Here is a 72,089-nt window from a genome sequence, read left to right on the forward strand (position 1 = left end):
TTTAAAAATCAAAAGTTGTTGTCATTTCCGGTGAAACAGGAAGTAGCCGAAAAGAATTGATTAGGTCAATCAATCCTAATTTATGTCATATACTAACATACCAAATCTCGTTTTTTATCTGATAAAATAAAAAAGTTATAGATGTGAGACGCATTTGAGACTATTTTTGAGATGCACTCGGTTTAGTATATGTGTAAGATGTATAAAGTTTTTTTTTAAATAATGGTATTCGTACATCACTTATCAAGAGTTGTATTGATTTATATGTTACGGTTAAAGTCCGATGTTTTTCAAAATAACCGAGTTATTTTACTTTAAACATTTCCAAAAAAAATTGCGTAAATTTTCAGAATCACTGGATCTTTTCTGGGTTTTCTATCTTGTAAATTTAATCTACTATCTATGTTGTAATATTATCAAGAAATTATGCTTTTTAAAAAAAACTAAAAAATCCAAATTTTCAAATTTTTTTTCCACGAAAAAAACACTAAAAATATTTACACTTATTTAAGAGTCACCGTGTATAGTAATAAACTTTCGAAATGAAGGATAATTCTTCAATTTATAGATTGTCCGCTAACAAAATTCCAAACATGAATTTTCTAAATTCCTGTTTGGTCAGATGTAGATATTTGGTAGAAGCCTGCAGTTGAAACTTGACTTGAAAACAGAATACTCCCGCTTAAAGGTTAATAAAGGTTTCCTTTAAGCTTTTATAATAAACTCAAAATAATGCTCACACACGTATGTGATAGCAAAAAATCTCTTTTCTGTGCTAAATAAAAATATCGGATACTTAAATGTAAGTACTGGTCCTAAATAAAACTGTTCGCAAAATACTAACAACAATCATGTGACCCAATATGGTTGGCGTTTATCATGCAAGATGCCGGCGGAGATGCGAAAAACATGTAAAAAGCAGGCATGCAGCCGGAGATCAGCATGCCGTGCATCTGTCTGCAGAGAGCGAGACCACGTAAGTGCTACTGATCTTTCATTCCATTCATCATGTATTTTTCTTTTTTTATAGTATATAGAAACACTAGTTCGTTCTCATTCATTATGGATACGAACGTTCCAAGATGGATTGATATATAGAATTTGAAACGAAGTTTTGACACGGTTTCAGTGGAAGAAGAATAACTAGAAGATTTTGAATTTGAATACACCAATTTCAAAGAGTAGTGAGTCTTTTGGTTTTGGTCAATATTTGGAAAATAAATATTCAGTATTGTTTCTTTGTTAGTAAAAAGCGCTTAAATTGTTGATGATAAGTATTATAAATCACTCTACAGAATGTAGTGAAGGTATTTGAAATTGTTTTCTTCTTTTTCAGTTTTATGTTTCTTAACGATTACTTTTTGTTTTGTTGATTGCTTATCTCATGGAAACTGGAAACTGAAATCACCAGAGGACTGGTGACTGATCTGGTAGTTGTGTTTTTCTTCTTTTGCCATTTTATGTTTCTGAAACATTATACTTCGTTTTGTTGATTGATCATTTCATGAATATGTGTCTGTCGTTTTAATTCACAGGTAAATTGTATTGTCTGTCAATTGCTGAATGTCGTCGGATAGTCTGTACATATGTCTATTCAATTACTCGTTGGACAGACTATACAAACGGATTTCTGCAAATGGGAGACTTCAAGGTAGAATGTAGAATGCTTAGGAGGGGGGTTAATCATCGTTACTTTACAGATCTATTGTGTGTTTCCCTTTCTTGAGTTATAGCGGGTTTTAACAAAAGCTAATCTGAGAAGGCTCCACAGAGGCCAGCTCTCCATCTTCGCCATCAGCCATACCAATATGTTTATGGCATGAATGGTTGTCGTCTCGACGCACTCAGTGATAAGATGTTCTGGCGTTTCCCCATTTTCCCCACGGAATCTGAATTCGCCGTTGTTTCTCAGCTTAAATCTACTGCGGTGTTCGTTGAGGAGACAGTGTACTGTTTTCATCAGAAACTCCACGATTTTTCTCGCTCGTAAGTTCTGAAGAACTTTTTCGATTATCTTAGACGGTTGGAGGATTCCCATTCCAGGTTACGGATGGAGTCCTCCAGGTTCTTCAGTTCCGCTCTAAGCTGGTTTCCGCTTGGAAAGCAGAACGGTTCTGGTCCAGTTAGTGGAACGTTCGCTCCTTTTCTAGCTATAGATCGTTTGCTGAGTTCATTACCCTCTATCCCTTGGTGAGGGGCTACGCAGAGTAGGAGGACATTATTTTCTTTGCCTAATTTGTTCAGCTTCTGTAGGCATTCTTTGACCAACTTCGAATTGATGGTTACTGAGTTGATCGCTTTTAGTGTTGCTTGACTATCGGATAAGATGGTTATTTCCTGTTTTCGATAGTTCCCTGTTTCAGATAAATTGTACGCATCTTTCGATAGCGTAGATTTCTGCCTGAAAGATGCTGGGGTAGGTACCCATTGCTTTGGAGTATTAATACTCCTATCCCAGTCCCAGATTTGGTTTTGGAAGCCTCAGTATACCACGTTATGGTTTGGTCTTTTACATGCTGAGCAAACGTTTCTCTCTTCCAATCCTTTTTATTGCTGTGAGGCACAGTGAGGTGTTTCTCAAAGTTGTAAATTCTTGGTATGTCATCCACTGGAAGATGGAGGAGTACAATTTTTTTTAGGATATTCCAAGCCCCTGACCTGAAAATTCTCCCAGTACTGAATCCTTCAATGACCATTCTAAACACTGTCTTAAGACAGGTCAGGGTAGGTAAGTGTCTACTGAATGTATGTCACAAACATACAGAGTTAAAGTGCATACATTAGTGCATAGTTCAAGCCTTGACATTTTTCTCAAGGAGTATGATAAAGACGTTGGGGCTGCCTTGGACTGTACATAAAATTCTATTCGAAAAAACATTGTGAATATTGTGAAGGCCTGACTGAAGAGACTAAATTCTGCGTGTGTCATATAGTGTCGTAAGTAAATTTACAAGTTTTCTACTGTACACCGTGCATGATTGTTTTGCAAATATCACATATTCACTTTCAATTTTTGGAAGATTTTATTAAATTATATGAAGGTGAGCATTGCCTTTGGCAAACAAAGTTACTAAGGAATACTACTAGACTAAGGAATACTACAACCGGAGTAAAAAAGATGCCACAATAATAAAAAAAAATTGTGTGTGTACTATGTAATGTACGCATATTTGAGGTGAAACTTAACTTACAAAACGTATTTTGAAATTATTTAAAAAACGATAAAGAGAAAATATTATGTTTCTTTTAACGATATCTACAAGTTCAGAATCACCTTGTATAAATGACATAAAAATATTCTTATTTCCGTAACGGTCTTAACACTCTTAGTGCTATATGTCCATTATCATATTTATTCATAATAAAATGTGATCGAATATCAAGAAATCATTACCAGGTACCGCCCTTCATCGCCGGAGATCATTAAACTCTCCGGTTAATTATACAGAAGATAGGGCAAATATAAACAACGGCAAAAATGCAAACACCTTTCTTTGGAGTTAGATTGGCTAATTGAAGGCGACCTACGCTCCTATTAAGAGAATTAATAAATATCTCTGACGGTTTAATTTTTACAGTGTAATGTTAATATGCTATCAAGAATGTGGCAAAACAATTTTTGTATTAATGGAATTGCTTCTTACAGTTTTTTTTTATAATTATAAACTCGGCAAAAAACACGCCGAAATTTTTGTCAATTTTGACATTTTAAAACTTTTTATTTTTGGACGCTGGAGGATCTGTCTCCATTTTCTCCACCTCTTTAACTTGGTCTCTCCTTAGACCTGATACCGGTGTTGTCCCGAATCTCTAATAGAGGATATTATTGCCTCCTTGAATTTGATGTCAATTCCTATTGTGAAGACCTCAAGTTGATGACTCGCCAACTCGATGTCCTTGCATTGGAGTTCTGAGCCTGGATATGTCTCGGGATATGTCTTTCCCCTTGCTCTCGGCAGAAAAACCGTGATGGTTTTTCAAGGTTTTGGGATGTTTTCTGTGATTTATTTAGATCAGAATTTAAATCATTGTTTTATTTAAAAATTTGCAGCTCGTACAAGAAATTAAATAATGGTAAAAATCAAAAAAATTTTTAAAATAGGTCTAAATTTACAATACGTAAATATATACCATGTAAACTCAACACCTTTTAGATAAATGGAAACATAAAACGATACTGATATACTCTAGGACAAATTTATGCATCAGGATATATTAGTGTCCATTGCCCATCAAATCGTCGCATGCCTGGAAACAAATGTAAAAGTATTGTCACTACGACGCGGCGCGGCGCGGCGAGGTGAACTACTCCACTATGTGTTTACCCTTAGTTCTACTACAGAAGTTGATTCTCTTTTAAACTTATTTCTTTTTTAAATTTATCATTGTTTTATTCAGATAACTTCTAGTAACTAGTAATGGTATTACAGACTACAGAGGTAAAGCAAAAAAAAATATATATATATATATATATATATATATATATATATATATATATATATATATATAATATATATATATATATATATATATATATATATATATATATATATATATATAAAATGCATAATGGTTTAAAAGGTATTTGATCTTGTGAGTTTTCCTTGCCTCGCATGCCCTTTACGTGAATAATAATTATTATTATTAAGATAGTAAATACAGGGTGCGTTTCAAATGTGGCTCATCCCTATAATTTTTTTTATTTTTTCCAGATAAAAAAACGAGATATGATATTTTAGTATATTATGACAAATTAGAATTGATTGACGTATGCAATTGTTTTTGGTCACTTCCTGTTTCACCGGAAATGAATAGAACTTTTGATTTTTAAATGACACCCTCGGTATTTTTTTTACTTTTTTCGATAGAAAATGACACTCTGAATAGAATGAGATATCATATGTCAACTTTTAACATTTTCGCATATGGTTTATTTGAAATTGTAACACGCGATTCATAATGACAATTTGACTCGAAATACCAATAAGTGTGTGGTATCAAATTGTTCATAGAAAAATGCTTCTTCCAAATGCTAACGAGCCACTCCTGTTCCATTTGAAAAAAATGAGATATGACAAAAAATACGATTTGGGTATCTTTTAACCCGCCGCGCCAGGACAAGACACGAAAAACGAAAAACATTAGACGATGAAATCTATTTTTCCAAGGCTCCTTGATTACAAATTAGAGTTTTTAAGACAGCCATGGCACTCTAGATTGAAACTTAAAATACGATTTTTTAAGCGAAAATTTCACAAAATTGACATATGATATGTCATTCTATTCAGAGTGTCATTTTTTATCGAATAAAGTAATAATATACCGAGGGTGTCATTTAAAAATCAATCATAATAATTTATGTCATATACTAACATATCAATTCTCTATTTTTAGTTTTATTATCTGAAAAAATAAAAAAGTTACTCACTTTTGAGACGCACCCAGTATAGACAATTTCTAATATTTTATGTTAATATGGATAATTATCATTATATGTATATTTATTTTATATTTCCGAAAGCTATCAAATTTCCTAAAGCATATTTATCTGGTATTAATTTATCGAAGCGTTAACTAATGCTTCCTTTAAAGCGGATGAAGAATTTTACCCTGATATAAAGGCAGTGCAAAATAACTAATTTGGTTGTATTTTATTTGCCACGATATTTCCTGGAAAGATAGGACAGTAAACCTAGCTGTTTTTACTGCGATTCTCCATACTGTAACATTGAAAACCGAACCTTTCTATTTTACTTTCGTTTTGTAAATTTATAACACAAACAGATAATGAAGCGTTATTTAAGATTTTGCAATATTCCGAATATTTCAATCCTGTCTGTAAATGCGGACTACTCATTTACATAATACAGCGTATCCGCATTTAAATGTACTTTTAAGGCATATACGAAGAGACGTAGATATTTCAAAAACTAAACGGAGCGCAAAATCGGCTACCTACTTAATGAGTTCCACACGGAGTTCCACAATAGAGAGGGAGGCCCGTAGGTGCAATACTTTTGAAATGTTAATATCAGAACATACAAAGTTTCTTAATGTATATATTTAGTAATTTAAAAGGACACCCATATTGTCCTATTGTCATCAATGATGTCAATTATGACCAAAAAGTTTTATGATCAAGCGTGTTTTGTATCACAGAAAAAGCAAATCCTATAGGATCTTATACCGGGTGAAAATGGTAAGAGATACACGGTGGCAATACACAAGTTATCTCTAGATGAGCGCAATGAGAGAGATTAGTTTGTCATTTTCAGAAATATGGTGGGTTGTAACGTAAGATTCCGAAGAATGGTCAATAAAACAGCTACTGCAGGAAATATTATCTTTTTTATTTTCCGCGCTGATCGTTGTAAGTGTGGTTTAGTAAAAGTTCTACAAAAGTTCTCTAAAATAAATTATAATTAATAGGTAACCGAGTTAAGGGTTGTAAACCAATTTCTTACCTAACACCAGGTTTATACCCCAAAATAATAAGAATATAATATATTTGGTAATAAGTCGAAAAACAAAGGCTGTTAACACTTGTAGCAGTATAAATAAAATGGCGATCACCCGAATTCCATTATAAAAAAGCGAAATTTATAAATTGAACTACTAGGGCCATCTATATATTTGTTTATAAGAAACCTAATGTTAACATCCAGAATATTATTTTAATACTATATTAAATTAATATATTATATTTAATATTTCCCACATATTTTATTAATTATTATGCTACAGGGTAGAAAATATTAAATATCTGTTTTTTCTTTTTATTGTTTTACGAGTTTATTTTGACTGAAAAAATATATAAATATATTCTCAAAAAAACCTTTTTAGTTTCCTCTAGACGCGAAAAAATACTTACAACGTTTCATTTTTCTGAAACCATCATCAACTTATTATATTTATAAGGGTGCTATATTTTATTTTTCAAGTTTTGAATGATTTCTTATTACCTTTTTAAGGATATATCACAAGTTACTAATGTATCCCAAACATATGATTTTTAAAAGAAAAAGTTTTAACACCATGGTAAGGTTTTATTTTATTTTTAATCTGTTACAATTGAGTAACACTTTGACACATTCGTGTGAATTGCTGTACCGTTAATAATTATAATATAACGGACAATTATAATATAAAATAATAAATAAATAAATAAATGCCTTTATTGTCAAAAATTTTTTCAATTTGTAGACAAAGGTAAACTAACAAACAAAGTAAAAAAACAAGGTACACAAACAAACAAACAAAAGATAATACAAAACATTATACAAATAATATTGTCAGTCTTATTGTTAAAATAAACATTTATAAATGTTTATAATGTCAAAGAACAAAAAATAAAAATAATATTCAAAAATATTTAGCTAGTTTATAGTAAAATATCAATGACCTCTAAATAAATTCATTTCGATGTCATTAGTAAATATAGCAATAGCAAACATTAGACCAGTGGTTGCGATTCAAATATAAATAAGGAAGGAAGAGTCAATATTTTTAATTTTTTAAAAAAGTCCCGGCAATGAGTTCTGCTTTTTAGTCCCAGTGAATATCGAACAGCTCTCTTCTGGAGCCTGAAAATGCGGTCAAATTGAGTCGCACAACACGTACCCCAGAATGGAAGGGCATATCTGAGGTGCGACTCAAAAAGTGCATAATAAACAGTTCTAGCCACTGACAATAATAGATACAACTTTATTACAAAAACGATGAAAACAGTGTCAACACATCAGAAATGCATTTAAATAAATCTTTTTTTTCTTTATCAAAAATTCTTAACATTGTTAGACAGAAATATCACTGAGTTTGGTTTGCTGTGATGCTGTGCCGGATAGAGAGGGAGGCCCATAGGTTCAACAACCTAACCCCCCCTAAAATCTATAAATTGGATATATTAAGCTATAATAAATATTAAGCTTTTGGGTTAAAATGGCGCCCTAAAAAGCCCCACATTAAACAGTAAACATGTCCTTTAATAGTAACGCATATATTCTCTGGTTAATAACCATATTATTACGCATGCTTCTTTAAAAATAAACTATTAATTTAATTAAGAAATTGAGATTTATTGATATCCGGTGAAGGTTTTAAAGTCACCTTTTCTGCAAATCAAACTAAGTAGATAGTCGCAAATTTGAGATGTGGCAATGTCGCCTTCTCTATCTCAGTTGGTTTTTACAGTACGTAGTCAACCTCCGGTTGTTTGATCGGGTTAAAATGCACAATGTGATATCTGTTCTTACTAAATCTATGGTTTGATCGTTTAATGTCTTGCCCTGACCGGTTAAAAAATGTCCAAATCGTATTTTTAATCATATCTCATTTTTTTAATGGAACGAGGGTGGCTCATTAGCATATTTGGAAAAAATATTTTTTTTTGCAAATAATTTGATACAACACACTTGATCTTTCGAGTCAAATTGTCTTTATGAACCGCATGTTACAATTTCAAATAATACATATGAGAAAATGTCAAAATTTGACATATGATATAAACTATACTTTAGTCTATACTTACTTTGCTATAAATGTCGTAATCTTAAATCATACAGGGAGTTCAAAATTCAACGCCAAACTTTCTAAAATATAAAATAATTTTTCTTTGTTTTTTTTTTTAAATGGAAAACCCTGTATATTATATTTTATTAGATGGAGAGTTAAAAAATGAACATTTTTTGTATTTAAAGTATTTCTTAATTTTTAATGGTCCGCTTACTTTTTTGAGCCACCCTATAGAAATTAAAATATTTTCCTGAAATACATCTTAGTACATATTGTACAGGGTGGGTCAAATTCGACGCTTTTAAATGGAAACACCCTCTTCTATAGGAGATAGACGAAAACTAATATTGGTGTCTGGAGCTCACTTTTCATCAAAAACATGATGGAAAACCGCTCATCAATATCTGTTACCGTTTCGGAGTTACGGGGTGTTTTTCAAAAATGTGCATTTTTAACAAATCGCTGTAACTTTTTTGCTATGGAAAATTTTGTATTTCTATGAAAACATTTCCAAAGCACCTTTTTACGTAGAATTTAATGGTTTAAGTATAATTTTTTTAAAATTAATAATTTAAGAATTATCACCAGAAAAATTGATTTTTTATTTGGGACACCCTCTATATTTTTAATTAATTGAAAAGAATTTAAAATTACCTTTCCAATAATATAGCACACTTGATATTTTGTTATAATCCCCTTCGAAATACAGAATTTTTAAAAGTTCGCCACTTTTAACTAGTAGTCTTTGGCCCCTTATTGATGATATGCGCTTAATGGAACTCGAAAATATATTTTTCCAGCAAGACGACGCACCGCCTCTGAACGCTGAAGTTTTCAGCAAATTTTTGCAGCCAATTTTAAGAATAATTGAATAGCTAACCAAAATCCCAGCCGTTGGCCGTCGAGGCCGCCTGACTTAGTGCCCATGGATCTAATCCTATGGATATATTTGTGGAAGAATAAAGGTTCCTTATTCTTCCGTATAATCTAGACAAGAATTAGAAATACTTAGCAGTTATGAGAGGGTATCTATCAAACCCCCCCCCTGAGTTAATGAATTCCGCGAGAAATGTTCAAAAACTGCCCCGTCTGTCCATAACAGAAGACGGTCGATATGTCACAACACCTGTAGCAAAATCTCATGTCTTGGTTTGCTATTTATTTTTATTGTTATTAGATATAGTTTAAATCTGTTGATGATTGTTAAATATATTTTAAATTGTTATAAAATTCTGCATCTCTCATAGCAAATATTATTTTCGTTTTAATTGATGCTCACAGCTAGAATTTTTTCGCATTACAGCCGGTGCCGTTCAAAGCCTACTTATTTAAGCGGGCCGAATTTTTATATATTCTATATCTTGAAGAGGAATCGAGCAAAATATATAATGTGTTATATTTTTGGAAAGGTAATTTTAAATTCTTTTCATTAAAGTAAAAATATACAGGGTGTCCCATATAAAGAATCAAATTTTCTGTTGATAATTCTTAAATTTATTAATTTTAAAAAAATTATACTTAAACCACTAAATTCTTTGTAAAAAGGTGCTTTGGAAATGTTTTCATAAAAATACAAAATTTTCCATAGCAAAAAAGTTACAGCGATTTGTTTAAAATGCATATTTTTGAAAAACACCCCGTAACTCCGAAAATGTAACAGATATCGATATGCGGTTTTCGCCATCATGTTTTTGACAAAAATTGAGCTCCAGACACCGATATTAGTTTTTGTCTATCTCCTATAGAAAAGAGTGTTTCCATTTAAAAGCGTCGAATTTGACCCACCCTGTACATGTTTGCACTTTGCACTTAACAAAATCTCCAATTTTTTATTCTAGGAGCTACAGATCTCTATAGCTCTCTATGTGTCTGACGCACTATTGCCGGACCCTGTATATATACCTAAGATGCTTCCCGAGAAAATTACAGCCCTTGAGAGAGTAGATCTTATTAAGAACATTGGTAAACTACTTTTCTTGTAACTTGTTATTATTAAATGCATTTTTTTAATAGCGGGTAGCGGTTGCATTGACTAAACCAAAAAAAAATCAAAAACTATTCACGCAAATATAGAAAAACTACATACATATTTGAAATTGGAAGAAAAAGATTTTTCAAAAAAAGTTTAAAATATACAGGGTGTAAGAAAGTAACTTATTTCGTAATTTTCTGATCGTCTTTTCATTATTTTTATTCCACTTTCTGACGATTCAGCTTACTCCCTAAGCTTAACTTAACTAGCTGAAGAGCTTATTAACTCCTATATTTACTTTTTTGCTATCTCCAACCAGTCTCCAACAAATTCTTTACTTTAATATATAGGACATCCAGCATAAAAAATATATTTTCGAAAATATAGTAGTTTTTCTCGGGTTTATTTTTGTTTTAAAAGTCCCACTCTGAATTTTAATTTATAATAGTTTCGAGTCCCCTAACGTAAAACAGACCTACCTGCGTTTTCCCGATCGCAAAATCTTTATTAAAGGGATTCGGCAAATATAGACGGTCTATCGCGGTCCCATGCTATCGACCTGATTTGTGTAGTTGTACGCGCACAGACAACCCCGATCAATACTATAAATGGGCCGCCGCTATTGGCTGGCGAAAATCAATGGGACGCTCCAATGTTATCGATTGCCGGAGCGAATTTACCTCCCCCCGGCTCGGTCAAACCACCCTAGAGTTCGTTAGATTCTCGGAACGTAAGCATCTCGCCAAATAACCACCCCGAAGTACGCGTCGCACTCAGTTCTTCAAGTAACAGTGGTGCCAGTCACAAGTGCTAAACATTCCTTCGCAGGTAGGCAAAAACCGTCTTGTTCCCTTGTTTATGAATCTATTAAATCCACGTTATATTATGTTACATACAAAGCAACTCACTTTTAAGTTGTTTAATATATATTTCCACCTAATCTTTTACTCTTAATAACACGTGCGAAAAATTAAATTAAATATACTTTATAAAAACTTTATAATATGTAGGTATTTTTCTTTGTATTTATTATTCTTTTACATTGTTTGTTTACATATTATTTACACCTGTAGAAAAAAGTTTTACACTATCATTTAAGTATATTAAAGTTTCTTTAGATTTATTTAAAACGACATATTGATATTTAACAGAAACATTCAACAATAACTGAAATCGTTTACATCGGTATATCGATTTTCTTTTACGACTTTGCCGGGTATACACGCTCGAATGCTGTTTTCGTGCCGGCTTTGTCGGCTGCGTCCTTTTTTTTCCGATAAGGTCTGTTATGATATTCTGGTTGCCTATGTTATCTATACAGGGACATCATTTTAAGTGTCTCACTCGATTTATAATTTTCCTGTTTGGTATTTAAAGATAGTAGAAAGATTTCCTAATGTAATTTTTTGCGAGGATGCCGATTCTCTACACCAAAATTTTTTAAAACGTCAATTTTGACAGATACGACGCCATTTTGATTTTTTTTAAATGGAAACCCCCACATATTTTAGCATGGTCCGGTAGACATATTTTAGCTAATTTCAAAAATATATAGTTTAGTATACTTTGCACTTACCGTTTTCGATATACAGTGGATTTAAAAATGAATTGTTCCAGAATCATTTTAAGTGTCTCACCCAATTTAAAATTTTCCTCTTTTCTATTTTAAGATAGTAAAAAGATATTTTAATGTAATTTATTTTACCAAACCAAACCAAAAATATATAGTTTAGTAAACTATATATTTTTGAAATTAGCTAAAATATGTCTACCGGACCATGCTAAAATATGTGGGGATTTCTATTTAAAAAAAAAATCAAGATGGCGTCGTATCTGTCAAAATTGACGTTGTAAAAAATTTTAATGTAGAAAATCGGCATCCTCAAGGAAAAATTATTAAAATATCTTTTGCTATCTTAAAATAGAAAGAGGAAAATTTTAAATTAGGGTGAGATACTTAAAATGATTCCGGAACAATTCATTTTAAATCCACTGTATATCGAAAACGGTAAGAGCAAAAAAGTATACTAAACTATATATTTTTGAAATTAGCTAAAATATGTCTACCGGACCATGCTAAAATATGTGGGGGTTTCCATTTAAATAAAATCAAGATGGCGTCGTATCTGTCAAAATTGACGTTGTAAAAAATTTTAATGTAGAAAATCGGCATCCTCGCGAAAAATTGCATTAAAGTATCTTTTTACTATCTTAAAATAGAAAAGAGGAAAATTTTAAATTGGGTGAGATACTTAAAATGATTCTGGAACAATTCATTTTTAAATCGACTGTATATCGAAAACGGTAAGAGCAAAGTATACTAAACTATATATTTTTGAAATTAGCTAAAATATGTCTACTGGACCATGCTAAAATATGTGGGGGTTTCCATTTAAATAAAATCAAGATGGCGTCGTATCTGTCAAAATTGACGTTTTCAAAAATTTTGATGTAGAGAATCGGCATCCTCGCGAAAAACTACATTAGAAAATCTTTCTACTATCTTTAAATACCAAACAGGAAAATTATAAATCGAATGAGACACTTAAAATGATGTCCCTGTACATATCTGTAGAAGATTTCTTTCTCTGAAAAGTCTGGTAATTTAATTTTTCTTACAGTTGACAGTTGGTAAATTTTATGAGGTTTTAATAAAAATACATTATCTTAGTTTTTTTAATATATAAATGTAATACCTTCATGAATTGCAATACATATTAACTTATAATGGATTATTCGTTTTTTTTACTATACCGGGTGCGTCTCAAAAGTGGCTCACCCCCTATAACTTTTATATTTCTTCAGATTCCCGAACGAGATTTGTTATGTTAGTATATAACATAAATTAGATTGACGTATTCAATTGTTTTCGGTCACTTCCTGTTTCACCGGAAATGACTACAAATTTTGATTTTTAAATAGCGCCCTCGGTAATTTGTTACTTTATTCGATAGAAAATGACATATCAAATGTCAACTTTTGACATTTTCTCATATCGACGGTTGAAAGGAGAAAACTTTTGCCACTTTTGTGGAAATTGAGTTATCGAAATCAGCGAATTTTTCTGCGTCGATCTACTTAGGTTTTCTTCCTAATAATCCTATGGTTTGGCGCAGTAAACATTTTAAATTTTGAATAAATTATGAGAAACATAATGCCAAGCGACAGAGTTTCAAAATAAAACAGACAAACAGGTCTTCTGTAAAGTTATGAAAGAGGCGTATTAGCAGTTTCTCCTTTCAACCGTCGATATGGTTATTTGAAATTGTAACATGCGGTTTATAACGATAATTTGACTCGAAATATCAAGTGTGTGGTATCAAATTATTCGTAAAAAAATGCTTTTTCCCAATTATTATGCTAATGAGCCATACTCTTTCCATTTGAAAAAATTGAGATATGATTACAAATACGATTTGGGCATTTTTTAACCGGCCAGGACAAAACACTAAAAACATTAGACGATCAAATCTATTTTTCCAAGGCTCCTTGATTAAAAATTAGTGTTTGTAACACAGCCATGGCACTCTAAATTGGAATTTAAAATGCAATTTTGTTTTAAGCGAAAATGTCAAAAGTTGACATATATCTTATTTTATTTAGAGTGTCATTTTCTATCGAATAAAGTAAAAAAAATAAAATACCGAGTGTGCCATATAAAAATCAAAAGTTGTAGTCATTTCCGGTGAAACAGGAAATGGCCGAAAAGAATTGAATGAGTTAATCAATCCTAATTTATGTCGTATACTAACATACCAAATCTCGTTTATTTATTTGAAAAAATTAAAAAAATAGGGGTGAGTCACTTTTGAGGCGCACCCGGTATAGGTAATGCATTAACTGTTTTATGATTAAACTACCTAATATTGAAAGTAGGAAATTATAGAATATCAAATATTAGTCCATCCAACGGGAAGATACCTGACAATGACAGTGGTATCTGTCATTTTAATTTACATGCATATTGTCTTTTCTGTCATTTTTTGGATGTCGTCTGTCGAAGTTTTCCCTGGCAGACTATATGTAACATTTTGTTAAATATGTATATAATGAAACATATAATGAACTGGAGAATAATTCATCTTTGTTGGAACCTTTGGTGTTACAACAGCAAAATAAAACCCTAAATCACCACAACACTTTTACTTTTGCACAAGTTGCGTGTTTTGCTAACGCATGTTAGCATCATCAGCAACTTTTTTAATCATTTTTAGAGTCGCAGTTTAATCATTTGCTGATGATGCTAACATGGTTAGCGAAACGCGCGATCAGTGCATAAGTGTTGTAGTGAATTAGTGTTTTAGTGTTTTACTTTGCTGTAAACCAAATTTTAACCAACACCGTACCACCGTAACCAAACCAAACCTAACCAACACCAAAGGTTCCAACCCGCAACTGCAATTTAGTAATTTTAATATTGAGTTATGTGTTTTATTTAAATTTTGTCCACATAGCTGATCTTTTTATTTATGGAATTGAAAGGGTACTTGCTTTATAACGAATAAGGCGTCTTTTGTACATTTTTAATGTATGTATGATAATTATATATTTATATTATTATGCAATATATCGAAATTTTTTCAAAAACAGTTCGTGTTAACATAAAAACCCGTTTTGAGTTAACGTATTATTTCGACTATCCTTGTTTATACTAGTAGTGGGAACTATCGAATGAATACTATCGAAACATTCGATAGTTGCAATTCATTCGAATAATTCGATAGTTAGTAAGAAAACATTCGTTGAAAACTATTCGAATAAAAATTATCGAATAGATCCGTCATCTGCCTTGAAATATTGTATTCTAGTAATTCGGCAGCAAAAACCATTCATTTATAAAATTCATTCATTTATAAAATTCATTCATTTATAAAATTCATTCATTTATAAAATTTATAAAATTCATTCATTTATGAAATTCATTTATTCGTCAGGATCGATTATAATAAAATATTAACTGAATTTTAGTTGTCGCCCGGCGACGTAGGTTTTTTTTCGAGAAAGCGGTCGGTGGCAATGCTATGAAAGAAGCCGGCATCTTTGATTTTTTGCGGAGTCATATATAGATAAGGACACATTATTTTTTTTATTGAGGTGCTAGTATTTACACAGAAAATACATTATGAAGGGTGCTGTTGCCATATTTTTGTATTAGTTGATATTAGCAAAGAATATTATTGTTTGGCTTTAGTTAGTTAGGGATAGTATGTCTATATATTCTGAATTTTTTTATTAATATTCTGTTGTTACACTGCAATAATACTTGTTATTTTGGATGTAGGAAAATTATTTTTAATGTTTTTAAGCAAAGACTGGTTTAATAAATAATAATAACAGTAATAATTTGTTATACCTATTGACAACAAAATTTAAAATCATTTAATATAAATATTTTTTTAAGTAGTAGCAAAATATAAACAACAAATTAGATGTCAAAATTATTTATATTAGATCCTATTTAAAAATAATATAGTCTCTAATTTTTTTGGCAACGTTGGTTTATTAAATAATAATAATTACAGAACTAATTTGTTATATTAACAACAAATTTTAAAATCATGAAATATAAACATTTATTAATTTTCTAAGCAAGCGGTGTAATGGAAGGAAAATATAAATAAAAATTAGAAATCAAAATTATTTATATTAGGTGCTTTATATTACTATTTAAAAATTATATTTACTTTTACTGGCATTTACTTTAAAAAATAAATGAAATATTTCTTCGTAAAAAACTACATGTAAGAGAATTAGCATAAACAAAATACAAACATCGTTAACTTTTTTTTAAATTGGCACGTGTAAAATTTTCATTTTAATTTTCTCACCCCATAGTTTGAGTTCGATAACTATTTATTTAACCACATTACTTAAATATAATTATTAAGTTCCAACTAATTCATAGGTATTATTAAAACATCTAAAATACAAATATGTATTTTTAAAATTAATTGTAAGTTCATCTCATCTCTTAAAAATTGCTACTTCTCAAAATTTCCCATTAAAAATAGACCATATACCATATAAAATGAAATAATTGAAAGATCGGACTACGGAAAACCACACAAATTATCGGAAAAATTTTGACCACCTGCACATGCACACAATCGTCAATAAATAAAAATAAAAAATAACTACTATTTTAGTATTTTAACTATTTTAATAAACGCAAAAATAGCACAGTATTTATACGGCGAAGTTATAAAAATTTGGAAGAACCAATAATGCACTGACGCATACAAAATCCAAACGAATACTAAATTTCATTTATCAAAAGCATTCGATAGTCGTGGCTCAACGATAACCATTTAGTCGCACGGCGAGGTTGTCACATATGCTTTAGTTTACAAATGAATGAATGATTTTATTCGAATAAAACCATTCGATAGTTGAAATCATTCATTCATTAACCATTCGATGGTCTAATTCATTCGATAGTTCCCATCGCTAGTTTATACCGTGTGCGTCTCAAAAGTGGCTCACTTCTATAACTTGTTTATTTTTTTAGTTAGAAAAACGAGATTTGGTATGTCAATATATGACATAAATTAGGATTGATTGACGTATTCAATTGTTTTCGGTCACTTCCTGTTTTATCGAAAATGGCTACAACTATTGATTTTTAAATGTCACCCTCGGTATTTTTTTACTTTATTCGATAAAAAATAACATTTTGAATAGAATGACATATCATTTGTCAACTTTTGACATTTTCGCATATGGTTTATTTGAAATTATAACTTGCAGTTCGTAACAAAAATTTGACTTCAAATACTAAGTGTATGGTATCAAATTATTCGTATAAAAATTCTTTTTCTAAATACGCTAATGAGCCACCCTCGTTCCATTTGAAACAAGTGAGATATGATTAAAAATACAATTTGAGCATTTTCTAAATGGCCAGGACAAGACACTAAAACATTAGACGATCCAATCTATTTTTGCAAGGCTCCTTGATTGAGAATTAGTGTTTTTAACATAGCCATGGCACTCTAGATTGAAATTTAAAATACAATTTTTTATTAACCGAGAATGTCAAAAGTTGACATATGATATGTCATTATATTCAGAATGCCATTTTCTGTCGAATAAAGTATAAAAATATCGAGGGTGCCATTTAAAAATCAAAAGTTGTAGTCATTTCTGGTGAAACAGGAAGTGACCAAAAACAATTGAGTACGTCAGTCAATCCTGATTTATGTCATATACTAACGTACCTAGTCTCGTTATTTCATCTAAAAAAATAAAAAAGTTATAGGGGGTGAGCCACTTTTGCGACGCACCCGGTATAATATTATGCTTCCTTAGATGTGAACAAAAAGTAGCCCTTTTCCCTTTTTTGGTCATAAAAAATTGAGTCACTTTTTTACTTTTGAGATTTTACTTTTTTAATTATTTTAATTATTCGACGAATTTATGCTACTTTAGTAAGCACTCTGTTTTAAAGCCGATTAATTTTTTCAAATTTGAAAATCGAAAAGAAAAGAAAATTGGAATAAACTTTTTATCACTTTTTAATATAAGTATATGCTGTGTATAGGTATTCAGAACCACTAGGTATTCAAAATTATATTAAATCAATTATACCAATATATATTTATATATTCAAGATACTGCAATAACGACAAAATAATATGAAAACTACGCAGTGTAAAATATATATGAAGAAGGTAACGGTTGTTCTGAAATAATACAGAGGAAATTTTAAAAGAAGATACATATAAAAACTATATTTTCGACAGGGTTGGCTTTGAAATCGATGTGTTTCTTAAGCCTAGTTCAGACACGGCTAGTAGTTTAGTCGAGTAGCGAGTAATTTAGTAATTTAGTGCTTGCGGACAGTACAAATTAGTAGAGTAGTTTAGTGTAGTAGTTTAGTCGGCTGCATCCATCCGATTCTATTTTGACGGCCGAGTAGAGTCCCCCACCATGTGCTACTAACTATTAAACTGCCACTAAAACAAGTATGGTCACGAGTGTTTAGTTCATTGTTTATTAGTTAATTAGTTTAATTTCTTCTTCAATTTCTTTCAAAATAAAATTAATTATGTTTTTTATAACCTTATTTAATTCCGTACGACGCCGACGCGACGTCCTTTCTTATCCATTTTAACAGTTTTGACATCACTATTGCACTACTAAACACAATTTCAAAACTGGTCTGAACGATAATCGGTAAGTGGGTATTCGCTACACGACTAAATTACTCGCTACTCGACTAAATTACTAGCCGTGTCTGAACTAGGCTTTATATGTTTTATTTTATTATTACTTATTCCTCAAGTTGATTTTATATTGACAAAAATATATCTCTAGATTTTGATATCATACATATTTTTTTACATAAAACAATGATAAACTAAACAATGAAAAAAAAACACCGTCAAATTGGTTTGAAAATGACGATCACCCTGTCATCTACTTAGCTACTGCATTTGTTTAGTATATATTCTTTGTTTCATTTTTCTTGTGAACTGCCAGGTCTGGTTTATCAAAATATTACTAGATGGTGACTGTTTAAACATGTATAGTTTGTTTATATTGAGATTAGTTCATATAAGCTTACTTCGGGTTTCTCTTATTACCGATTCTGAACCGTCCTAGAACTGTGATGCGTATGCGCAGAAGGAAATATGAAGACATTACTTCATTTGCGCATGCGCTGCAGAGTTCTAGGACGGTTCAGAATCGGTAATAACAAGAACCCGAACAAAGCTATAGAATGTAGAATGTTTTGGGAGGAGTGGTTAATCACAGCGACTTTACAGATCTATAGTGTGCTGACATTTCTTGAGTTATAACGAGTTATATCTTATCACACAGTCTCAGGGCTTTGACAAAAGCCAGTATCTGAGACGGCTTCACAGAGGCTAGTTCTTCATCTCCGATGTCAGTCGTACCAAAGTTTATGGCACGAATGGTTGTCGTCTCGGCACATTCAGTGATGAGGTGTTCTGGTGTTTCCCCATTTCCCTACGGAATCTGCATTCGCCGTTGTTTCTTAGCTTCAGTCTACTGAGGTGTTCGTTGAGGAGACAGTGTCCTACAAACCCCGTGACAGAAGCACTAAAAAAGCACTAAAAATTGTTCTTACTTAAATCAAGGAAAATCTTTGATCCTTCTCGGTCGTAAGTTCTGAGAAATATCTTCGAGTGTCTTAGGCCGTTGGAGGATTCCCATTCCAGGTTACGAATGGAGTCTTCCTGGTTCTTGAGTTCCGCTTTAAGTTGGTTTCCGTTTTGAAAGCAGAACGGTTCTGATCCAGGTAGTGAAGTGTTCATTCCTTTTCTAGATAGATCGTTTGTTTTTTCAATGCCTTCTATTCCTTGGTAATCTGGCAGCCAGAGTAGGAGGACTTTATTTTCTTTGCCTAATTTGTTCAGGTTCTCTAGGCATTCTTTGACCAACTTCGAAATGATGGTTACTGAGTTGACCGCTTTTAGTGCTTCTTGACTATCGGATAAGATGGCTATTTCATGTTTCTGATAGTTCCTATCTAAGATAAATTGTACGCATGACATTAGTTCATAATGCGAGGGCATAGATACACCAGAGATTTAATAATCATTGGATTTGTCTTTGACGGTTAAAATATATTAATATAGGATTCTTCATAAGAATTGTTGACGTTCCACAAATCAAAATTGATCATGAAACTTTGATTACATTGTATGTAGGTACCTTACTTAATATTTATGTTTGTGTGAGTGACTTTAGTGTGTCGATAGACCAAAATCTCTGGGATTGCTGTAACTGTTAACTGTTATAACAGATCCATGCAGATAGCATTTAAGATAATAAGATTTTCAACCAAAAATATAAAAACAACTTAATCCAATTTAGTAATTAGCGACCAACATCTACTATTAAATTAATTAAAAGGACGGTGGACAATTATATTTTATACGATGTATGAAATAACTGGAGCCGGTCCTGTTTCCCTATAAATAGCGTTGTCAATTAAAAGAAGTCTGTAAACTTGATTGGCGTGTTAGTGGCGTTTATTAATTTTCATAGGTGTAGGCAATGCATTTCAAACTGGTTGTATTATAAAAGTTCATCTAGGTATACATATGTATAGCGTGTATCGTGTTAAGAAATGTATCTATTTTCTTAATAAATACCATCTGATTCTATTTTTGAGAAAATATGACAAATATTTTTTATAAATCTTAGTGTGTCATTTAAAAATAACTTAAATATAGCATTAGAAATAAATGCAATACGACACCCAACAAATTGTAAAGTTTACAACCAGGTGCTTTCAAATTTCTCTAATCGGTGTACTTGGATGGTCGAAAGAGACTCTTTATATGCAAATATTTATTATCCGTTTATTGCCTAGTAAAGAAACAATTAAGTTAAAGTTTATAGAACTTTTATTGCCCAACTTTGATCCTATAATTTTTCAAAGAAAGGACTTCCTTAACCACGGTTAATGTCTAATAGAATTTGAATGAAACTAAGTGCTAATTCACAAAATTGTGAAAATATACCTACAGGGTGTCCCAATATTCTGTGGACACAAAACTTCTACGTATTTTTTGAATCAAAATAAGTTCATTGAATTTGAAGAATTTACTTATATACAAAAATGCCTCGTTTGTCCGTTGGAGGGCATCAAACTTTGAAAAATAAACACATTTTCAAAGATTTTATAAAAACCGTTATTCCGATTTGAATGAGATTTGGTGTATCTATGTTTTGCTAAGTGCTTTAACATTTGATGATTGAAAGTTTTATACAGGGTGTCCCAATATTCATTGGATATAGAACTACTACGTATTTTTGGAATCAAAATAAGTTCATTGGACAGAACTTACCTCTATACAAAAGTGCTTAGTTTGTCCGCTAGAGAGCATCAAACTTCAAAAAAAATAAACACATTTTTTTAGATATTTTAAGAACCGTTATTCCGATTTGAATGAGATTTTGATTGTCTATGTTTTGCTAAGCGCTTTAACAATTGACTTTCACATTAATCAAGTAAAAGTACGGGAAAGGTGAAAACTACACCCACGCCTACATAAATTTTAGTATAAATATTTTGCAACTCCACCGACGACTGATTTTCGTAAAATGGCTCTCCTGAGTAGTATTTATTACATTTTCTGACTCCTGTAAAAAAGCGCCATATTGCATAGTTTTTGTAGAATTTTTTTTCCAAAGCAGACCTACAACAGCAGAAAATCTTCAATTGTTACATCGTTTGACTGCGGATATCAGGCGTTCCCTGTAATGCCGGAATTATTTCAGTGAAGCGCATACTAGATTTTATATGTCTATATAGCTTGATGTGACAAGATACATTTTTTGTAAGTCAGCTTCGGCAAAACATTTTTTTCCTCAAAAACGGTGGCGTTTTTTATAAGATACAAAAAATGTAGTAAATACTAGAAGGACTGTTTTACGAAATAAACATCGGGCGTCGCGTCGGTTTAGCGACTCTTTAGAGAGCTTTACTAGCTTACTCTCACGTAGATAGAAAAAATATTGTTGAAGTTGATTCCTAAAATGAATAATAATCATCTCAAAAGAATGGAAACCAAGCGATACCATAGAAACACATTTTGACTTTTAGAATATTTTTTTTATTTTTGTCGAAAACGGTAAGGCAATTTCGAAAAGTACGAACTGGCTTAGCCATTTTAGATCAAGCAAAAACTTTTTTACCAAAAAGTTAATATGTAATAAAAATGTTTTTCTTCTTGTAGAGACGATCCGAGGACATATTGTATAACAGAGGTGGGCAAAGATTGAAGGAGTCGTTCATTCGAACGAATATTAAAAATGAATCGTGAGGTCCGATTCACTGCTTAGAATGCGATTCGTTCAATTGAATCGTAGCCAGCACGGGTCCATAACATTTAAACGATGAGCCGTAAAAAAGAATCGTTAGAATTGAATCGGATCACAATGCGATCGTTCGATCAAAAAGTCATGAGAATCGATTCATTGGTTACAATACGGTTCGTTCAATTGAATCGTGGCCAGCACGGATCTATAAGATTTGAACGATGAGCCGTAAAAAAGAATCGTGACAATTGAATCGGATCACAATTCGATCGTTTGTTTCTACGGCGCGGCGTTGATATAGGCATAGAGTTAGGCACCAATATTTAGACTTGAACAATAACGTAAAGTAATAATAGACTTAAAATGCAAACGATAAGAAAGTTATTTACAAGAAAAAAACATTTATACTATGCTTAGTACAGGAGTAAGGTATTTAATTTTCACGTTAATATTTTTGTTAAAATAATATTACCCACTTAAACCATTAAATGTCGGACTAAAAGACGAAATCGTGTTTTATGCAACTCTAAATAAATATTGTTGGCCTCTGCTTAATAGGATAAAAAAAAGGCGTCAGCGATGGTTATAAAATGAAGATCGCAGTCATTTTATATGTAAAATTATATGGGGAACGTCATCGATATTCATTTCCAAGTCAACTGGACGCAATTTTTTTTTCGATCATGCCGTATTACATACTATTTATTGTGACTATTAAATCGGAATTAAAATATGGCTCTAAAAATATTAAATTGGTATTAAAAGAAGTTTTTCATAAATAGTATATATGAATTGGATTGATAATTTAATATTATTGGAAAAATAATCAATCCAATTATGCCAGTGTCAGAAAGTGTTGAAAAACGAGTGAAATAAATGTATATTTCCTTTTCTAGTCCCTTAAGTAATTGTTCGGCCAAATTATCGCCGGTAGTGCCAGTACGATTCTTGTTTTTATGAAACGTAAATTGTGCATGTGGTTCGTTCAAATGAACGAATCGTAGGAGTCGATTCAATATGAGAAATTTAATCGTGCGATTCGATTCACTAAAAAGAATCGTAATGGCCCTCACTACTGTATTATGAATCATCAATAAATAGATACTGAAGTGAGAGCTATAGCCTAACCACAAATTAATCTCTGATAAATAATGGACAGAACAAACACTCAGGTGTCGGATGGAACGGATTTACGTCTTTTACGGTAATTATTCCGATCTACTCGTGCAACGATAATCATAACCTATGCGGAAATTATACTTTACGGTGGATAAGCTAAAAGGTAAAAATGTGAAGGAAATCTTGCCAACGTTTCAAAATCATACAATTTAGAGTAATGGAGCGTGCACTGGGTAGGAAAATCACCATAGAAACATCCTACTAAAAATGAAGTTCTAGACCATAGTAATCAATATGATTTGCGTTAATTTTAATATTTATTCTTAACTGTTTCCTTATAAAGTATGTGTTCTTTTTTTTGTTTTTTGGGTTCGTTGAAGGACTATTTGAGCTACAATTTAAAAATATTTTTACAAGATACAGAATGTCCCAAATAAATAAAAACTATCAATGTAGAATTTTTTTAAATTGGAACACCCTGTAGGTATTACATTTTTAATTTCTACGATTAAAATAAAGGTAAATTTTATTAAAGTTTAGCACACTTAAACATTGCCGTTTTTGAAATATATTCAATTTTGTGAAATTGTAGTTAAAATCTTAAAGCTTTATGTCTCCAAGAGTATGAGAGTTTTTAATGCTAAATATTAACTGAAGTTTATATAAAGATCAGAAATTGTGTTGAAATAACAAAAAAATACTACCTTATACAGAGTGTCTAAAAATTTAGTTCAAATTATTACTAGTTTTACACGGAAATATAGTCTGTGAAACGATTAACTTTGAATTTGACAGTTCCCGCGGGCTTTCCTAGTGTTAATTTTATTAAGTTAGCAACTTGCGGCCATGCTGATGCAATGCCGTCTCTAATAGAACAGCCACGGAGCGAATTTTATGACGTCACGCTAGTTGGATACTACGGATTAATAAATATGTTGTAGAATACATGGAAAACATAATTATTCCTCGTATATGTAATTTTATGGATTATATTCGACACCATTTTTTTCATATGACACAACACTGATGAAGGCTATAAACGTTAGCTATAACGTTTTTTTTAAACCAAAAAATAATGAAAACTTAATCAGCGTTTTTCCCGAACCTAAATCCCAAGAAAATCAAAAATTTTAGAATAATTTTACATATAAAATGACAGCGATCTTTATTTCATAGCCATCGCTGAAGCCTTTTTTTCTATGATATTGTATTATTTGCAAATATAAATTTGTCAAACATTGATGCTTTCAAAATATACATATAAATTTTGTAAATGCAAATAATAATATATCACTATTAGTAGATATTGAATGTTTTTTCTTAAATTCGATAATCGATTTTCAAATCCCAAAATTTAAAATATATTTTACATTTTACCCATTATCTTATGTACCTATTCATTATTTGTATATTGTAAAACATTTGCTGCATTTGTATGGTTCATAGTTTATTTGCCAAAGTATTTATTACTATAAATAGGTATATATATATTGTATTTATTAACTGTATGTTATGTATATTTCATGTAAACTATATCATTTTTAAAATACAAACCAAAAATACGAGGAATAATTATGTTTTCCATGGATTCTACAACATATTTATTAATCCGTGGTATCTAACTAGCGTGACGTTATAAATCTCGCTCCGAGGCTGTTCTATTAGAGACGGCATTGGGCTGATATTTAGAAATGTCAAAAGCTGATGACATATTACTTTTGTCAATTATGACATTTCGCGTCGATTTTTGCAAGAAGAGGAAAGTTATACGAGAAGAGGAAAGTAAACTGTCACTTGTTTTATTATTTTCCTTTTCTATTTCATGAAAGTAAAAAGAGTTACCTATCTGATTCGTTCAGGCACTCATTTTAAAGAATATCAGTAACTTTTTGGACAGGGGGATTTGATATTTGCCATGTTGGTAAGAAATAACGGTCAAAATTCAAAGTTATTCATTTTATAGACTATAACTTGTTTAATTTAAATAAAACAAAAAAAGGAATACCCTGTATATTTTACGAGAATCAGATGCACAATTTAATTGTCTATCAAATTATATTATACCATCTCGTGAAGTCTTCGTAGAAAATGCATTTTCTTATAATTTAGACTTCATTTTTATCAATATACCCATGGAATATTGACATTTTAGATTTTTTAAAGGGACAAATGTACGGATGTTACAAATAATATTATTGCAAGCCCATTTGTTTACAAAAATAAAACTATTTAAATCTTTGTAAAAGAGTATATCAATTAAATTTACCATCGTTTTTTCAGCCCAAAAATTAGTTAACTATAGGGAAATTGGAACAACTTTCGTTGCACGTCGTCAATGACACCATGTGTCGTCTTATGGAGTTTGCTGGTGATCGTATTATGATGTGCAACGAAAGTTATTTTAATTTCCCTATACTAATTGTTTTAGTTAATTAATTATTCTAAATAAATGTGGATTTGAATCAGAAATCAATATAATAATAAAATATGAAAATGAACGCCTCTGTTGTTATAAATAACCATTCATCAAAGAATTAACTAAAATTTATTTGTAGTTACTTTTTACCACGTTTTTTAGTATTTGGAGGAATTATTATTAATCAATGCAAACAGTTAATTAATGTGAATACTGGGATCATATTAATTGGTCCTTTTTAACAAATATTTAAACATTTTTCTAATTTCTTAATGAAATAAGCGAATTATATTGACTATATTAGTATATGGTGCTGTTCGAAATTTGCATCTATAAAAATAATAGAAAATGTCAATATTCCATGGGTGATAAATGGTCTAAATTTTAAGAAAATGCATTTTCTTAAACGAAAACTTGAAGAGATAGGTAATAAATGGTACAATACAATTTGATAGACAATTAAAGTGTGCATCTGATTCTCATAAAATATACAGGGTGTTCCATTTAAATTAAAGAAGTTATTGCCGTTTAAAGCTAGTAATTATTTGAAATTCATTTTAAACACTCTGTATAAGGTAGTATAATTTTTATTATTGCAACACAAAATTTAGTAAAAAGAAAAAGTACAATATTTGATTTTAAAAACTTAAATGCGCCTAGAGAAATAAAGCATTAAAATTGTTACTGTATTTTAACAATATCGTAAATATTTCAATTTTAACCCAAAACAAAATTTGTAATAATCTAATCATTTAGCTACAATACTCCTGTATTATGTGTTATTCGACCAGAAGAATTAGGTCTTCAAACTCCTTTTTTCAATAGGTATTGAAATATTAAAACAATTTTCCTACTTATTTGACACTTTTTGCCGGTAACTGTATAATTGTGAACGATAAAAACCCTGTTTTAAACACAAATAAAAATACTTAAGATACGTAAATTAAATCTTGAACATTATTGGCAATAGTGTACTCCTATAAAGCAATACTAAGCAGACGAAGCTTTTAACTTGATGTTCAGACATGACATCTTCTTTTATCAAACGACATTTCAATGTCGATAGTTTTATCTATTATCCCATCACGAACACTTTGTATTGAATAAGGAGACGCGTGCTTTAGGCGAGATGGATTTAATTTAAACGGGGCACTTTATACCACCATATCTACGTAGGTAGAAGGAAACTACAATTTCCGTTTTGGATTAAAACTAAATTACTATTAATGAAACAGCAACTATATGTACGACAAATTCCTTGTGCCTAAAAATATATATTTATTTAAATTTATTATCGGTGTTTATAGAGACATTAAAAAATTGTGTTATTCTCTTTAAGGAATAATGAAAAAGGTCAAGTTTTGTGCAATTGGTATATTGAAATACCCCAGTTCTTTACAAGAAGCAGGATAATGTTTTAAGTATGAAAAAAATTGAATTGAAGTGAAACTTTTTCTTACTTCCGTCCGAGAACTCCATTCGGGTACATCTATACACGTGCTGAGTTTGGTTCCAATCGACCCATAATGAGGAAAATGCATGTTTTTAAATAATGGTTTTAAAAAATAGTTCATATAATTACAAATTGAACAAAAAAAATCGTTGATATCGGTTAAGAAATACCTCTAATATAAAATAATTAAATATTGTTAATTTAAATGGCCGGGCAAACGCTCTCGCCGCTGTGACGTCACCCGCCGTTCATCGGGTTGAGTGGAGCCAGACGCGTGTTTATTTTACACAGTTTGCTTTTAAACGCTGTTGAATCCGAGTCAAAATTTTAGTTATTTGTATTAATTAATACATAATTAGTAATTAGTGATATTTATAAATAGTAATGGATGAGCGAAAACAGAAAAAAATGGTCCAAGGCCATGAGAAGAGATGAAAAGAAAAACGTTAAATTATCCTCTATTTTTACGATTTATTGTTGTGAAGATCATTTTGATTTAAGTTCATATATTTATAAACAAAAATACGAGTAGCGGAAAAAAGGGGCCAAAAAGTCATATATGTATATTGTCATATATGTATATTGTCTTACATAGGTATATGAAATTTGAATGTACCTACAGGGTTATTCATTATATTTTGACACCCACATACAGCCTTAACTGCAAGTTTTAGAAAAAAACATTAAATAAAAAAGTTGCATGGTTTTTCATATACTCTCTTTTAAAATTAATTCTAGTTATACAGGGTGTCTCAAAAAAGGTGGACCAGAAAATTGTAGGTATTTTTCGCTTTTCAACTGTCAATATTTCGTAAACATTTGAAGATAGGTATAGGATATTATACATGAAATATATCTAGAATATCAAGATATTTGCGAAGAATCCAAAAATATATAGGGTGTTTCACTTAAAAAAGTAACTTAATTTTAGCGTTTGCTTATGGGACACCTTGTATAATACTTTCATTACTGATAAACAATTTATTTCCTATAATTTCGTAAAAAATCAATCTTTAAAAATAACAAGGGTAAGGGGGTGTCAATATATAAAAAAAACTTTCTTTTTCACGCTATGCTCTGGAGTTATTTTTCCACTAACTAATCAGATATTTTTGGCTCTGTTCACTTCTACATAACCTACAGCATTATCTCCATACGTCTCCCTACCTGATCTGAAAAATAAGTTTATAACATTAATTTATAACTACCTATATAAAAGTTCGTAACAGTAGGTACCTACTTATACTTAAATATGCCTCAGTAGGTACTACAAAGAATAAATGTTACATACCTCTCTGTTTTTTTCCTCGTGATTCAGCGCCAATAAATTGGGAATTTGTATTTATAAAAGCAGCCAACATAAAAGCATCGACTTTTGGCAAGTTATCTGATTGTGCTTTTACAAACCCGTAATCTGCCATTACTTAAAAAATTCTCAGAACACACAACACATACAAATAATAACTGCACAAAAAAGCATAAAAAGCTTCTTCAATCAACGCTACAAGCAACAAAAATATCTTAGTACGTGTTAGAAAACAATTTTTATTTTAATTCCATTGTTCAAAATACGTTGCGCCATCTATATGAGAAATGTTAAAGGTTATATGTAGAGTGACAGTTCATTGTAAGCCAATCTCTATAATCTATGTTTCATTAGTTTTTAGTTTGTTTTTATTCATCTTTTACTTTGTTTAAATAAATAGTTAAAGCAAAAACTCCAGATTTAGTTTCCACACCCAATAGGTTATGGGACCAGATAACAGAAGGTGTTTTACACTAGAACGTATTTGTTTGAAAAAGTAAAGAAGTTAAAACGACTAGGACGAACTTTTGCAGAAGATTGTTATAATTTTGTCACAAAATGGCCGAGGTGCAGTTAGCATTTGAAAAACTGGCAGGGAGGGAGAATTATAATAACTGGAAGTTTGGCATGAGAATGGCTTTAATACACGAAAATCTATGGAAAAGCATCGAAGGTTACCAAGCAGATGACCAATCAAAAGAGTCAGAGAAGAAACGATGTGATGAAAAGGCTTTAGCAAAAATCTGTTTAATGATTAAACCTATAGCTTACACACATGTAAGGTCAGCCAAAACAGCAAAAGAAGCATGGGATAACTTACAGAAGGCTTATGAAGATCAAGGTTTGTCTAGGAGGTTGAGTCTCATACGAAGATTAGTTAGAATTAGATTAGAAAATTATTCTACTATGGAAGCTTATGTAAACGAGACGTTGTCTATAGCACAAAAATTAGCTGATATGGCACAACCAGTCGACGATGAATTTTTAGGTGTTATAATGCTAAGTGGATTAACATCTGAATATGATCCGATGGTAATGGCAATTGAAAATTCAAATGTCAAGATCACAAGTGATTTCGTCAAGGCAAGATTGATGCAAGATGACAAGTATGGCAAGGACAATAAGGAAAAACATGAGACCGCTTTATTTTCTAAGAAAAAGTTTCAAACAAAGAAGAACATAAAGTGTTTCAAATGTGGATTGTCAGGACATTACAAAAATCAATGTAAGAAGCCAGATGCAGAAGAAAGCAGACACAAGAGTCAAACAGAGACGAAAAATGTAAAAACAGAAAAAGCTTTGCAAACTGTTCTTCAGAGAGATGAATCAGGAGATATACAACAAAATTGGTATATAGATTCAGGAGCAACGGCTCATATGACATTTCAGAGAGAGTTACTCTACGATTTTCAAGAAAAATCAGAATCACAGGTCATTGTAGCGAACAATGAGAAAATGTCAAGTGAAGGCGAAGGAAAAGCTAAAGTAAAAACAACAAAGGGTGAGAAAACAATAACAAACATTGTTTACATACCAGGTTTGCGTGCAAATTTACTATCAGTAAGTAAAATGGTAGAAAAGGGGCACACAGTAGTATTTAGCTCAGAAGGTTGTCATATTTACGATTCAGAAAATTTCAAAGCTACTGGTGAAATTGTAGTTACAGCAAGCAATAAAAATGGACTCTATAAGTTAGATTTAACTATGGAACAAGCTTATTTAACTAACAGTACAAATTTTCAAGACCTTTGGCATAAAAGACTTGGTCATTTAAATCACTATAGCATGAATTTGTTAAAGAATGGAATGGCTACAGGAGTTGATTACAATTATGAGAAAAATGAGCAATGTAGTATTTGTTTACTAGGAAAACAAAGCAGAAAGCCGTTTAACAAAACAGGAGGTAAGAGAGCTAAAGAGTTACTTGAGCTAATACACACAGACTTATGTGGTCCGATACCAGAAAAATCTTGGAGTGGTGCAAGATATATCTTTACGTTAATTGATGATTACAGTAGAAAAATTTTTGCTTATTTTCTAAAATCTAAATCAGAAGTATTTACAGTATTCAAGGAATTCTTAGTACTAGTTGAAAATCAAACTGGAAAGAGAATAAAGAAAATCAGAAGTGATAATGGAACAGAATACGTAAACTCAACATTTGAAGATTTTTTGAAATCCAAAGGCATAGAACATCAACTTACAGTAAGGTACACTCCAGAACAGAATGGTGTAGCAGAGAGAACAAATCGAACAATTGTAGAGAAAGCAAGGTGTTTATTGCAAGAAGCAAATCTAGATGATAAGATGTGGGCAGAGGCAATAAATACAGCTGTTTATCTCAAAAACAGATCACCCCATAAGGCAGTAAAAGACAAAACTCCAGAAGAAAAATGGACTGAAGAGAAAGTTGATCTAAAACATTTAAAAGTATTTGGTTGTATTGCACAAGCACATGTACCAGTACAGTTAAGACAAAAATTGTCAGCAAAAAGTAAACAGTATATTTTTGTTGGTTATTGTGAACATACAAAAGGCTACAGATTGTTTGACATAGAAAATCCAGGTCAAATCATAAAGTCCAGAGATGTAGTATTTTTTGAAAATCAGTTTAACCAAAAACAGTCTGAAAAAGAAGAAAGAAAAGAAACAGAGTTTATAAAAGAAGAATTTATAGAAATTGAAGATCAAAATGAAGTTGAAGATCAGAATGATGAAGAATCAGAAGAAGAAATTATTCAACAAAGAAGATCCGAGAGAAACAAGAAGACAAAAGAATATGAAGATTACATTCTTTACCATAGTGAATTATTGACAGATCCGTGTAGTTTTCAGGAAGCTATGAAAAGTAGTGAAAAGTTAAAGTGGAAAGAAGCAATGGATGAAGAATACCAATCATTAGTGAAAAACAAAGTTTGGGAACTAGTTGAAAGACCAAAAGACAGAAAAATAGTACAGTGCAAATGGGTTTTTACAGTGAAAAATGACGTTAATGGCGAAATTAAACATAAAGCAAGACTTGTAGCGCGTGGATTTAATCAAAAATATGGAGAAGATTTTACAGAAACATTTTCCCCGGTGGTAAGAAATAGTACCGTAAGATTATTATTTGCATTATCAGTAAACTTAAATTTAGAAATTAATCACATTGATGTGACTACAGCATTTTTAAATAGTGAATTAATTGAAACAATTTTTATGACACAACCTGAAGGATATAAATAAATAACAAGGTATGTTTGTTGAAAAAGTCAATCTATGGTTTGAAGCAGTCCTCTAGGATGTGGAATAAACAAGTAGAAAAATTATTACAAAAATTAGGTTATAAAATATCATTGTATGAACCTTGTGTATTTTATAAGAAAATTTCTAATAGTATTGTTATAATAGCTTTATATGTAGATGATTTTATTATTTTTTCAAATAATAATGAAGAAAAGAATTTATTAATAAAGGTTTTATCAGAAAATTTTAAAATTAAAGATCTTGGTGAAATTAAGAAATGTTTAGGTTTAAATATAACAAGAGATAATATTAAACATGAAATAAGAATTAATCAAAAAGATTATATTTTGAAGTTATTAGATAAGTTTTCTATGGCAGAAGCAAAAACAGTTTCAACACCAATTGAAGCTAATTTAAAACTTGAAAAAGGTTTAACTTGTGATGAAACAATTCCTTTTCGATGTTTAATAGGCTCTTTAATGTTTTTAGCAGTAAATACTAGACCAGATATAGCATTCGCTGTAAGTTTCATGAGTCAATTTAATAATTGTTATGAAAGTATTCATTTTAAACATGCTAAGAGAATTTTAAAATATTTAAAAGGAACAATAAATAAAGAGTTAACTTTTAAGAAAGATTCTATATCAGTTTCCGCATACACAGATGCAGATTGGGGTAACGATATAAATGATGCTAAATCATATACAGGTTTTATTTTTAAACTTGGTAAAAGTAGTTTTTCTTGGGAAGCTAAGAAACAGCATTCGGTAGCGCTTTCAAGCACAGAAGCTGAATATGTAGCTATTTCACAAGCAGCTAAAGAGGCAATTTTTATTAAAGGTTTCCTAAAAGAACTTTTAGATCACTCTGATACAATTATTATGTATAACGATAATCAAAGTGCTCACAAGTTAGTATCAAATCCTGTATTTCATAACAGAACAAAACACATAAATGTAAAGTATCATTTTATTAGAGAAAATGTAGAAAAAGGTGACATAGATTTAAAGTACATTCCAACTAATGAAATGATAGCTGATGTGTTAACTAAAGGTTTACAGAGTTCAAAACATAATTATTTTATTCAGAATATGGGACTAGAATAATAAATATATGGACAACGATTTGTGAACGATTGAATTAAGGGGAGCTGTTAGAAAACAATTTTTATTTTAATTCCATTGTTCAAAATACGTTGCGCCATCTATATGAGAAATGTTAAAGGTTATATGTAGAGTGACAGTTCATTGTAAGCCAATCTCTATAATCTATGTTTCATTAGTTTTTAGTTTGTTTTTATTCATCTTTTACTTTGTTTAAATAAATAGTTAAAGCAAAAACTCCAGATTTAGTTTCCACACCCAATAGTACGCCACCTAAATACGTACATAAACGGAACACGTCTGACTGCTGCTGGGCATCGCGCGTCGACGAGAACGGCGGGTGACGTCAGACCAATAGAATATCGTTTCAATTCGCGAGGCGTCGTTTGCGTTATCCATAGTATTTTGATGGCCCGTTTTATAAAATTGTGGTATTGCTTTCAAGAAAAAAGTTTTTTTTTTGCATTTATACATATTTATTCTAATAAATTGAACAGTTTCTGTCGAAAAATAAAATAGTAGCATCTTCCTCATTAACAAAAATCCTGATGATTTCGTCCATTTAGAGGCATCGATCGGTTCGAAACGTCGAGGGTGTCATTCTATAATCCGTGACCGATTATGCCGAAATCGACTCACATTTTTCTTCAATATCAAATCATTAGTGATGAAGGTGTAAACGAAACGTCGCATCGTATCGAATTTTGCAGGGTGGGATACAGTGTGCACCGTTGCTCACATAGCCTACCTACCAAATTTGGTCGCTATCGGACGACATCAATTTTGGCGTTTCTTACGTCAAAACTAACTGTCACAGTGACATGTATCGTACACGGTCAAGTTGGCATAATTAGCCGTAGACTGTCCTTATCACTTTTCCTCTCGCGTGTCGTGTCACGTCCTTGGATTTTTACTCCCAACGCGCGTAAAGAAGTATCACACAGTTCATTCAAAAATTCAAATAGGTATGTAAAATGACATAAATCAGAGGATTGATTGACTTATTTAATTAGTTTTTTTCAATTCTTGCTTCAAGAGAAATGACTACAACTTTTTATTTTTAAATGGTACCTTCGATATTTTATAACTTCATTTGATAGAAATTGATATTCTGAATAGAATGACATATCACATGTCAACTTTTAACATCTTTGCTTAGAAAAACATAATATTTTAAATTTCAATCTAGGGTGTCACGGCTGTGTTCATAACGATAATTTGACTCGAAATACCAAGTATATCTTACTAAATTCTTTGTAAAAAAGTGCTTTTTCCAAGTATGTTAATGAGCCACCCTAGTTCCATTTGAAAAAAATTAAGCTATGATTAAAAATACGATTTGGTCATCTTTTAACCGGCCAGCAAATGACGAAAAACATTAGACGATCAACTCTACTTTTCCAAGGCTCCTTGATGAAAAATTAGTGGTCTTAACACAGCCATGGCACTCTAGATTCAAATTTAAAATATTATTTTTTTTCTAAGCGAAGATGTCAAAAGTTAAAAAAGCTATTCAGAACGTCAATTTCTATAAAATAAAGTAAAAAAAAACACCGAATGGTACTCCATTTAGAAATCAAAAGTTGCAGTCATTTCAGGTGAAACAAAAAGTGAACAAAACTAATTGAATACGTCAATCAATGCCGATTTGTGTTCTATATAAAGGGGTGAGCCTAGTTTGAAAAACACCCGATATACAGTTACAGACTGGTCCGAACTGTATTTCGGAATCTTCGGCAGCATATTGTGCAGATAAAAATAAGTAAAAAAGTTCGTATAAATATATGTTCTAAAATACTTAATTTCGGATTACAGGGTGTAGAAGTTTCATTTTTATTTCGATTTTTTCCAGATAATTTCTGAAGTAATGTCAATCTTTGGATAAAAATTGGTGCTTGGGAGTGTTTTGACATGAAAAATTTGATTTTGATGTCAATTTGACTCCTATATGTAGTGGGCGTCACCTACATGTGTTTTAACTGTTTTGAAGAGTAATACTTTTTGTTCGTACCTGTATAAAACTACGGAGTAAAAAAATATACATTTCCGTGATTTTTTACGTAAAAAAATGTCTCGTGATAAAAATCGCTATGAGCAACCGTTCTCAAGATATTTAGAATTGTAGGTAATAGTCAAAACATGTCATTATTGACAAAAAATAAACATGTTGAGTAGATAGTTATTTGACTGAAATAATGAATTTGGGAACTTTATATTGTTTTTTTTAAATTAATCATAAATTTTTTATTTGAAAAAATGATGATAAAACAGTTTCTGTTGAACTTTTGACACAAAAACATTTCAAATTTATTATTTCAGTCTAATAACTATTTAGTCAACATGTTTAATTTATGTCAATGAAGACAGATATTGATAATTTAGATTCCAAATATCTGGAGAACCATTACGCGTAATTTTTACCAAGAGACCTTTTTGGCGTAAAAAACGTCGTAATTGTATATTTTTTTACCCAGTGGTTTTATACAGGTACGCACGAAAAGTTATTACTCTCCAAACCAGTTAAAAAATATGTAGCTGGCGCCCTCTACAAGTAAGAGTCATATTGCCATCAAAATCAAATTTCTTATGCCAAAAAACTCCTAGATACGATTTTTCATCCAAATATTGACGTTACTTCAGAAATTATTTAGAAAAAATCGAAATAAAAATGAAACTTCTACACCCTGTATCTCCGAAACTAAGCATTTACTTTTTGACTTTTTTTTATCTGCAGAATATACTGCCGAAGTTTCCGGAATGCAGTACGGACCACCCCGTATATTACCTACTTTTCTATTTCTATTTATTTTGACTTATTATTTGTTTCAGTTCTAGAACGCTAGATCTCGACAATGGAAGCGCCGGCCGAGATTTGCGAAAATTACCAGCTGAAATGGAGTTCGCACAACACCTATATCCATTCGTGCATCTCTTCCTCTCTAGTCACCGACGACACGTTCGCCGACGTGGCCTTGGTCACCTTGGACGGCCACAAGATCATGGCCCATAGATTCGTCCTGGCGTACGCCAGCCAGTACTTGAATAAGGCCTTGCGATTTCAGCCCAAGGTCACCACGGCACTGCCCCTGATGATCGTGCTTCCGCAAAGCATCACCTACAAGGCGCTCAAGATACTGGTTAAGTACATGTATAGCGGAGAGGCTACCGTCTCGAAAGATATACTGAACGTTGTGCTGAAAGCGGGCGATATTTTAAAGATAAAGGGGTTGTATAGGGAGCAAACTGATGAGGAGCAACAAAAGGCACATAAAAACAGAGTAGGCGGTACTGGTCCGATATCGACTTCCGAGCCGAGCGGTCAAAAACAAAAGGAACAGAGAGCTCAGGAAGCGTTAAGCAAAAATCCACCACCTTTGGTTGTCAGGTACAATATTTGGTATAATTTTCTACTACCTGACTATTTATCGTTTAATCGCGAATACACGACAGTTTATTTTTCATATTGGAAAATATTATAGAAATTTTATATACTTTTTTCTAATTTTGACATTTAAAGTGACAATTTTCATAATCCTTTGAGGTTTTGAAAGATGTTTCATTTCACAACTTAACTAAGGTACCTACTGAAAGTTTAATATACAGGGTGATCCAAACTGTATTCCGGAAACTTCGGCAGCATATTCTGCAGATAAAAATAAGTAAAAAGTTCTTGTAAAGGTATGTCCTAAAATGCTTAGTTTCGGAGACACAGGGCGTAGAAGTTTCTGAAGTTTCATTTTTATTTCGATTGTTTCAAAATAATTTCTGAAGTAACGTCAATATTTGGATGATAATTGGTGTCTGGGAGGTTTTTGACATGAGAAATGCCATTTTAATGTCAATATGATTTCTATTTGTAGGTGGCGCAATCTGCATGTGTTTTAACTATTTTGAAGAGTAATAACTTTTCGTCCATACCTGTATAAAACTACAGAGTGAAAAAATATACACTTGCGTGATTTTTTACTTAAAAAAATGTCTCTTGTTAAAAATGGCCACGCGCAACCGTTCTCAAGATATTTAGATTGACAAAAAATAAACATGTTGAGTAGATATAGTTATTTGATTGAAATGATATATTGGGAACATTTTATTTTTTTCAAATTAATCATAAATTTTTCTTAAAAAAATAATGATAAAACAGTTTCTGTTGAACTTTTGGCACAAACATATTTCAAATTTATGATTTCAGTCTAATAACTATTTAGTCAACATATTAATTTATGTCAATAATGACAGGTATATAATTTCGATTCCAAATATCTCGAGAACCATTACTCATAGCGATTTTTATCAAGACACTTTTTATTTTTACGTACCATACCATACCATACCGCCATTACTCGCTGACGAGTATTTGACACGCATCAGAAGATGGTCACGCAAGGCGTTTTCTTTCATGGGCTTTTCTGTGACTGAAAAGCCCGATACGTGATGTTATCTGTCTACCGCACTCTAGACATTCAAAAATCTCATTTCTTTTCTGGGAGGATTTTTTCTATCTGTGGGTGCAGGCGGTTTAGCATAATTTTTGCAAGAATTTTTCCTCCGATAGCCAATAGTGAAATTCCTCGGTAGTTTCCGCAGTCTGATGCACTTCCTTTATTCTTAAATATATTCACTATATTCGCGTTGCAAAAGTCCTGAGGTACCTCTCCGCTTTCCCATATGACATCCAAGAGAGCCTTAAGATGACCAATAAGTTCTTTACTTGCACACTTATAGATTTCCGCCGGAATCGCGTCACAGCTAGCTGATTTGTTGTTTTTAAGCTGTTTTATGGAGTCCTTTATTTCCTGTTCTGTTATTGGAATGTCTAATACATCGAGGCTGTTATACTGAGGTATTATGTTGAGTGCTTCCATATTGGGGTTGTTTTCTTGGTTAAGGATATGGCTGTAATGCTCTTTCCAGGGGTTTATGATTTGCTCTTCCTCTTTTAGAAGTTCGCCATTTTGTGCCATGATTGGGCATCTTGCCTTCTTAGCTGGACCGTATGTTTCTTTTACGATAGTCGTGATGCGTGGCATACTCCTGAATCTGACTAGCTTTTTGCGACCACCAGTTATGCTTTAGTTGGCGCAGGTTTCTTCGGAGCGTGTTGTTGGCTGCCTTAAAGTTGTCTGCTAGTCTTGGATTGTGTGGATTTGCAGTGACGGCTTCATGTGCTCTATGCTTTTCAATTTTTACGTAAAAAACGTCGTAAATGTAAATTTTATATTCAGTCGTTTTATACAGGTACGGACGAACGGTTATAACTTTTCAAACCAGTTAAAAATATGTAGGTGGCACCCTCTACAAGTAGGAGTCAAATTGACAAAATCAAATTTCTAGTGAAAAAACTCCGAGACACCAATTTTCGAAAAAATCGAAATAAAAATGAAATTTCAACACCCTGGATCTCCGAAACTGAGCCTTTTAGGGCATACATATATAATTTTTTTTTACTTATTATTATATGCAGAATATGATCCCGAAGTTTCCGGAATACAGTTCGGACCACCCTGTATTTTGTGCTATTGAGCTAATTTTAATGATTTTTTAAACAATTTGTAGCTAAATTATTTATGAAAAAGAAAGAAATAGTGAGGGAAATGAATAAAAAAAGAAGGAAAAAATTATGAACCAAAAAACAAACTATTGAGAAAAGACGCTAGATGATAAAGTGATTTTTAAATTCATTGCTTTGTTAACATAATATCAAAGTATCAACAACAAATCTGTCCATACTAGAATAAAATATATAAAACTTGAAAATACATTAAATTTTTAAGGTGCCTGTTTTTCGTGTAGGTGAGCGTAGTTGTGAACTGAAACAACGCTCAACTGTTATCGTTAACTCAAATTGATATTAAAAGAATTTAGGACTTTCGAAATTTCAGTCAGATATATCACTGACCGTTATCAAGTGTAAAACTATAGTTGACCGAAATCATTCATCTGTTGACCTATCACATTCATGTGAATGAAAATATAAATATAGACAATGGAAGTCCGAAATTCGTTTAATATCAACACGGAATCATTTTCTTCCACATTCATCACTAAACATATTTAGTAATAAATAATAATAACTTTTTTTAACTAGTGATAAAATAAATGATTCATCACTAGTCGCTTAAAAAACAAAAAAAAAACAAAAAGAAAAAAGAAACAATTTAATACTTATTTCTTTATTTTTCAGCGCTGGTTCGTCATCTAATCCAAAAAAGACAGACAACCAAGCCAATAAAGCTCTACAAAGCAGATTGCAGCAAAAGATACAAGAAAAAGTACCGATTTCAGCTCAAGTCACTTCAGAAAGTAACCAAAAAAAGTTAAGTGGACCTCGAGTTTTAAATTTTTCGATGACGAACAATTTTAATGGATCCACTGATAAGGAAAACTCAACAGGAAAAAAGACCATCTTATTAAATCCCAAGGTAATACCAAAAAATATTGCTTTATTTTCATAATAATTGTAATCGTAGCGAGAACTGTAGTAGAAAAAAAAAATAGTATCCCCAATACATATTATATTTGTCAAAATTTTTGTCTCAAAATCGGCGCCTACTTTTAACCCGACATGTCAAAAACTAATTGTACGATACAAAATTTTACTATAGATCTGTAAAGAGAAAGAAACAAAATTCAACGATATGCCCAAAAAGTTAGGTTCGTATTAGCAAAAATTGAGTGGCTACGTTCTAAGGAGTAAGTTGAGAAGAACCACATCCCTCAAACGGTTTCCTCACTAATCTTCCAATATAGATATTTGAGATTTTCCTGATACCTACTAGTTTTGTCTAAGAGATATTTCAGACGATAAACTCCATTATCTCATTTGTTTCGAGGTTTACAAAAAGAATTTTTAAAATCTATCAGAAAAAATGGTAATCCACACGGTGAATCTTAAATAAGTACCAATATTTCAGGTCAAGTAGATCTCGATAAAATAAACATATTTTCTCTTTACGGTTTTTCAAATAAGTCCAAAATAACCGAGTTATTTTACTTTGAAAATTTTACAAAAAAATGTGTTTTTTGTTTAAATTTTGAAAACCGATCCAGTGGTTTGGTTCTGACTCTCTTTATGCACCGTCGCGCCGGCATGAAATGAACTAGTCGCATTGTGATCCGATTCAATACTTATCAATATTCAATGCTATTTTTTACGGCTTATCGTTCAGATTTTATGGATCCGTGCTGGCCACGATTTAATTGATCGAATCGTATTGTAAGCAATGAATCAATTCTCACGACTCTTTGAACGAACGAGCCGTAGAAACGAACGATCGCATTGCGATCCGATTCAATTCTCACGACTCTTTTTTACAATTCGTTCGTTCAAATTTTATGGATCGTGTGTAGATAACTAGAAAATTCGGTATGTATGTATTGCTGGCTACATTATTACGATAATAATCTGTAGTTGTAGTTTCTGGTTATAGTGTGTCTGCTGTTTTTCAATAAAAGTGTACTTACTTCGAGACTTACATCAATAAAAGTGTACTAAAAGTGTGTTTGCTTCTGGTTTATTCTCGAGCCGAGTCTCTGAACAATAATCCAACACCTTGCTGGCCAGGATTCAATTGAACGACGCGTATTCTAAACGGTGAATCGAATCTCACGATTCATTTTTAATACTCGTTTAAATGAACGACTCGTTCAATCTTTGCCCACCTCTAGTAAAGTAGATTTAAAAATACTCTCTTCTTTAGTAACTAAAGTAACTGGATTTAATAATACTCTCTTCTTTATTTAGATAGCTCAACAAGTTGACAAACCGCATACTATAACCTCCGCAGACGCCGAATCAGAAAAAGTATCAAACAGTACAGTAATGGCGATAAAAAGAGAAAACGAAAAAACCGATAACTTATCTTATTTGGTCATTAAGGACGAACCTTTAGAATGGACCGAAAACGAAATGGAAATTATAGAGGAAAAAGATATTTATCCTGACGGATCGCCGAAAGGGGACACTTACGACTCTACATCGAACGAAGGTACAGACGATTAAGCGTTTATTTATAAGTACAATAAGTTAATAATGTGATTAATAGGCTCCAATGCGGAAATGTATACGCCACTGACTTGCGAATTATGTACTGAAACCTTCACGATCCCTGCCGAATGGGTTAAACACGTGCAAACACATACGGACATGTTGCCCGCAAAAAGACGAAGAAGAGACAGTCCAGATGTAAGTAATAGCCTTGTTTATATATTCTTAGTAATATATAGTTAAAACAACATAAATAACAAATTAGCAATGTTTTTAGATGTAATGTTAATTTTCAACATTCCTAGCTTGTGTGCATTAATAGTGTGCTTAGTTTTGTTTAATATCATTTTAATTCCTCCACACTTAGAACCAAACACTTAAGAATCAAAATATGTTTTATGTAAAAGCCTCTGATGAGAATTTTACTATAACTATTGTACCGACTTATTGCCAATTGAAAATAATTGATTACTCTCTCGCTTTAAGAAATAGTAAATACATAATATTAGGCCACAGATTAACTAACAGATGTGGCACTTATTTGATCTTCCTGATAAACGCCTGCGCCGCCGTGACCTCGGACTTTTAAAGGTGCGTATTCATTATCCGATCGAACGAACGAACGAATGTTCGCTAGTGGTATGGACGGGGACCGTACGATACCGAACGCCTTTGATGTACCGACTCGAAACGGATGGCCGAGCGAACGAACGAACGAACGGCCCACATGCGTTCGGTCCCTGTCTAAATATACCGCACTTTCATTCGTTCGTTCGTTCGTTCGTTCGGATAATGAATACGCACCTTAATAGGGCTATGGCGTTGTCAGACTTCGTTTTTTTCTCGAATGCATTGTTGCCTTTTGTTTAAAATGTATTCCCAATTGAAATACCTAATCTGTGGCACATCTTTTTTGTAGCAATCAATGGCAACGATTCATTATACGCATCCCTTTAAACAGGATATTTAAAGGGACCGAATGCATCCTTGTTTTATTTAATTTCTCTGTCTTACTATAAATCTGTGGTTAGGCCATACTATTTTGCATTCAAATTTACTCTTATTTAAATCTTACTTTAGGAATTGACCTTAATGATTGTTCAAAATAGAACAAGCTTAAACTGTTCTGTGTTTTTTAATTAATTTTTATTGTGTCATATTGTTATTATTGTGAATGCTTTCTTTCCCAATTATCGCCTGATCAGCAACAAAATGAAAATTGCATGATATTGGAAGATAGAAGTAAAATTTATATAATAGTAGTATTAGTTGTAAAGTTTATTAGTTCCAAATTCAAGATTAAAAAGCTAACAATTATGAATGTAATAAAGAAAGACTGAGAATAAAAAATATTAATTTAAGATATTCTATATCATGTAAATTCTTTCATTATCATTAAAACCTCATTAATAGAGTAATACGCCTTTTTTGTTGAGTGTTTCTGGATAATGTTCTTCGTCATATTATTGGGAAGATTTCTGATGTTTTCTGGAAAACTGTTATATATTTTGATGATTTTTTTAAGCAGTTTGTAGCTAAATTATTTGGCTTTTTAAATTCTCTTTCAAAATTAAAAATGAAAGTGTTCCATCTGTCAATCATCAGAGGGAAAATGTTAATATATTGGTGAAAGTTTGAAACACCCTGTGGAACATGCGTTAGCAATGCAAGGAATTTAAACATTATTTTATCATCTAGGTATCTTTTCTCGATCCCGTTTTTTGATTCATCTCAATATCTTTATTTTTGTTGGATATATACGCTTTTAAATAATAGAGTAACGATCTACCGGGTGTTGCATCGTCGAGCGGGACATAGGAAATCCCATGTAAATTTTAATGGGGTCAATTATTGGCTTCCCTAATTATTTTAGAGAATAATTCTATTTAGGTTTATTGAAGAGCACTAAAACCCACATTCAAGAATAACTTTAGATATTTTTGATTAGCCCGTTTACGAGTTATCGCCGATTTCTTTTTAAATATTTCTCCTTTCTTATGGCCCTGTCAAGGTAAAAGATAACTGTCAAATGAAGTTGTCATTACAGAAATTTATCTATTTAGTGCTTTATTATTATTATTAAAAACTCATACCTACATCGAAAATATTAGCCATGAATTACACTACCGAATAAAAAGTATTGATGATTAATTGGTATTATCAAGGAAATAGTTATCAAAAGGTGTCGGACATGTTTGCTGCTCTGTATCCGAATAGACCGATACCTGGAAAATCTACAATCGCAAGGAATATCCAGAGATTTGAGACCAAAGGTACCCTAATAAATTACTGCAGATGTGAAGCAAGGCAGGAACAAAAAGAAGATGCAAGAAATGATACCGACTTGAAGGTTTTATTGTGCTTGGAAGAGAACGATGGAAAGATCAGCACAAGGAAACTTGAGGATGAAATAGGAATAGATCACACTACAGCGTTTCGAATTTTGAAACGACATAAATACTATTCCTTCAAATATGAAAAGCACCAAGAGCTACGAGATGGGGACGAAATACGGCGGCAGGCGTTTTGTTTTGATAAATGAAGGGAATTTTTAAAAAACATATGTTTCACTGACGAATGCACGTTTACCTTAAATAATGAACCCAATGTTCAAAATTATCGATATTGGAACAAAGAAAACCAACACAGGTTTGTCGAAACAAGGACGCAATATCCACGGAAAGTAAATGTTTGGGCAGGGATATTCGGACACAATATTATCGGGCCATTATGTCTTACGCGAAATTTAAATGCAGAATATTATTTGAAACTACTCGAAAATCATATTTTACCTGCTTTACATGATGCCGCTAGGGAAAATCAGGAAGTTTGGTGCCAAATGGATGGCTGCCCGGCACATAGTACCCTGGCTGTTCGGGAATATATAGACAATAGTTTTAACGGAAACGTTATTGGCCTAAATCATACAGTAAATTGGCCAGCAAGGTCTCCTGATATTTCGCCAAATGATTTCTTTCTCTGGGGCCATTTAAAAAACAGGATATACAAGGATAAAAAATACCCAAATCTAGACGAGTTAAAAAATGCTATTTCTGCCGAATGCAATAGAATTTCAGTTTACCAACTAGCGAATGTAAGAAGAGAGTTTTATGATCGCCTGGGTTATTGTCTAGCAGTCGATGGAGGAATATTTGAACATCTTAAATCCTAAAGTTCTAACAATTTAATAGTACCTAGTTATTGAATATTGTAATAATACTATAATTAACCTTGTAATTGATTACTTTATTTTACTTTAATTCATATTAATTTGTATTTATAACTACATCTTTAAGATTTTCGATGTAGGAATGAGTTTTCAATAATAATAAAGCACTAACTAGAGATCAACTTTTGGACTTAAAACTATATTTGCTAGACTAACTGCACAACAGACAATAATAATATGATTTTTCAAAGACAGTGACATTTCATAAATTATAAACACTATTTTATAGGTCTGTTGACTAGGTCCAAATGCAAAGGCATGGTTTTAGTGTAAAAAATACGAAAAAATGTTAGTGTCATCTTCAAAGCGAATATCTATTGATGTGAATCAAAAAACAAACTATCGAGAAAAGAGGTACCCAAATGATAAAATGATTCTTAAAGTCCTTGCTTTGTTAACATATTCCTCAGGGTGTTCTAAACTATCACCAAAATATCAGCATTTTGTTTTCCCTCGTATAATTGACAGATGGAAACTTTCATTTTTAATTTAGAAAGATATACTAAGAAGCCAAATAATTTAGCTACAAATTGCTTAAAAAATCATCAAAATCGGTCAAATAGAACCCAATATATATGTGTAATTATAAGAGAAATAACTCACGCATTTTCATTACATTACTAAATTAGTGTATTTGCTTATATCTGTATTCATTTTAATAGATATCATAGTACGTATCATTGAATAGAAAGTCCAAAGAGACGAAGACTTATAAGTAGCGGATAAATTGGAAACATATGTTATGAGTACCTTTTCATTTCCATAGTTGTGTACTTTTTTTTCGGTGCACCATTTTTCATACTTAGAATATGTATATTCATACTTCTGTTTCGATCTTGCTGGAAGCAATCCAGAAATGGCCCTGAATGCCTCTTCTTCAATGTCAGAGGGAATATTTTCCGAATCGCTCATTTTTTAAACTAGTGACATCAATATTATTTACTGTCATATTGGCATTGCCATGCATGGTGTTATTTGAACAAAGGTATTAAGGTAATTGATTTTTAGGATAGGTATACATATAGTTAAGTACAATAATTTTTAAAATTAATTGTGTGATTTTATACTTAGACGTAGATAAAATATTTTTACGCGTACAATACACGCGAGTTAACTCCATTAAGATTAGTGATGGGCAAAACTGTTATTTTTAGATAACAGTTGAAACTGTTATAGTTATTTATAAAAAAAAACAGCTTAAAATAACAGCTTAAAAATAACAGGTGTCTTTATTTTACTGCTAAATATCTGAAAGAGTATGAGGCGGTCACCGCCTAACGTATTAACGCAGTTGCAAGTTGCATCAATGACGTGCTCGGTGGTAGTATTTCCAGGGTGTCAAAACATTTCTAAATATCGATTGTTATCTAAAATACCTCTCTAAAAACGGTGGTTGTTTACAAATAAGCGCTGTTTACAAATTGCCATATAAAAAATGCCAAAATTCCGCCACTCGTCTATACCTATACATTCCGATCTACCTACGCCCTGCCCCTCGATCCGCATAGATCCTGAATTGCGTAGCAGTGTACAGGGTGCATCTCACTCGACGGGCGAGAAGCTCTTAGTTATGATTTTACCATTTGCGGTCAAAAAATAGCAATATAAGAAAATGTGTAGTATATTCTTCATAAGTAAACCAACTACACACTAGAGTTCCAATTAATTTTACACTTAAACTAGCGTGTACCCGCGACTTCGTTCGTGTCGAATTAATAATTTCTAATGGTGATGATAAAGCAAAACAAGAATTTCCATTAACATACAAACTGGATAGGTAACATTTTCTCACATTTGCCAAAAATAAGCTTTAAACGTCGAGCAGTTTAAGCAGAATTGTGGTTAATCAATTACTCAACTTTTTGGAACACCCTGTATGATTTTTTAAAAAAATTCAAAATATGTAAAAAAACAAAATAAATTCTGCGTGTCCAGACGTTTTCCCGAAAGACTAACCGTTTTTTAAATAACAAATATTGTAATATGGAGGGGCGTTTTCACTCTGTTGGAATTTGAGATTCGAGAAAGCCCTCCTTATCGAACCTCAACCCCACAGTCAATCCGTTTGCCAAAAAATCAGCTTTAAACGTCAAGCAGTTTAAGCAGAATAGTGATTACTCAATGGTCATATTTTATGAAACACCCTGTATATATTTTTCAAAAATCTTAAAATATGTAAAACAACATAATAAAATATACTTGTTTTAGTAGTTAGAGTTTTCCGATATTTCCGTTTTTCTAATATTTGAGGGTAGTTTCACCCCCTTAGAATTCGAGTTTCGAAAAATCCCTTCTTATTGAACCTCTACACCCTAAATCAATCCGTTTTCCAAAAATCAGCTTTTTACGTCAAGGGCTTTAAGCAGGATCGTGATTAATCAATGACTAGATTTTTCAAAACACCCTGTATACATTTTTAAAAAATCTTAAAATATTATTCTTAAAATTTTTCAGAATAAATAAATACCTAAATATTGAAACTTAATAAGTAAGTACTGAAACATACAGCGTCATAATATCTCGACCTCCGCCCGTTATGCTCGTAACAGGTTGAAAAACAATGTATCTAAAACAACTGATGCGTTATTCTCCAACCTGTTTCGAACCTCCATCGACAATCGACCGATGCAGCAGCGTTCCTTTCCCACTCCGATTATCTCGACCGCCGCCCTGCTATGCTCGTAACAGGTTGAAAAACAACGTATCTAAAATGACTGCTTCTCCAACCCGTTGAGAGCCTCCATCGACAATTGACCGATGCAGCAGCGTTCCTTTCCCACTCCTGTTATCTTGATCGCCAGGCGTTATGCCCGCAACTGTTTCAAAAAACCTGCTTCTTTTATATCCTATTATTTTTAAGCTGTTGCAAGCCCAATACGACCATCGACGGCATCGACCGAAGCAGCTACGTTCGCCGTAGCGCATTCCCCACTGCGTTGTCTCGCTGGCTGGATCGATGGTTGACGAAATAACATGTTTTCCATCCATACTAGCTATTTTTTGGAATTGCTTCGAGCAGCATAGAATTTCGTGGCGGTGCAGAGCTCCGACTTCGTTTTTCGTTTCACGAGCGGCCGATCTCTACGTGTCGTTATTTTATATCTGTTATTTTTTAGAAGTAGTAACGGTTGCGTTATTTATTTATAAATAATTGTTATAAAATAACAGATAGTTAAATAACAACCCATCACTAATTAAGATACTTGTGTGGTTACACAACTCGTGCTACGCATTCGTTGTGCAACTTTTACACGCGTATCTTAATGATGCTGTTAACTCACTTGTATCGTAAATATCTATTAACACAAACATAAGTTGCATTTTTTTGCAAGTAACTGAAATATTTCGTATGATAAATCGACCTAGCGTCTAGCCTGGTGCGAGTGACTTTTGTGAAGTGATACCCGAAAAGATCTTTAATTACTAACATGAATTGCTTTATAGGAGGACGATTCAAATGCCAATTACCCCGAACTGCAATGCGATTTATGCGACAAGCCTTTTCCAACCCCTGCCGAATGGGTACGCCACATCCAGGACACGCACACCGAATTCGAGCTGAGCATGTCGAACCGTCGAAATCAGGAGAAAAAATCGTCGGGCGTGAGAAAATACAAACTCGTAATGAAGTAAACCGGCCTCACCTAAATATATATTCGATGATTATATTACTTTTAATTGATATTTAACAGTAATGTAAATTATTATTGGCTTCTGTTTCGGGAATCTTGCTTTCATTAGTTTACGTTTGGGAAAACCAGAAATCTGGCAACTAATTATTTCTTTCAACCGGATTTACACTATTAGGTTTTTTTCAGCAAATTTGTTCGATGATAATTTGATTGTTTATACGATAATCAGTCTTCTATTTCTTTGTTATTACAGCATAAAATCGCGTTTTCACCAGTCAAGTGAATTGATCAAGTCACAGGAATTGAAATGACTGGCTCTTTGATATATCTTTTACTATGCTCTCTGGAACAGCATGCGGCCCGTCTGGCTGCCGATACCCGTTGTGTTCACTACTGCGCATCGGAAGAATATCCTATATATATTTTTTTTAATTTAGTCCTATAAATTCTAGTATTGAATATAAATCGAACACGTCTCCGCAGTGCGTAGAGTTTCCGACTACGAACCCCGAAGATTCAGAGTTCGAATCTGGGTCAGGGCAAAGACTTTTTTATTTTATTTTCGTTTATATTCTGATAGTAAAGTATTAAATAATTCTGATGATTAAAAAAAACAAATACTTAATACTTTACTATCACAATATAAACGAAAATAAAATAAAAAAGTCTTTGCCCTCACCCGGATTCGAACTCTGAATCCTCGGTTCGTGGTCAGAAACTCTACGCATTGCGCTATATAGACATGTTCGATTTATAATCAATACCAGAATTTATAGGACTAAATTAAAAAAAATATAGGATCTTCTTCCGATGCGCAGTAGTGAACGCAACGCTTACCGGCAGCCAGACGGGCCGCATGCTGTTCTAGAGAGCATAATAAAAGATATATCAAAGAGCTAAACGTCTTAAAATACTTGTTTTTCCGACGTTGGTAGCTCTCGTACTATAAGGCCGTACTTCAAACTGCCAAATTTTTTGCAATAGAATTGACAGAAAACTTTTTGCTTAAAAAACTAGGCGTGAAAGAAGAATATGTGTCAGGAAATGAATTAGCTACAGGTCTCAATCTCTCTACACCCAGATGCAAAAAAATGCAACAGAAAATCTTGTTGTATAATTTTTTTACTTTTAGCCTTATTTTCATGAATTATTTAGCAAACTGTATATAAATCTATCAACTCTAATTCGTAAACTCAATTTTTTGGAAACATTAGTATTTGGCTTATTATACAGGGTTATTCGAAGGGTTGTTTTTTATTCTAACTTTAAAATACCCTGTGCAATAATTTCGTAAGTAACTTTTCCCAAAAACACTATTTTTCGATCGGAACCATTTTGTCTCCTGAGCATTTTGTTTTTTGACTCATGTCAACATATGCCTTGATTAATTTTTAAGAGCGAAATGAACAATTTGCAATTTTTTTCAACTATCATTACTTTATGATCTTATTTTTTAATATCAGGAGGTGGGTTTGGTTACTGTTATCTTAATCGCATATCGACACTAATTAGAACAGGCTTGGTTTTAATAAGTATTAGTAACGCTAACAGAAATAAGGATACTAAAATAATACTGTAATATCCAAGTGTACAAACACACAAAAAAACTCTATAATACATTATATTACCTCCCCGGCTGCTATAACTGTCTGTAGACTGCAAATATATTGTGTTGTTTTCCCATTCTTCTTCAAGGACCAAGCGAATATTCATAATTTCGGCCATCTTCAAAAAGATCAATGACTTTTGCACAATCTTCGACACTAACAACCATATTCAATCGTACACAATAATAATCACCAGTCGCCTCGTTATTATGAAGAATATCATCAAAAAGTAACGATAAATTAACAACATTGCAAAATGTTTGTGGCAAGTTCATTTTGGTCTTAAAAATTAACCAAGGCATGCGTTGTGACATGACTCAAAAAATAAAATATTTAGGAGACATGTTTCTGATCGAAAAATAATGTTTTGTGAAAACTTTATTAATTATTGCACAGGGTGTTTTGAAGAGAGTGTAAAAATAACTCTTCGATTAACCCTGTATAATAAGTCAAATACTAAAGTTTATAATAAACTGAGTTCACGAATTAAAGCTGATATATTTATATACAGTATGCTAAAAAAATCAAGAAAATAGGGCTAAAAATAACAAAAATATAACATTAAAATGTTATAGATAGATAGATAAATAGATAATAGTTTGTTAGTTCTAAGTATAATAACAGATGTTATATACAAATACCCCGAAGGATGTAGAACATGTTAAAGATGTTCACTATGAATAATAAAAGATAAATAAATAACAGAGAAGCAATGAAAATATATAGTCATATACGTGATATATGATTAGTAGTTAACAAACAAAAATACAGAAAATATATAGGTATATACAAAATTCCAAATTTATATTAATAACAAATTAATCCTGTCATTGTCGTGGTAAAAATCGTCCACTGAATAGAACGCTTTACTTATCATGTACTTTCTAACTGATATTGGGGAGTTCTTAACATTTTTTTGAATAACTTGACCAAAAAATTTTCCGTTGCGTTTTTTTGCATCTGAGTGTAGTAATTTAATACCTAAGCTATAGTTAGGAGATTCCAGAGACTACAAAAAAAATGTAAAAGTGGAAGCAAACCATAATTAATTAATTTTCTGTTTGAAAAAGTTGCACTGCAAAACAAGACACATTAATGCGTAATGCTATTTGTACTCCGCTTAAGCTAGAAAAATTTCTCTTCTTTAACTAATTTTACATTTCGGATTCTGTATGTTCTGTATACACTCATATTTTTTTATAAATATATGTTAATAAACTTCACAGAAGTTTCTTCTCGACCAAGTACTTGCGACATTTTAAAAACACCACTTAAATGCCAAAAGTTAATCCGTAGTCAACTGAGACATGAATCAATTCGTTTGATCAATTTTATTGACATGATTTGTCGAGTTTAGACGGTTATATAATATTCATAAGAAATGAATTCAAGTGACTTGATCAGTTGTCATGACTCGTGTAAACGCACCTTTACTGTAATTAGGTATGTTGCTTGATGAATATAAATATGAATTTGTTTAAATATATTTCATATCAAATACTACAAATAAGATACGAATAAACAGTCAAGTAGGCTTTCAAATCTACATCTGTTACTTTGACACTATTTCTGATCGATAACTGTTCAATGACAGATCCTAGATAATAACGAATAAACAGTCTCATCGCAATAAAACTAATCACTAGTTAACGCTGCAGTATGTTCTGTTTATCGTATCATATTACAGCACCTTATTTTTTACATATTATTTTTTAAATGTTCGACAAATAATTCACTAAATAGAAATACTTTTTTTCATAGTTTATATGAAAATCGAATAAAAAATGATAATATGATAATCATAGTTTTCCAAGTTTATTATTCTTCGACATTATATATTTGTTTATATCTGTATTATAACAGTAAAATAAATGTTTTGATTAATACATTCTATTTTCAATATTTCATTTATCCCTTTATAGGTTGATGTTCGCTAAATCGACCACTTTAATTCAACCAACTAATCACTAACTCACCCAGTTTATTTGTTATTCTTATTTCTATGCGCGTCTTGGTCATTTAATCAACCATATCTTTCCGTTGGCCGAATTTGGCGCGAAGAATATTATATAAGCGGTTGAATATTCGACCAGTGAGCATTGGTGATACTGAGTTTGGTTTGGGTAATTTATGTCAGATTCGGCAGCAAAGACTTCCTTGATACAGGTTGAGCTTGTTTCTCCAATGGACTGAGCATATATTGATGAGCTTAACTGAATAAGCTCTTCTATTGTTTTCTCTCGCATATTGTAGAATGGCGAAGATTTTGGAACTCTTAAATAATTTGTCCAGAGAATGCTGACAATGGCGCCCACAAAGGCAGTGCTGATATTAATCCAATACGAGTCCAAGTGAATTTGGAAATACTATACGTAGATGACAGATTACTTATTGCAAAATAAAACACTAATTCACCACAATACACCAAAACACTTTTACTTTAGCAATGGACGCGCGTTTCGCTAACCATGATAGCATCGTCAGCAGATGGTAAAAACTAAACAAATATCTACAAATTGAGCCTTTATATACTTGCTCAGTTGGTACCGAGTAGGCGTGGCAATAACTAGCCAAGCAAGTCAAAATCAACCGAGTGCAACAATTAATTACCGAAACTAGATCAGTAGGAAAAAAGTACTGGAAGGAATTGGACCAGTGTCTCATTCATATTATATTTACATTTATTAAACGCGCGTCCAGTGCAAAAGTAAAGTGTTTTGGTGTATTGTGGTGAATTAGAGTTTTATTCTGCTGTTGAAACATCAAACGTTCCAACCTCCAACTATAATAACCTTACTTATTGCTGACAGCAGAAGCCTATAACTTGAACAACTGAATATCTTGAAGATCAACCAAATGTTTAGCTAGCAATCACCGTTGCATTATTGGAAATCTTCGGGTAAATAGTATTGAATTTAAAACGGTTGGGAAACTTTTTTGGAAGTGTCTTCAACAAATCTGGCACCAGAATGAAAATGTCAGATGGGGTGAGCTAGTACCCTTAAAAGAGTGCCGTGTAAAATTTTTGTGGTTATAAAAGTACAGTGTACTTAAAGTTTTAGTGTTTATCACATTTCTATAAAGCACAGAGGTAGGATACTGATTGAGGCTGCATAGAAAAAGTTGGAAGCATTTCTGATGTGGCCGAATAGACGCATGCACAGAATAAGTTGGATCGACAGGACAGTTAGTATGGTTAAAACAAGAGAGATTGCATACTTCGGTTATAGTACGCGACATTTAGTTACGTATAGCCTACTACATCCCATACTAGACGGGATGATTGAGGGTTGGAGAAGACCAAGAAAAAGACGTACTTCATGGTTGAATAATCTGAGCCAGTGAGTAGTTAAGGTTAGGATTGGACACCGTTGAGAAGAAGAAGATTAGGTTGTGAATTATATGTGATACCAAAATCTTGCAGTATAGGTTTGTTGTTTATTGCTAAACATTCTGATCTAGTAGAATTTATTTTAAGCCGAATATTTTTTTATTGTGTTGGTATGATCGGAATTCGAACTTTATTGTCTGAAAAGAAAAGTTTATTATAAAAGTCATTATATTACCACAGATTATACAGATTATAATCTTTGTTTTTTCTTTATTGTTTTTCGTGGTTCCAATTTTCGGAATCGGGCACTAGTTAGGTGACTAGTTTGCGCACATAGCACGCCCACTTATGGCCTCTAGATTTGTGCAGAGCGCCTGACTGGCACAGTTATTAGAGAGATATCGGAAAACCGAATAGCGTCATCCAGTATTTACGCGTACCTTATCATGGTTACGATATGCGCGAGTCAATTTTTAACGCAACACTCGCTAATAACGTTACCGCCTGACGTAATTTGCGGATCAATTACACCAAGCGCTCTTTCTAAACAACCTCTGATAACGTTAACTTAGCCCTTCTAAGAGAATTTGTTGCTTGTTGCCCTAAACCCACTGGCAGACGTTGAACAATAAAGCACTGGAAATAAGCACTTTAGCCCTTTAGTTTTAAAATACCTAGTAAACAAAACAATTTCACAGTTTTAAATTCAAAGTTAGGTTAAGTTTAAATAGCGGACGCGACGCGATCAGAATTCTTTCCGATCCGATAACTATAAATGAAGAGAGTTAATACCACCTCACGTAAAGGAAATAACACCTGGCCTTATTAACGTCCATGCACGCTATTCGGTTTAGCGATATATCTCTATTACGCTGGTTATTGTTGAGTTTATTTTTGCGCACAGGAAATTTGACTCGTTTGCACATCGTCATAAAAAACAATTTTCGTACCACGAATTAGGGACAAGATTTTTATCTGTATACTTATAGGATACCTAATCTGTGATATTACTCAACTAAAGCTACTTGATTTTGTTCTTCGTCTGGCTGAAATTTATAAATCAAGGTTGCCTGTAAATGTAAGTCATTACCTACTACTTCTTGTCCTGAATTAATGATTGTAAATAATGTTCATACCTTTGTGACGGGTTCTTTACTCGAAAAACTAGGTATTATCGCTATTATAATATAGAAGATCTCCTTTAGATTTTAAACCCACAGGTGTTTTACAAAAAATCACCTATTTTTCAATAATGAAAACATCAATTTTACATATAAATCAGGGTGTGAGACTTAAATCAACTTGATATAGATCGACCGATTTTTTTAATTTTAATCATCTGAAATAAAATACTAATTTACTACAATACACCAAAACACTTTACTTTTGCATTGGACGCGCGTTTCGCTAAACATGTTCGTTATCAGAAAAAGCGTCATCAGAAGATTAAAGACTTGAGTTTAATCATCTCTCTTGATTTCTGATCATCTGCTGATGATGCTAACACGGTTATCGAAACGCGCGTTCAGTGCAAAAGTGAAGTGTTTTGGTGTATTGTGGTGAATTAGTCTTTTATTTTGTTGTAAATGTTCCAACCCTCACCTGTAATAATCATGTGATTTCAATAAACAAAATTATCTTTTATAAAAAATCATAACCGTAAAAAATATCCCATCAAAAACATAGAATGTAAAAAATGCCAAGTCTCGCAATACAATTCTTCCACTATAAAAATTTGTGAGATCTCATGTAAAACCAAGCCCCCCCAGTTTATTTTATTTAGTTTCTTTTTCAGCACCTATTCAACAATTTTGTTACAAATTGTTAGTATCAATATTATACATCTATATTTCTGTAATGATTTTAATGACTTGGCAATTACATGATATGATATTCTCTGCTAATTAAAAAACTCTATTCTTAAGGGCTTGTTTAGCTTTACTTAGTAATCGAAATGGTAGATTATTCTTTTTCAATTATGGTGCCGTGCAATAGATTTAATGATTCATATAACCCATATACCTACATAATATCTTTTCATCAATTCAAATATTGGGCCATTAATTCTAATGGCCACATTCGTTCGTTCTAAACAGCAGAAATTTATTTTGAAATATATGTAGGTACAAGTGAAAGAAATCCGGTACTTCGAATACATTTCATTCGCAAATTCTAATTATTCATTACTAGTTTCTTCAGATATTAGGTTATATTTTCATTCCTGAGGATCTATACTGATTGTCAGAAAATATGCTGGTATCAAGGCTGCTTTTTATCTTTTTTGAATCAGTTGTATGTTCATCAAGCTAACTTCTATCTTCTCAGTCTTCTTCAATAATTTTTCTTCTAGTTCTTTCCAAATTTATACCGATATTTCCATCTGCATTATGTACTTTATACTTTGAGCATTAGATGGTACTAATCTTATTCTCAACTCAAGACAGTTAAGTCCATTTCCAAACAAAATCACTTTTTATCTAAGCGAGCACTTTTTTTGCGGAAATATCGGCATCGGCAAAGTTTAAAGGATAAAATATATCGGTCACCGATCTGGAAACATGATCGGTGACGATAAGCGCCGTACTGGCAGAATGACAAAGATTTAGCTATTAGGATAGAACTTTAACTGGAAATGGGTCGTTAATTATTTCGAAATCCTATTTAAATACTTTTGATTTCATGGATATCAAAAAAATTGACTAAAATAAAAGTCTGGTTTAAGGTACATTCAGGCTGAGAGCGTCGAGAGTCGCGTCCGCGTGTCGAAACGGAATCAATTCACTTAACTTAAATTAGACCGTTCAGGCAGACAGCGTCGCATTTGGCGTTGCGTTAGCGTCTGCTGAGCGTCGGGGTTCGAGTTCAATGGGGCGGACGCGACGCAAACGCGACGCGACGCTCGACGCTCTCAGCCTGAATGTACCTTTAATCAAAAAGTCTAGTCCATTAAAGCTGATTCTTATTTTTTTGCACCTTAATATATAAATATATTAAAAAAAGAAAATAATATAAGATATTATAGAATTCACAAGTTGTTTTGATTTTAATATAGGAGCTATAACTTTAAGCCTACACAATAAGAAGTAAACTGGATATTATTTTATTCTAGTTTAAAATTTTGTAAAATCTTCAGCTTTTACTCCATCATCAGACGAGCTAACCAGGCTGGATGATGATAAGAGGGTGGTTGATTTCCCCATAATAATAACAAAATAAGTTTTTGTTATTTCAGATTTTACAAAATAAGAGTTATACAGGGTGAGTCTTAAATAAATGCAAATATTTCTATGGGTAGTATATTTCGAAAACAGAAAAACGATTATGAGGTTTTTTCGCGAACATTTTTTTTGAAAATTTTTAATTTATTGCAAAATTTTATAGATTTTTTTTTGTTTTAGTTAAAAACATAATTTCTTGATAATATGGCAACATAGGTAGTAGATTAAATTTACAAGAAAGAAAATCCAAAAAAGATCCAGTGGTTCTGAAAATTTTAACAAAAAATAATTTTGTTTTGGAAATTTTCCAAGTAAAATAATTCGATTATTTTGGATTTATAATGAAATATTTTCTTTTATTGAGATCTACCAGCACTGAAAATATTTGCACTTATTTAAGACTCATCCTGTATGGCAAGAAATATTTTCATTTAAATATTAAAGGATATTACATATTGATACTGCAAAAACCTTTCACTTTTTTATTTATATTCTTGTATATGCAGTTAGGTCAGAAAGTTGATATGCAGTTAGGTCAGTTGACGATTACTATATCCTCCGCAGACACTGAGTCAGAAAATCTACCAAATAGTACAGTAATGGATTTAAAAATAGAAAACGAAATACACACGGATAACTTATCTTATTTGATAAAGGATAACGATCCTTTGAACTGGGTCCAAAATGAAATGGAAGTTGGAACGGAGGAAATATGTATTTCTTCTGATGAAGTGAGAATAGGGGATGCATATAACTCGACATCAAATGAAGGTTATCCAGTAAGAATTTATTTTTAAGCATAATATAGTTAATAATAAGATTATAGGCTCTAGTGAGGAAATGTGTACGTCACTGATCGACGAAATACATGCTGAAACGCTCATGATTCCTGATGCCGGTGCTGACCAAAGAGGCTATTGTTTTGATGTAAGTAACCTTCAATACAATATACCGGGTGCGTCTTAAAAGTGGCTCACCCCCTATAACTTTTTTATTTTTTCAGATAAAAAAACGAGATTTGGTATGTTAGTATATGACATAAATTAGGACTGATTGACGTATTCAATTGTTTTCGGTCACTTCCTGTTTCACCGGAAATGACTACAATTTGTGATTTTTAAAGGGCACCACCGGCATTTTTTTTACTTTATTCGATAGAAAATGATACTCTGGATAGAACGATATATCATATCGTCAGTGAAACGTGATGGTTATCATGTTTTTAAAAATGGAGTTAGCAGGTTTGCTAACTCCATTTTTTACGTTAATAATTTTTTTTATACCATTAGAAAGAGAAAAAATACTCTATAAACAGGGAAAGCAAATACATTTTTTCCCATTAAAGAAAATTTGCTATTTTAACTCAATAATATCTGCTAACTCCAAGTGATCTGAAATAGCCACCGAAATGCTGCTATCTCCATAATTTCCGTTACGATCACGCTAAAGCAAACATACGGATTCTTATTCGTATGTGTCTTTAGTACAGTACGTCGATCTAGGGTCGCACAGACCAAAGGGGCCCGGGTGGCAATGTAAGGAGGGGCCCGTGTGGATTTTTTTTCGTATTTTTTCGCCTTACGTTTTAGTCAATTTTTCCCTATTATTAACAGGGTGTCTTAAATAAGTGCAAATATTTTTAGGGGTAGTATATCTCGACCCAAGAAACACGATTATGAGTTTTTTTGCGCAATTTTTTTTTTGAAAATTCGGAATTTTAAAAAAAAAATTGGGTATTTTTTTAATTTTTAGTTTAAAGACATACTTTATTTGTAATATGGCAACATAGGTAGTAGATTAAATTTGCAAGAAAGCAAATTCAATTATTCGAAAAAATTGGAAATTTTAAAAGTGAAATAACTCGGTTGTTTTGGATTTATATGAAAAAACGGTAAACAGAAAATATTATGTTACTTTTATCGAGGTTTACCAGCCCTGAAAATATTTGCACTTAGTTAAGACTCACCCTGTATAGAAATCAGGGAACTACCCTAATGCAAAGTAAACCAATGCAATGCAAATGCCATAATGCAATGCAAATGCAAATATTAAGTTTAGAATAAATAATGTACTATAAAGGGGGCCCGCGAAGGGGGCCCCCCTAATAGTTTTATATATAATATGGCCAGTCCGACTCTGCGTCGATCCGTTCTGTAAATACAGGGTATCCGTAAAGAGTAAAGGGAAAAACGAAATTCTCTATATACGAGCAATTCATCGGCGTGCTATAAATGGTTTAAATAACCATTACTTACTTGTACAAGAATTTCCATAATACCTAATCAGTTTTATTTTTTTCAACGTTTTTCCACATAAATGATACATAATTTTTACAAAAATTAAAAAAATAAGGAGAGAAGTAATACAAATTTAATAAAATCACGTATAGTTTTCCAAGCTCGGTCTACTACTGTTGTATAAAAATTAGGATAAGCATGGAAGGATTCAACCATATCTTCTAAGAATTATATGTTTAATTTTTAAATTATTTTCATATTCATTAAGTCCAAAATGCTGCTACTTCAATGCATTAAAAATTTATTCGTTTTTGGACTTGTATGTTTTGCTTCTAGACCGACGATATTTTTTATAATATATGGTTATGAATATCATATTTTTTAAATTTAATTGATTATTTCTAAATCTGTTTGGGTAATATTAAATTCCATTTTCAAAATTTTAAACAATAAAGGTTGCTATCTCCAGAAGTATATTTTTACTTCTTATTTCTGCCAGACGAATATCTGCTATCTCACTATTGTGTGTGAAAAAAATAATGTAACACGAAATATTGAGTTTTATTATTACCCAGGAAATAAAATTCTTATCTCTTCATCATATTAACGCATGAAAATACTTCCTACATGTGTACATATTTTTTTGTACCGTTTTTTTGCTCTCCTGTAAAATTATGAATAATGGTGTTTAGCAGCTTATCACATTTCACCAACAATATGTCAACTTTTGACATTCTCGCTTAAAAAAATGGTATTTAAATTTCAATCTGGAGTGCCATGGTTATGTTAAAAAACACTATTTTTTTATCAAGGAGCCTTGGGAAAATAGATTTGATCGTCTATTGTTTTTCGTGTCTTGTCCTGGCCGGTTAAAAGATGCCCACATCGTATTTTTAATCAAATCTATTTTTTTTTCAAATGCAACGAGGGTGGCTCATTAGCAAATTTGGAAAAAGTATTTTTTACGAATAATTCGGTACCACACACTTGTTATTTCGAGTCAAAATGTCGTTATGAACCGCATGTTACAATTTTAAATTTGACATGTGATACGTCATTCTGAGTGTCATTTTCTATCGAATAAAGTAAAAAAATGCCGTGGGTGCCATTTAAAAATCAAAAGTTGTAGTCATTTCTGGTGAAGTGATCGAAAACAATTGAATAATATGTCAATCAATCCTAATTTATGTCATATTATACTCGTATTACTAACATACCAAATCTAGCTTTTTTATCTGGAAAATAAAAAGATATGGGGGTGAGTTACTTTTGAGACGCACCCTGTATACAGGGAATAAGTGCAAATATTTTGAGGGCTGGTAGATCTCGAAGTAGAAAAGAATAATTTCTCTTTACCGTTTTTCAAATAAGTCCAAAATTGGCTCTCAAAATGTTGCCATTATTTTTTTTAAATTTCAAAGTTAAATAACTCGGTTATTATCAATTTATTTTAAAAATGGTAAAGAGAATATGTTTCTTTTGGTTAGATCTACCAACGCTGAAAATACTTGCACTTGTTTCTGTGATACCCTGTATAGAAAACCACTGGACCGATGCGATAGTTTAACATGTTGAGAGTTGTGAATTTTTCGTGCGGATTTACAATAATTCATAATAATTCGCCAAACATTTTCTTTGGAATTGAAATCGGGATTGATTGCCTTATCAGTTAGTTTCTGTCACTTCCAGTTTCACAGGAAATTACTACAAGTTTATTTGATAGAAAATGGCATTCTGAATACAATGACATATCTATGTGAACATTAAAACACTATTTTTAACAAACACTCGATATAACGCTTGATCAAAATGAAAATTCATTAGTATAACAAAATAAAAATTATGTAATATGGCTTGCTTTCTAGGAAGAAGATGCCAATTACCTCGAACCGCAATGTGCTTTGTGCAACAAGGTTTTTCCGACCACAAAAGGATTAGTATCTCATATCCAAGACATACACAGCTTATTATATTAGCCTAAATACACGTGTGTCTGTTGATAATATTACTTTTGATTAATTTTTTAGAATGACTAATATTTATTATTATTTTTAAATTGGTTAATATTTAGTTTAATTTTTTTTAAATTTTTAATTTGATTAAATATTTTTTATTAATATTGACTTTGTTTTAATATTTACTGTTAGTACTATTACCCCTAATCATTGGCGTAACTACAGGGGTGCCCGTGTGTGCCGGGCCCCCCAGGTACTGCTGGGCACCCTCAAGAGAAATCCTGAATTATGACTCTTGGCTACGTATTAATTTTTATTTGCTTGTGATGTAGTAAAAATGACGTTTTCTAGTTTTGTTAAGTTTTAAAAAAGAAATCCTTAGGAGCAAGAAAAGGAATTGGCTAGAGCTCTGTGACGAGCTTGAGTCCGATGTTTGGGGCAAGGCTTACCAACGGGTAATAAGAAAGTTCATCGGCCGACGCAACGCTCCCGTTACACATAACATAATAAAAAAACAGATCACAACATTGTTCCCTAAAGCTCAGTCAAATATTTGGGATATACCAAAAAAAATACCGGATGATGTAATATAGTTTACTGAAGAAGAGTGCGTTCTGCAGCAAGTAAACTGAAAAATAAAAAAGCTCCTGGCCCGGACTACATACCGGTGGAAGTTATGAAAATTGCTGCTATGCAAGACCCTCAAAGAATCACTCAGATCCTGAACAAGTATCTTATCAACAGACAGTTTCCAAATTCGTGGAAAATTGCCAAACTAACTAATTGCTAAACTATTGTTCTAGCAGGGAAACCCATAAAGATTGAAGTCAAGACAAAAAATATCGTCCAATATATTTAATTAATGCAAGCGCCAAACTGTTAGAAAGTCTTCTGAGGGATAGACTGGAGAAAGAATTGGAGGATGGAAACAGACTACATCCAAACCAATATGGGTTCCGCAAAGGCAAATCTACGATAGACGCGTTAAACATCGTTACGAGTAACGTAGACCGTATTAAAACGAAATCGTATAAGAACAGGGGATACGCGCCACTGCTTACATTAGACATTAAAAACGCATTCAATTCTGCCCCATGAACAGGAATTGTTGAACAATTAGAGAGCATGAAGATCAGTAAATACCTCATCGTTATGATTAAGTATTTCTTGTCAAAAAGATATGTAATTGCAGAAAACGGCAAAAAACACAAGATGACTTGCGGGGTACCGCAGGGGTCCATTCTAGGACCGACCTTGTGGAACATCTTCTATGACCAGATCCTGAGGGTCGACATTGGACCAGGTAATCTACTGATTGCTTACGCGGATGATCTGGCTGTCCTGATCACCGCTCCGACCATCACTATCTTCGAAGAAAAGATACAAACAGCTGCCCTAACTATAAACAATAAGTTGGATAGAATGGACATACATCTGGCACCAGAAAAATCAGAACTAGTCGTTCTGGTAGGACATCGCAAGACGACGAACTTAAATATCCAATTGGGAAATTGCCACATCAGACCTCAAAAGGCAATAAAATATATGGGTGTTTGGCTTGATTCGGGGATGCGCATGACTACGCATGTCCTTAAAATCAGGGACAGGACGGTTGATACCATCAAACAGCTGACCAGAATCACTCCCAATATTAGAGGCCCCAGTGACGGAAAGAGGAGAATGCTTGCCTCGGTTGTGCATTCGATGATCCCGTACGCGTGCATTTGGAGCAGGGCAACAGACTATAAATATTACGAAAAAGTCCTCGAGAAAATTAACAGAATGCTAGCACTACGCGTAGTGTCGGCGTATCGTACAGTTTCCACAGAAGCTGTTCTCGCTCTAGCAAAAATCCCCCCAATTATCGTACAAATCGAGGAAAGAAATTTAATAGACAGGCACGGCTCAGAGTATCGATCAGAGGCCAGGAAGATAATACTGGACAAATGGCAGAACAGATGGGAGGCATACTAGGGTCGAATTAAGATATTTATCCCAGACGTGAGGGTTTGGATAAACAACACGTGGACGAAAACGGACTACTACATCACCCAGGCGATGACAGGGCACGGTGCTTTTGGAGAGAACCTGTTTAGAATAACTAAGGCGGAATCCACAAAATGCTGGTATTGTGAAGCATCAGACACGGCCAATCACACATTATTCGAGTGTAGTAGGCATTCGTAGACTAGAGCATCGGCGGAACAAATATGCAAGGTTAAAATAACAAGGGAAAATGTCGGCGAGCTTATGATGGAAAGTAGAGAGAACTGTGAAGCAATCACCAGGATGATGAGAGCCATCATGCTTAAAAAACAGGATGATGAAAAGTTAAAAATTTGGCAGACACAGAAATAAGTGGCGAAACAATCTTCAGTCTTGAAGTAATGCCGCAAGGCGGTTCCGAGATTGGAGAGGTAAATATACAGATGGGGTTTTTAGTTGGTATGACTCGGATGAGAGGTGACCCCCACACTCTGGCTGTAAATGGCTTTTCCCATCTATAAAAAAAAAGTTTTGTTTAGTTAATATTATTTTGTTGTGTTCAAAAAAGGTGTTAATTTTTATTTTTTTTTAGAAAATTTGTAGGTATTTAAGTAATCTATGGGAACATGGTTTGATAACCAAGTCTATGAAATTTATTGATAGAGAAATTCATGTAAACGTTTTATTCAAAAAATGTGTTTTTTAAATTATCTTACATTTTTAAAAAAACAAAAGCCCTAGGCCCCCTCTGGGCTCAACAACAGGCCCCCCTCCTGGTCCCACCCCAGGATAAATTGCTAGTTACGGTAATGCCCCTAATATCTATCTATTTCGGGAATCTTCATTTAATTACTTTACTTTTAAGAAAACCAGAAATCTGGCAATTATTTCTTTGAGTTCAATTTTAACCACTAGTTTTTTTCTTCAACAAATTTGTTCCATTAGGTTGTTATTACTATTTTAGTTTGTTTTTGTTTTGTTTTTTTCTACTACTTCTTTATTACTAAATCATTAATTTTAACTTTATTTGTCGAATTGTATATTTTGTACGGATTCTATGCATTGGTGTTTAAAAGAAATATTTTAGTATTTTTCCTCTTCAACTGACGAGCAGTATTTAATATTACCTCTATGGATGATAGTATGAAAATTTGGCGAAATACGTCAATTTACATATCAAGGGGGACAATTCTTGAGGCATTTGTTGTCGTGTTACTTTCAACCCTTTGACCCCCAGGGCACCTACACCTAAAATTTTAATTGGCAACCCCTATTTTAATATATAAAATTCTACATAAACTGCATTATTATTTTGTCAAAATTGTGATACTTATAAGAAATCCTTTTTTTCCGAAAAATACTATAAGAAACACAAAAATGGTAAAAGAAATAGGGGTTGATATTTAAAATTTTAGGGGTAAGTGCCCTGGGGGTCAAGGGGTTGAAAGTTACACGACAACAAATGCCTCAAAAATTGTCCCCCTTGATATGTAAATTGACGTGTTTCGCCAAATTTTCATACTATCATCGGTAGAGGCAATATTAAAAACTGTTCGTTTCCAAATTGTCGCCGTGTATATAATTAATATAGGGCTGGGAATAATTAATATAGGGTTGGGCATATTATATATAATATATAACTTTTTTTCGATAACACAATGACAAAGAAAATCCATTTGTTGCCAAATTTATAGTACACGCTGTATAAATCTGATATTAATAACAATTGAATAATATAAGTGTTACGGAGCCTAATGTTTTTATAGGAACAACATTTTTATATCCTTTTTGCTCTGAAGATCGCCGTTTAAAAAAAAGATAACGACCTTTAAGAAGAAAAAGCCGCAGCCTTTATGTGGCGCAATGGCAGAATTTTTATTTCCTTTTATTGCCTAATGGTACTCTTCTCGGTCGTATACGACGTGGAATTCTGTGGCCGAGGGCCCTTTTTGGAAACTTATTATTTCGAGCCCCCCAGTGCAATAAATTTAATCTCAACGAACTCTATCGCTAGGTACCTTGCACGTAGGTACTCGGGAAAGAATTAAAATAGATGTCTGATTTAGAAATAATCAAAGTGCTCTTGATATCAAAATGTAATACTTTGTCTTTTGATTATAATATACAGGGTTGTTCACCACATACGACACGGAGTATTGTAGCTAAACGATGAGATTTTTACAAATTGTAAGTTTAGGGTTCGTTGAAGGACTATTAGAGCTACAATTTAAAAATATTTTTACAAGATACAGAGTGTCCCAAATAAGTGAAAAATATTATAGTTGTGTTTTTTTAAATGGAACACCATGTATATTATTACATTTTTAGTTTCTACGATTAAAATAAAGGTAAATTTGATTAAGGTTTATTATACTTAAACCTTACCGTTTTTGAAATATTTTCAATTTTGTGAAATTGCAGTAAAAATTTTAAGGCTTCATTTCTCCAAGGGTATCAAAGTTTTTAACACTAAATATTTACTGAAGTTTATTTACTGATCAGTTATTGTGTTGCAATAATAAAAATAATACTACCTTATACAGAGTGTCTAAAAATTTATTTTAAATAATTATTAGCTTCAAACGGCAATAACTTCTTTAATTTAAATGGAATGCCCTGTATATTTTAGGAGAATCAGATGCACAATTAAATTGTCTATCAAATTGTATTATACCATTTTTTACCTATCCCTTCAAGTTTTCGTATAAAATGCATTTTCTTATAATTTAGACCTCATTTATCAATATATCAATGGAATATTGACATTTTAGATTGTTTTTAAAGCAACAAATGTACAAAATGTACAGACTAGTAATATTATCGTTTTTAGCAAAACGATAATATTACTAGCCCATTTGTATGCAAAAAGAAAACTATTTAAATCTTTATAAAAGAGTATACCATTAATTAAATATAACACCATTATTTGCGCCCATATACTAATTAATTACATACTTAATTGTGTTCGTTATTAAATTATTATAAATAAATGTGGATTTGAGTCAGAAATCAATATAATAATAAGTTATCAAATTAAAGTCTCTGTAGTTATAAATAAGCATTTATTAAAAAATGAAATATCATTTTTAAGGTGTTACTTTTTATCACACTGTCTAATGCCCATACAAAATTCAGTTTTTTAGTATTTGGAGCAATTATTATTAATCAAAGCAAACAGTCAGTTAATGTTGTTTGAATACTGGAATCATATTAACTGATCCTCTTTAACAAATATTTAAACAGTTTTTTTATTTTTTAATGAAATAAACGAATTATATCGACAATATTAGTATCTGTACTTAAAAATTTGGTACATCTTTAAAAATAATCTAAAATGTCAATAGTCCATGGGTATATTGATAAATAAGTTCTAAATTACAAGAAAATGCATTTTCTACGGAAACTTAAAGAGATAGGTAAAAAATGGTATAATATAATTTGATAGACAACTAAATTGTGCATCTGATTCTCGTAAAATATACAGGTTGTTCCATTTAAATTAAACAAGTTATTGCCGTTTGAAGCTAATAATTATTTAAAATAAATTTTTAGACACTCTGTATAAGGTAGTATTATTTTTATTATTGCAACACAATAACTGATCAGTAAATAAACTTCAGTAAATATTTAGTGTTAAAAACTTTGATACCCTTGGAGAAATGAAGCCTTAAAATTTTTACTGCAATTTCACAAAATTGAAAATATTCCAAAAACGGTAAGGTTTAAGTATAATAAATCTTAATCAAATTTACCTTTATTTTAATCGTAGAAACTAAAAATGTAATAATATACAGGGTGTTCCGTTTAAAAAAATACAACTTTGATATTTTTTACTTATTTGGGACACTCTGTATCTTGTAAAATTATTTTTAAATTGTAGCTCTAATAGTCCTTCATCGAACCCAAAACTTACAATTTGTGAAAATCTCATCGTTTAGCTACAATACTCCGTGTCGTATGTGGTAAACAACCCTGTATACTAGAAAAAATGTTTCAAAAAACAAAGCTTCAAATTTTCTGTATATAGGCTACAGCTTATTTTTAATTTGTTTTTAATTTTTACGTATGTTATGTTTATTTATGTTATGTTCTTTAATATCAAAGAAGCGATTGCCGTACTTTACTAACATCTACAGATGCATAAGCAATACATTTATTTTTATTAGATTGTATCAAAAAAACCTCTTTTATTTTTCTTTTAGAGGCTATCGCTCCTTTCGTTATAATTTTGGCGTTGTTAAAATTTATCCTGTGCTCTGTGTCCCGTGAATGGATTTGTCAGCATTCATGGCACAAATTAAAATAGAGAAAGTTTGAAGCTTTTGGGTTTTACCTTATTAAGTAGGTAATTGTTATGAGGCAGTAATTGCTAATTTTCAAGTTTAGCTTGATATAATGTCATTTTAATAAAACGTCAACGGTTTTTGTAGAAGTATCTGTTTAAAAAAAATGTTCTCCAATAGTTGCATCGAGAGTTTGGTTTAGCATTAAATATTTAATCTACGACAATGTCATTATGACACATTTAACATTGTCATTTGGATGTCACTATGGCTTTCATAATAGCACTAGTGCTATTATGCAGTCATAATAACACGCAAATTTTAAAATAAGAAACAAGCAAAAAAGGTACCTAAATACGTTTATTTATTGTAACCATTAATTATAATATCAGTACAATTGGTTAAATTAATTCCAGACGATGACAGGCGAGTTGAATTTTTAGAAAGTAAATTTATTTCCTGAGAGCTTGAACTTGTTGAAGACCCATCATTGCCAGTAATGTTACCCAAAATATTACATGACAGTTTTTTCATATTTTCTTTGGAATTTTCTATATAGCTCTCTGCCACTGTGTTAGAGCGCCAACCAGCATGTCATTTAACAGTTAATAAATCCACTCCTGAATCTGCAAGCAACGAAGCAGACGATCTACGGAAACAATGTCCAGTGTATTGTTGTGGATTTGGAAGACTTAGGAACAATACTATTTTATACGGCATTTTCCCTAAAGTTTTAATGCCAACGGGTTGCTTAATCTTAATACATTTTCCATTTCTGCACGCCACAAAAAATCGAGTATGCTCTGTGTTGCTTGGCCGCAAAACTATATATCTTCGAACCATTTCCACCATATTTATTCTTTCAACATTCCCTTTCGTTATAAAAAAATCTCGTGATATCTTTGTTTTCGTAAATGTTTATATTGTTTGTATATGTTATATTTCGAATGCATTGTCCTTCATCTTTAACATTTTGCAGCTGCAGATTTGTCAACTCGATACGCCGCGCCGGCAGGCTCCCCCACTATCAATAAAACTTTTGTCAGGAAATAAGTTTCATCATCGGCTTCCAACAAAAAACGAGTTATGTCTTCTTTTCTTAAAATTATCGATTTTTTTTATCAAAATCCTTCCAATTTTCTTTTTAGAAATGCAATTAAATGGACGTACTTACTAATATCTGTATTTTTCTTTACTGATATAACTGAACGTAGCATGGAATAATATACCCTTCCTATGTTTTGAAAGATGTTCAAAATATGCCAGGAGAACCTTTTCGTTACTACTATTCTTGATTCCTTTCCCTTTACACCAATCTTCAAGTTTTACATAGGCTTGCTCGTACGTTTGTCTTGATTTTTCGGGAAGTAGGGAATCGACAACGTTTTGCGCAATGCCTTCAATATCCGAAGGGACACTTTCAGAATCAAAATCACCCATATTGTTATTATTTTTTGCTTTTTGCTAAAACTGAACGTTACACAAAATTGAACATCAATAATTGAGTTGTCAAATTCAAAATGGAAACAATCAACAAACACGGTTACCACGGCGTCGACTAATATGGGCACCTGATAATTTTGAATTTTTAAATTAAATCAAATCTCTTTAGATCGTCCCTCGTGTCGAGTCGTAGATTAAATTTTGAATGATAAACGTTCGATACGAACTTTTTAATGAAACTTGTGTAACTATTAAATAGTTTTTTTCTTTGTTCTTTGTATTTTTTTTTTGCTTCCCACGACGGAAAGAGATAAACTTTCTGAAACGTTAAGTATTTTTTTGTCCGTTAGGCAAATTTGTTTATCGGTAGATCACTGGTGATAATTAGTCTCCGTTGGATTAACGCAGCAGTGTTAAAAAAATAACTATTTTATTTTGTAGATTTTCTTGCAGTGGCGAAATACCCATAGGTTTAGGACTTTTTTGGAGAGATAACACTATAGTTGGTTATGACTTCGTTATAAAATAAAAAAACATTAATATTTTTAATACCTCTTTTCAGACCAAATAATAATAATATCCTGATAGCTTAAAAAACAATAAATTTAATTTTAAAGGAATCCCCCGTTCTACGTACCGTATAACTTCACCGTACCGTGTACTGACCATATAAATAAATATACCGATATTTATTTATACGCTGTTTCATTTATACGCTTTTTTATTTTTGACACCAGTGACCAGTGACTTATTTTAACAGGTTCTCCTCTACGCTGTTTTATTAATACCATATTAGATAGGTAAGGTTTATATACAGGGTGAGTCTTAAATAAGTGCAAGTAATTTTAGGGGTAGTATATTTCAACCTCAGACGTCTATCAAGTTTTTTGGTGCTTAAATTATTCAATTTTTTTTTCGTCCAAACAAAAAAAAATCTGACATAAAATATATGTTTACGAAATCTGCAGTATTTCTATTAACGAGCAAATTATTCAATATGCTATACGCATAGCTGACCAAACTTGGTCATTGTTTAATCTGCCTGGTCTCGATTTGGGATTTTGTGAAATGACTGACAATAGGCAATCTGTTTGCAGAAATGTACAGAAAACATCATCATTGTTCAATATGCCTAATTTTGATCAGGAATTTTGCAAAGCGAGTGAAAACAGATAGGATCTTTGTAAAATTTCCTTTTTTTTTTCGAAATATACCAGCACCACGAAAAATATTTGCGCTTATTTAGGACTCAGCCTGTATAGTTCATCTAATAAAAAGTTTGTTTCAATATATGCGGTTTCGATTTACGCGGTTTTTCAAGGAACGTATCTCACGTATAAAACGGGGTATACAGGATGTCCCAGGCTGAGCGTGCATTAGAAGTTTCTAGAGAACTACAATATCTAGATCGGAGATTTTTTGCATTTTTGTACACATTTTTTTTGACAGGCAGTTTTTTCGTCCAATCATTTTAATTTTTTTTTCTCAAAAACGGTTAATGTTAAGTACAAAATGTTTAATATTAAAATTCATAAAATTTTACAGAGCATTTAAGTATGTAATAAAAAATGAGGGTACCCATTTAAAATAAGAAAGTTGCTGTCAACTTCCGGTATTTCCGGAAGTGACGCCATATTGAAAATAATTTTAATCGATAGATCTCGTTGTGAAACAATGATGTGCAAAAAATCTCTGATCTAGATATTGTAGTTTTCTAGAAACTTCTAATGCACGCTCAGCCTGGGACACCCTGTATAACTCCCGTATTTCGAATAAAAATTAGTAAAATGCTAATAAAAACAGCCATATTATAAATCTCACTGGGCTATTAAATGGCTTGAAATTTAATTTCGTTTTATTAATTATTAAGAGAGTTTGGTTTTCGAACCGTGGACAAAATTGATGCCTCTCATTAAATTCGCTTTTTTTCGCTCATTAGCCGGGATACGAACTGGTTATCTTAATATATTCTCGCTAATTACTAAAAGTACCCTATCTAAATAAGTTTACTATCAATCCAATTTAACATGGTCAGGTTCGGAATTAATTAAGCTGTATTCTCTAAACTGGACCGGTAGATCGATATAAATTTTTATGTCGGTTGCTTGAATTATACGATAGATGACGCTATTAGTACCAATGAAATAAAAGGACATTTTTGAATCACTCCTGTGTTTATTTTGTTTAAATTTATAGAGCTCGTAAGTTGTGTAGAGGAAAATAAAACATTAAAAAGTATTTGTAACATGGAAACAGGATTACATACTTCCTCTACTAAGTACAGGGTCCGGCAATAGTGCGTTGGGCATCTGTAGCTCCTAGAATAAAAAAACTTGAGAATTTTGTTTAAGTGCAGACCTAAAGTATGTATCAGGATGTACTTCCGGAAAATATTTTAACTTCTATAGGGTGGCTCAAAAAAGTGTGAGTGGATCTGGATGAGTTTTTTTTTATATAGAACACCCTGTATATTATTGCATTTTTGACTTCCTTTCAAACCATTTTACATAAACCTAAGATATGAGTAAATATATTTCGATAGTTTCAGAGATAATAAAAAATAAATCAAAAATATATATTTTTTTAACCCTTCTTAAAAAAATATTAAAAACACAAGAACTGTTCTGAAATCAAAACTATATTAGATATTTACTTTAGATGATCTATTCTTACTTTGCTGTAAATATGGTAATCGTAAATCATACAGGATGTTCAATATGTTACGCCAAACTTTCAAAAATATAAAATAATTTTTTTTGGTTTTTTTAAACGGAACACCCTGTATATTATTTTTTTATTTGATAGAGAATTAAAAAAATAACATTTTTTGTCTTTAAAGTATTTCAAAATTTTTAATAGTTTTCCGGATTCACGCAGTATTATTAATTTCATATGGTGCTTTCAATGGTAAAATACGAGAGAAAAATCATTGGGTGGCTTTGATAAAAATTTACTGTGGAAAATGCCATATAAAATACAAACCGGGAATATCTACAAAACCGTTAAAAATTTTGAAATACTCTAAATACTAAATGCTAAAAATGTTCATTTTTTGATTCTCCATCTATTGAAAAAATAATATACACCGATGCTCTGTTTGTGTTGTGTATTCAAGTACGACACAAACCGAGCATCGGTGTATATCGGGCCAAAAAATACCCGTTAAGTTTCTGTTCGATTCGTCTGTATATGTCTTAGTGTTGGCGGTTGGAATCGCCATGAATGTTTGTAGGCATAATGTGGATTAATATATGATTTGGTGCCTGAAGAAGCGACAATAAAGTAGCGAAACGTCGCAAAAACATTGTTTCCTTTCAAGCCTTCCCAAACACCCACGTTTTTTTTCTGATTATTAAGATTTTAACACCCTGTAGGTATAAAACGAAGCAGAATCGGACATATGTTGATATGAAAAATAAATGCTTCTTTGACGTGAGGAATCTTCCCACGCGAGATGGCACATGTTTTTTGAAACACCCTGTATAACAACTAAGTTGAAGGAATTAAAAGTTGAAGAAATTTTTGATTTATTACATAAAATCAGTGAAACAGTAAATTTTTTATAAAGCAGTATTCTCTGAACTAGACCGATCGATATAACTTCTTATGCTTGTTGCTTGAATTATACATAGATGACGCTATTAGTGCCAATGCAATGATGATGCATTTATTAATCACTCCTGTGTTTATTTTTGTAAAAATGTTTCTGTTGGAGAAACACAAAATATTTAAAAAATATTATGAATAAAATATACAAGGTGTCCGGAAATTAATGCAACAAAATTTGGTCATAGATTCTAGAAAAAAAAATAGGTGACCCATATTTTTTATTTTTGGCCAGTGGGATCGCCAAAAGGGGGGCCATTTCGGATTTACAGCCTCCTGAATTTCGCCCCAAAAAAGAGTTTTTTTTATATCTCAGGACCCTGTTGGACGAAAATCACTAAATTTGGTTCACGCGTTGTTTTACCATAAAATGACATTTTTTGATGCTATTAACTTTTTTTTATTTTCATCAGTGTCGTCCCACGGCATTTAAACTAAATATTATTGAAGAAAAAAATAGTACGCCACTGTTTTTTTTAATAAAAATTATTTTAAACTTAAATTTGCCGTTTTAAAAATTTTGCCATTGAAATTTACGGTAAAATTTTAGCGATTTAGTCATGTACAACTTAACAAGTATAGCTAGAGATGTGAGAAATATAAAATAAGAGACGCCCCTCGATGCGCAGTGGACAGCCCGCAAATTTGCTTTAATCAGATTTGTCGTAGCGTAA

At 32.0% G+C, this 72,089-nt stretch overlaps 1 protein-coding gene across 2 annotated transcripts; it reads left to right on the forward strand.

The window, feature by feature from the left end:
• Nucleotides 1–11,194: 11,194 nt before the first annotated feature.
• Nucleotides 11,195–60,136, forward strand: LOC115880728 (protein tramtrack, beta isoform-like). Of its 2 annotated transcripts, XM_030898007.1 has the most exons (8): nucleotides 11,195–11,311; nucleotides 35,731–36,286; nucleotides 39,086–39,323; nucleotides 40,646–40,889; nucleotides 40,947–41,086; nucleotides 56,412–56,676; nucleotides 56,732–56,832; nucleotides 60,008–60,136. In XM_030898007.1, exons 2-8 carry the CDS (start codon nucleotides 35,754–35,756, stop codon nucleotides 60,116–60,118), a joined length of 1,632 nt encoding a protein of 543 aa, XP_030753867.1. In that variant the 5' UTR covers nucleotides 11,195–11,311; nucleotides 35,731–35,753; the 3' UTR covers nucleotides 60,119–60,136. The 2 variants fall into 2 exon arrangements, with proteins under 2 accessions (XP_030753867.1, XP_030753868.1); XM_030898008.1 differs by lacking the exons at nucleotides 56,412–56,676; nucleotides 56,732–56,832; nucleotides 60,008–60,136 and adding an exon at nucleotides 47,562–48,088.
• Nucleotides 60,137–72,089: the final 11,953 nt, after the last annotated feature.

This window comes from Sitophilus oryzae, unplaced genomic scaffold (assembly GCF_002938485.1).
Source record: "Sitophilus oryzae breed Bouriz unplaced genomic scaffold, Soryzae_2.0 scaffold_1652_pilon_pilon, whole genome shotgun sequence".
In the NCBI taxonomy this organism is placed as follows: domain Eukaryota; kingdom Metazoa; phylum Arthropoda; class Insecta; order Coleoptera; family Curculionidae; genus Sitophilus; species Sitophilus oryzae.

What these genes read in the sequence shown, in the direction of transcription:
- LOC115880728 (XM_030898007.1), top strand. Translation starts at nt 35,754, where the DNA reads ATGGAAGCGCCGGCCGAGATTTGCGAAAATTACCAGCTGAAATGGAGT. An exon ending in CCACCACCTTTGGTTGTCAG is followed by an intron (nt 36,287 to 39,085) that starts GTACAATATTTG and finishes TTTATTTTTCAG; the next exon opens with CGCTGGTTCGTCATCTAATC. An exon ending in CCATCTTATTAAATCCCAAG is followed by an intron (nt 39,324 to 40,645) that starts GTAATACCAAAA and finishes TTCTTTATTTAG; the next exon opens with ATAGCTCAACAAGTTGACAA.